The 72,089-nt window shown below is 30.2% G+C and overlaps 6 protein-coding genes and 1 non-coding gene across 7 annotated transcripts in view; 2 read left to right on the plus strand and 5 right to left on the minus strand.

Moving 5' to 3' along the window:
- The first annotated feature begins 9,022 nt into the window (after positions 1-9,022).
- LOC114403765 (3-ketoacyl-CoA synthase 6) lies at positions 9,023-11,082 on the plus strand. Its single transcript, XM_028366917.1, has one exon. It carries the CDS (start codon positions 9,108-9,110, stop codon positions 10,596-10,598), a length of 1,491 nt encoding a protein of 496 aa, XP_028222718.1. The 5' UTR covers positions 9,023-9,107; the 3' UTR covers positions 10,599-11,082.
- Positions 11,083-22,920: 11,838 nt separating this feature from the next.
- LOC114401336 (zinc finger protein CONSTANS-LIKE 16-like) lies at positions 22,921-25,084 on the plus strand. The gene is made up of 2 exons (XM_028363840.1): positions 22,921-24,148; positions 24,682-25,084. Exons 1-2 carry the CDS (start codon positions 23,147-23,149, stop codon positions 24,931-24,933), a joined length of 1,254 nt encoding a protein of 417 aa, XP_028219641.1. The 5' UTR covers positions 22,921-23,146; the 3' UTR covers positions 24,934-25,084.
- An 86-nt stretch (positions 25,085-25,170) lies between these two features.
- Positions 25,171-26,814, minus strand: LOC114401337 (LOB domain-containing protein 40-like). The gene is made up of 2 exons (XM_028363841.1): positions 26,625-26,814; positions 25,171-25,828 (listed from the first exon to the last, which is right to left on the minus strand). Exons 1-2 carry the CDS (start codon positions 26,812-26,814, stop codon positions 25,344-25,346), a joined length of 675 nt encoding a protein of 224 aa, XP_028219642.1. The 3' UTR covers positions 25,171-25,343.
- A 9,041-nt stretch (positions 26,815-35,855) lies between these two features.
- Positions 35,856-35,927, minus strand: TRNAC-GCA. Its single transcript has one exon. It is a non-coding gene; the product is annotated as a tRNA-Cys (tRNA).
- A 13,003-nt stretch (positions 35,928-48,930) lies between these two features.
- LOC114402559 lies at positions 48,931-49,769 on the minus strand. Its single transcript, XM_028365185.1, has one exon. The coding sequence runs from the start codon at positions 49,602-49,604 to the stop codon at positions 49,146-49,148; it is 459 nt and encodes a 152-aa protein (XP_028220986.1). The 5' UTR covers positions 49,605-49,769; the 3' UTR covers positions 48,931-49,145.
- A 15,240-nt stretch (positions 49,770-65,009) lies between these two features.
- LOC114403761 lies at positions 65,010-66,985 on the minus strand. Its single transcript, XM_028366913.1, has 4 exons — positions 66,773-66,985; positions 66,090-66,275; positions 65,942-66,008; positions 65,010-65,801 (listed from the first exon to the last, which is right to left on the minus strand). The coding sequence occupies exons 2-4, from the start codon at positions 66,227-66,229 to the stop codon at positions 65,484-65,486; spliced, it is 525 nt and encodes a 174-aa protein (XP_028222714.1). The 5' UTR covers positions 66,230-66,275; positions 66,773-66,985; the 3' UTR covers positions 65,010-65,483.
- Positions 66,986-69,266: 2,281 nt separating this feature from the next.
- The window catches only part of LOC114403390 (50S ribosomal protein L15, chloroplastic), a 3,481-nt gene continuing 658 nt past the window's right edge, over positions 69,267-72,089 (minus strand). The window contains exons 3-4 of the mRNA XM_028366328.1: positions 71,169-71,320; positions 69,267-69,747 (exon numbers count right to left, since the gene is read on the minus strand). Coding sequence (XP_028222129.1) covers positions 69,529-69,747; positions 71,169-71,320 — 371 coding nt within the window. The 3' untranslated portion in view covers positions 69,267-69,528. The remainder of the gene's footprint in view (positions 69,748-71,168; positions 71,321-72,089) is intronic.

The raw sequence follows: 72,089 nt of genomic DNA on the forward strand, positions 1-72,089 counted from the left end.
GATATTGAGCCAATAGGATTAGGCATGCCTAAAGGCCAAGTCCAAAATAGTTTTTGCTAAATTTATAATTATGGACCTCAATAATTAATATGTCTACACTGATTTTTTCATTGAATTTCTACCTTTTATTCATGCAATTGGTTTTAATGTAGTTGTAGGTTTAAGAAAATAAAACTTTTCTCTTAATATTTTCTTCAAACACTAGTGAAAATATGAAGAAAATAAGAATATTAATTGAAAAAAAATTGTAACCCTTACTTTTAAAGATAAACAAATTAAAACAGATGAATTAAAACAATGTGAAATTTGAGTTTTCAAGAAAACTAAAGTAGGGTGTACAAGTCAAGTTGAGTCCGATATGGTTAAATTTATTTTCTAATTCGATTAAAATATTTTTGTTTTGAATTGAATTGTTTTTTTCTTTTTTCTTTTGTCAAACTTGAATGGAACCAACCTGCTTAGTGAGTAGTCAAATTCCGTTAGATTGGGCTTATCAAATTAGAAAAAATTAAATATTATTTTAAATTTGTAAAAAAGCATAAATAATAAATAAATAACTGTAAAAATATATAATACTACCTTCATTTCAAAATACCTATGGTAATTAAAAAAATTATTCTAAAATAAGTGTCATATTTAACTTTTTAATGTAACATTAATTATTATTTTTTATCAATATTTCTAATGAATAACACTTTAGTTTTTGAATTTAATATTAATATTACTTTCTTTCATTTATTTAATGAGATTAATTTTATAAAATTATTATTCACTTGTATTTATTTATTAGTAATTTTTATTAATCCATGTAAAATAACGATATTTATATTGAGACGGATGGAGTAATAGTTTTGAAAAAATATCATGTGAATATGTTGGGTCATCTTATTCATAAAAGCTCCTTAGCTAATCCAAAAGTGATTAGGTTTGAACGGATAGAGTTAGTTTTGATCCGACCAATTCCAAAATCTAGACATAAACACGATTAGCTAACAATTTATTAATGTGAAAAATGTTTAGCTAAAAGATAAGGCAATTCTATTCAAGGATAATCATATTTATTGACTTAAAATCATCACCAATATGAAAAATAGTATCTAAGTTATATTGTATGACATTATAGATAAATAGTTTGTTAGAACTTCATTTGATCATTGGCTAATCTTGGATGGCTATGTATCATGTAAAATTTTGTTTACTTCACTTCTAAACGATCAATGCTCAAGTCAACTCGGTTTATATGTTTATAAGTTTGTCTAACATCTAAAATGGATGTGACAAGGAACTGAAGGGAGGTTTTGTTGCTATAATTAAATGGAAGAGTTTTCTCTCCATCTTTGGTCTTGCTGACCAATCCCAGGAATGGAAAGTGTTCCTATGTGCTTTCGAAAATTGACACTAAATTGACATGGTAGAAGACTTTGAGCATATTGTGTAAGATTATGCATTGCCGTTTTGGTGAAAAACTATAGTTGTGGTTAATGTGCCAAATGATCTAATCGAGTCACTTTTGGCATGAGAAAGATAGATTAGTCAATAATCTTGGGTCCTAATATTTTTATACTCTAGGAAAGCTCCTCATAAAATGTGTATTTTGACACTAAATAAAATAATATTACTTTAATTTATAGTGTCAAGATGAATTCAAAATTTCATAGAAACTTATTTATAATTAATAATAACTAGTAATGGTAATTTTCATGAAATATTTAATTATTTTTTCTAAAAAAATGGTACGAGTTTACAACGTCTATTTCACAACACAATCCAAGTTTTTTAGTTGAATTAACCACTAAAACTAACATATAAATTCATAGAAAATTCATTCAATTAACCTTAATGGTTTAGATTACTGTTTTAATTGTAATTATGATCAATTAAGTTAAGCAAAAATTACTGAAAGTCAAGATGTTACATAATGCTTGTTATTTAATCTAATAAATGTTTTGTGATATGTTATGTTGTTGTTTGACTCGATGACTAGGTTGACCTGAGGCATGTAAATTCAAAAGTAATAAAATGAGATATGTAAAAAAGAATTAAGCTACATTTGAATTACAGTTTCATTCCTTTTAAAAGTAAATTTTGAGTAAAATATACGAAAAAAATATCTTTCTTCAAAAGTATATTTAACATTCAAAAATACAGTGAAAACAATTATTACAAGATACACTTAGCCTTTTAAAATAGATCTTGATCCTTAGAGTTTCATGGCCAACATGAGCATAGATTATTCTAAAAAACCCCATAGGTTATAGTATTATAATATATATATATATATATATATATATATATATATATATATATATATATATATATATATTAATGACCACGATAAGGATTGAATATAAATTGATTAAAAAAAATGATTGAATCTAAGTCTTCATGTATCTATTTCTATCCCATTACTAGGTCGACCATAATAGGTTCCCATATAATAAATGATAATGCATTTTAATTGATTGTTATTTATTTATTATTTTCATTGGTCAATATTATTTGTTAGTTTTATAGAATGTTAGTAATTAGTGTTGTTATATATAATAATTATTTTGCATTTATATGTTGTAAGGCCAAAATTTTCATCTAGATATCATTATAAATAAACCAAATAAAATTAGGTCATTTGATCAATAAACTTTTTAAAAATAAGACCTTTTCATTATATTTTTAATATAATATTTTCGCTTTTTTTTTAAAAAATAATTAGTCTTCATATTCTATCAATGAATTCTCTGGCTTTTATAAAATTGACCCTCCCACATAATATATCCCCTGCGAAACACATTTTATGTCACGAGATGTGTCTATTTGTAAAACTAATATTTGCTTAGAGTGCTGGAGACTTCTATTTAAACACAAATTAATAATAACGGGCATCGCATCAAGCTAGCCACCAACTCATTATGACTCTGATTCCATAAAATTAATTTTAACTATTTAATATTCTGTGAAACAGTTCACGTTCAAGGCAGGGCTCCTAATACTTGTGGGTCCACTAATGGATCAGTGGTTTAGAATTCGTTATCTAAATTAATCATTTCTTAAACATGTATATATTCTTCATCACCAATAATTGAAAACAACTAAATTATATGACCAATAGTTATGTTATATAAAATATTAACTATATACAAATCGAAAGAAACAATTAAAATGGTTACTATCGCATAACCTCCAACTAACCCAACGTATAATTGCAAAGAAAAATGAAGCCGCTAGTGCTTATCACAACCAACACTGTATGTATATACAGGAAAACAAAACAACAACATTAATAATAATAATAATAATAATTTCTTATTTATTGGAATTCTATTGAGGTCTGGATTGAATAAAAGTAAATAATTGAAATTTAAGTAAATTTTCCCCATTTATTTCAAAGAATTAAATTTAAAATTTAATATGAACTATTTGTCTCTTTATAGAAGAAAGAAAAATTATGCACTATAGTATAAAATATATTTATACTAACATCTCATCATAAATTATCTGATAAATTTATTGATTTTTATTAATTATTTTAAAAGTCAAACCAACAATAATTTATGATTGAGTTATAATATAAAATTGTTTTGTGTTTTGTGTAATTAGTATATGACTATTAAACTCTTTATAAAATCATCTGAGTGAATATAATACATGCACTCCTAGTGTAAGTTACACTATTACACAATTTAAATTATAATATAAGAATAATTTGTCTATTAATATTTAAAGAAAAATTTTAAATATATATTTGATCCTCTAAATTTAAATTTATTATTTTTAATTTTTCAATTTAAAATATTATTTTTAGTCTCTCCTGCAACTATCACAAATTATACATGAAAATTATCGAAATCAATCATAAGAGACTAAAAAAAAGTATTTTTAAAATTAAAGATTAAAAAAAGTAAATATAAATTTGGGAGACTAAAAAGAAATTTGATTCAAATATGAGAGAACAAATATTTAGGAAGTACTTTTTTTTATTGAAATTCAATTAAAAATATCGCAAATATACAAATGAAGATAAAATAATATTAGTTTGAGATTACTGATAAAGAACTAATGGTGTGTGAAGTACACAAATAAAGGGGAAAAAGAAAGAAAACATTGAAAATATTTAATTGAGTGTGCAAAGTGAGATAAAACGTCTTACTCTTCATTCTTCGTGTTATATATTCAAATTTATGATATATGAACAGTTTTTTTTTTGGCCGATGAATATATGAATATATTTTTTAACAGTGAATTAAAAATAGATTTATTTAATTGGTAAGGTAAAATGGGTTTTGAAATGTGAACAATTTGGGGCTCACTCTCAAAATCAATTTCATTCAATGAAAATATTTTTTTTTTACAGATATTATATGAAAAGATGATTTTTTTACGAAAATCAAATATATCCTTTCAAAAACGAGAAGAACGTTACTAGAAAAATCAACTATGATAAAATTGATTTTATTGGCTAAAAATATATTTTTTTAAGCAAAACATAATAACTCATTTGCACCCATTGGTGCGTCAATTATTGTCTAGCCTTTTTTATATGAACCAAAGTCAGATGGTCCTAGTGGTGTGCCGAAACATTGGCTAACATTTTCTTTATAAATCAAAGTTAGATATCACTCTCAATATGTCTAACTCAGTTGAATTGAGTGCATAAAATCGTGAATTATTATAAAATTTTGAATATTTTTTATTTCTATCGATAAAAAAAATAGATGGTCTAACTCTTAATTTTTTACGTTAGAGAATGTTAATAGATATTTACACGTTTCTGTTTACACGTTTATGTGCGGTGATAAGCACATTATACTTTTAGTCCAAATAAAAAAATAGAACATCATTTTATTCGTAAACAATATTCAAAGAGTTAGTAATTTAATCTTACAACAATATTTACTAAAATAGATAGTTGAAAATAAAAACTATTTTTTCAGTGAAAAAAAAAACCTCATTTTGTAACGAAAACCACCATTTCCACATATTAGAACAAAATAAAGAAAATGATTGCCAACTCTCAGTAAAATGCATAGGGCATTTAATATTTTCCAGCAGCCTGCCACCTGTTTAACCAATTCGCCGTGTGTTTGCTGGGTCGAATACTGTTGGGATATTCCGTTACATTACTACGCTATTACTACCATACTCCACGGTTTAATTATGAACCCAAATAATGTATATTTTTTACAATAAAAATTTTAAATATTTTTATGAAATTATTAGAATTTAATTATTTTTAAAATAAATTGATTCACACGTACTAATTATAAATTGTTCGTTTGCTACAAATGTTTCGCCTCATACTTTTGTCGGTTTCTAGTTTATTAAAAGAAAACAATTTTCTACAATTAATACACTAATTAAGTTTGGGAAACCGATCGACTTCAAAAAATAAAAGTTTGAGAGACCAAACATTGATCATCCACCCGTCATATTCATTGTGTATTAATAAACTAAAAATATTATATATATATTTTCTAAAAGCCTGTATTATATAAATATATACAAATAGGCTTAAAAATACGTATGTACAAGTAATAGAAAATTAAAATATGGATCAATCTTATTTATTAATAATCATGTACTAACACGTAAGATGATGTATGATACCATAGGCATGTTTACGTAATAGCTTAATTGAGTATTTATTGAGAGAATACTTGCGAGATTCTTTTTAATATGTTATTTACTAATTATTATTATTTAAAATTTATTAGAAATATTTTTTAAATCTCATTTCTTCTATTAATTTTAATCAATAAAAAAGAAAAAATATATTAAAAAGTATGCTACATATCTCATTTGTTAAAATAAGAGTTTATTAACTTAGGAGAGTTTTCATAAGTTCACAATTTAATTTGATTCTGAATAAAAAAAAAGCTTATAGAATATTTGTATAACTAATTAAGTCTAAATAAATTTTACATAAATTGTTTCAAACCCTCTAATATATGCACTAGCTCCTAACTATCTTTTATTATATTTAATTGCAATTTTAATGAAATCCTCTTTTGTTTCAGAAGCTTATAGAATAATTATTTTCATTTAATAAATGGTTTTTATGATTCTGATGTAATATTTTAATTATTTTCTCTCTCTCTCTCTCTCTCCCTATATATATATATATATATATATATATATATATATATATATATATATATATATATATATATATATATATATATATATATATATATATATATATATATTCTCCTAACAAACCTTTAAGGATTTATCCACCGCTGCATATGCCAGGCTGAAAAACAATTATTTCATTTTCGTGGGTGTATATATAAAAAAAACTTGTGGAATAAGAGAGGTGTTGATCGATGAGCTGTAATAACCTTCAATCTTGAGCTTCAAACAAACTCAAGTTATGGTCTTCCCTATAGCTAGCTAATATTTTTTGGTGTTGATAGCTAGCTAATCTTTTGGACTGCACTGTTTACACTCAACAGTTCAATTTACACCAACTTAACCAACAAATCTTCCTTCCATTTTCTGCTGCCCATTGAAACTCTGCATGTCAAAATGCTACTTGTCACAAATAAAAAAGGTTGAGAAAAAGGATAATAAGGGAATAACAACAATATATACAACATGAGCATGCGTTTACTATACGCTGCTTAATGTCATGCACAGTACTTATCTAAGCAAATTTTTTTGACAAAAGATGTGAATGATGTAACAATAAACATTTCATCTCTTTCTATAATATATACTTAATTAGGTTATTATATTCGTACAATCAGCTTCTGTATCATTTTATTTCCACTCTCTTTTTTATCTTGTTTTTTTTCATTTCTCATCATATTTACCAATTTTTTGATAAAAAATAACCATATTTACCGATTTTTCTCTCTTTAATTTTTTTTTATTTTTTTTTATCCCTCTATGTTTATCTTTCTTGCACAGTTGCACTTGTACATAATACCCTTATAACTTTTTTCCTATATACTTTCGCAATTATAATACGCGGTTTGTCTGTCCGTTGACTGTTGCTATATGTAGTATATAGCAGTACTTATTTATTTATTTTATCAGTGCAGTACTTATTTATTTCAGTGTACGAAAGCGGTTGTTTTTATTTTCAGATTTAAATTTGAATTCAACCTCGTCATAATCCCCAATCCAAGAACAAAGACAAAATTTAGAAGGGTACGGAGAACTTAAAGTCTCACAAATCCTTTTTTAATTCCGGATATCCACAAATTAACCGAAAGTAGGACTAATTCCTGAAAATATTAAAATGTATTTAGTTTAGGGAATTAATTTTTTCTATAAATATTTTTAATTTAATACATATAGATGTCGAAATTATATTAAACCTCTAATTACAAACATATAATGATATTGAGATATACATGATTGATCAGGAGTTAAAAATATAAAAACAAAAAAAGTGAATGAAGAAAAAAAAAAGAAAATAAATTGTGAGTTTAAATCTTTCCAGTGATATTTTAAAAAAATAATAATAAATTAATATTTATCGTCGATAATATTAGGATCTCTTACTCCCCTTGCTCTATAGGCTCGAACTTATTATGATTGATGGTTGTCATTCATATGTTCCACTAATAAAAGGAGTAAGATTGACAAATGAATAACTAGTTAAGGTGAGTGCATTAAATCAGTAAGATACAATACTCGTTATAAATTATTAAATGAACGAATAGTCAATGCTTGACTGTTGACAACCTTTGAATAGTCAATGTTATCTATTTATCCTTACATGGACTTTGGCAACATTGATGTTAATCCAGAGTGGAATGTAAAGTTTTAACGCATAGCATGTCTAAAATGATATGTATGTAGTGTAGAATCTTTATATGTGTTATTTTTTTTATAAAGATGAATAATCAATAATAAAGTTTATGACTGTTTTCCATTGATGTTATGATAAAATTAATTAAATAAATCCAAGGCAATCACTTCAAAGACGTTATAATTAGACAATATCAGCTTCTTCTTCTTTTTTTCTAAAAATGATAAGGATAAATAAGTATGAATTAATCATAAGAGCACATCTTTTTGTACTAAAAGATGATTCATTTTAAAAAGGTAAGCATTACGTTACGAATAAATTTGTTTTCATGATATTTTGTTTGTATGCAACATATTTTTCAATACAAAAATATTTTTATATAATTCAAACTAAACACAATTTTAAAATTATTTTTTAGCTAACACAATAAAATTTATATAATTAATTTAAAAAATAATTGTGAACAAAATAAATCAGTAAATAATTTTTTCATTATAAGATAGCCTAAAATTATTTTTTATAAGATTTGTGTAAAAATAATATATAATAAAAGAAAATATGTTAAAAACTGAGCAATGCTATTGGGTACAAATAGCATAAACACAAAACCAAACGACTAGAAACGTGACTTAATATTATTTTTAAAAAAATATATATTAATTAACTTTTTTCATAAATATAAAATAGGTTTTGGTAGAAATCACAGTTGATGCAAAACCAATTCGTACAAGACAGCATTTTCCTTTAAAAAAATTGTGTATATTTGCCTCAGCCACACGAAAGCCTAATGAATAAGTTATCTCATTTTGGAAGTACGTTGTATCTACATGTGAACGTATTTAAATGTAACTAAATCCATGTTTAATGAAACTTTCGGCGTTGATCTGACACATGGTTTTATTTTAATTTTTTTTCGTTTGGATCCATGAGATTGAGGTGTGGGTGCACTTTTTTTGGTTTGTGTTTTATTATCATTGTTATAAGATCACACAGACGCACGTACGGAGAGGAGAGATATAGAAGTAGTTGCAATTGCAAAGAAGGCCGTGTCCCAATTTCCCTTTGAAAGCACAAATTTAATGATGAAAGGAAGAGAAGAAATAAAAGTATGTTTACGGGTGTTAGGGTTTAGTTAGATGTGGAAGGGGTGGAGTTATGAAAATTAATACCAAGTTAAGTGAGCGTTGAGTGACGTGAAGTCTTACATTAATACCTCTCATCTGCCCCGTTCAGACCTTAGGGTCCCTTGGCCTTTAAAACCTCACCACCCCTACACTGAGTTATTATCATTCAAGCACCATTCTTCTCGATCTTCTCTTTCTCAACCGAACCAAATTACAGATTTAACAAGATGCCTCCAATCTTGCAGGACTTGTCAAACTCGGTGAAGCTCAAGTACGTGAAACTAGGTTACCAATACCTAGTGAACCACATTCTGAGCCTGACTCTGATCCCCATCATGATCTCCATCTTTATCGAGGTTCTACGCTTAGGCCCAGACGAGATCCTGAAGCTCTGGCACTCCCTCCACTTTGACCTTGTCCAAATCCTCTGCTCCTCCTTCCTCATCATCTTCATCTCCACCGTCTATTTCATGTCCAAGCCCCGCACCATCTACCTCGTCGACTACGCCTGCTTCAAGCCTCCCGTCACTTGCCGTGTCCCCTTCGCAACCTTCATGGAACACTCCCGGCTTATCCTTAAAGACAACCCTAAGAGCGTCGAGTTCCAAATGCGTATTCTCGAACGTTCCGGTCTCGGTGAAGAAACATGTCTCCCTCCCGCAATCCACTACATCCCTCCCAAACCCACCATGGAGGCCGCCAGAGGAGAAGCTGAGCTTGTTATCTTCTCCGCCATGGATTCTTTGTTCACCAAAACTGGTCTCAAACCTAAGGACATAGACATTCTCATTGTGAACTGCAGCCTTTTTTCTCCCACTCCTTCTTTGTCTGCCATGGTCATCAACAAGTACAAGCTCAGGAGTAACATCAAGAGCTTCAACCTCTCCGGCATGGGCTGCAGTGCTGGTTTGATATCCGTTGACTTGGCACGTGACCTTCTCCAGGTTCACCCTAACTCAAACGCCGTCGTTGTGAGCACCGAGATCATAACCCCTAACTACTACCAAGGTAAAGAGAGAGCCATGCTTCTTCCGAATTGCCTTTTCCGAATGGGGGGTGCTGCTATTCTGTTGTCGAACCGAACCTCCGAACGCAGGAGAGCCAAGTACAGGTTGGTGCACGTTGTTCGCACTCACAAAGGTGCTGATGATAAAGCCTACCGTTGTGTTTTTGAGGAGGAAGACAAAGAAGGTAAAGTGGGGATTTCCCTTCAGAAGGATCTCATGGCTATTGCAGGTGAGGCTCTCAAGTCTAACATTACTACCATGGGTCCTCTCGTGCTTCCGGCTTCGGAGCAGTTGCTCTTCCTTCTCACTCTCATTGGGAGGAAAATCTTCAACCCCAAATGGAAGCCTTATATTCCTGACTTCAAACAAGCCTTTGAGCACTTCTGCATCCATGCTGGTGGGCGTGCTGTGATTGATGAGCTGCAGAAGAATCTTCAGCTTTCGGCTGAACATGTTGAGGCATCTAGAATGACCCTTCACAGGTTTGGGAACACTTCCTCTTCTTCGCTGTGGTATGAGCTCAACTACATTGAGTCCAAGGGAAGGATGAAGAAGGGTGATAGGGTGTGGCAGATAGCGTTCGGGAGTGGGTTTAAATGCAACAGTGCTGTGTGGAAGTGCAACAGAAGCATTAAGACACCGGTTGATGGGCCTTGGGCTGATTGCATTGATCGTTACCCGGTCCATATTCCTGAGATCGTTAAGCTCTAGGATGGAGAATTGTTCAAGAAGATAAAGAAAATTGGTTATTACTTTGGTTCCAGTTATGAAAAAAAATAAAATAGATGAGTTCTTTTCATAACCCTTCTCTTTCTGCTTACTGTAGCCGTACCACAAATCTCTCATTTGTCAGTCATATTGGTTATTTTATCATATCATATCATCATATCCCACTTTTCATATATATCTTTCTTTTACTTTTTTCTGTTTATTTTCCAAACAATTACATGGGCCTCTTGTGAATTAGCACAGAGATCGCCGACGGGGAGGGGGGGGTCTATGTGTTTATTCATGAATTTGTGCAACATGTAAGGGAAACACAGTTTCAATTTCAAGTTTGTATTTGCTTGCACTATTATTGGAAAGCTTGTAATTAGGACTTGAAATATTGTAAGAAGTGCTTATTTTCTTTGTTGTTGTTGTCTTGTCAGCGAGATCATATCATTAAATTAAAGTTTCATTAGCATGACCAAAATGTAGTATTTAGCAATAAGATTTGTCAGGTTGTGTGTGAGGAATGTTACATTTAAGAAATCGTAATAATTGCCTTTTTCTGACTGTGCGCTAAAATAATGGCGCCTAGCCTGCTACTCCTATTGATTAGAAACACCTACCATTAACAATCATAAAATACTATCATTCAAATATGCAGTTGGCAGGTTATCGTTTTCTTCCGATGTGGTTGTTTTCAATTGCTGGCGTTTGGTAGTGTGCATGCATTAAATTGATGGTTCCCTTGCTTTACTCTCTGGTTTTTGTCACTGTTGGCAATAGGATTTGTTGACGGTGTCCATGATTGGTTATTGGGGGGGATGGTGGTTATGAACATCTTTTTATTAGTATTTTGGGCTCAAGAAAGGTAACGTTGGGGAATATCAGATGAAACATTTATTTATGAGTTTACGTGAAAATGAGAATTAAATAGAAGAGGTGGGACTCCAATAGGGGCATATATATAGGATCATATATATAAATCCGCAGAAAATGGTAAATACTCATGAAAGCATTTGATTATTTCGCTGGACACGCTAACTGAAGCAGCTAGCTACACAGAATATCAGCTGCTACTGGCAGTACTTCAACCTCTTTCTCACACAAAGGGGGTCTTTTATATTAATTCTTAATTATCTGGAGATTTTGACAGAAATTTACTTGATAGATGTTGATTAATTTTGTTACTAGCTATATGGACAATTGTATATTTAATTAGAAGTTTTCAACATTGCATGCTTCTGAGTATTAATGGAAGGAGATAGTGAACAGTCAACTTTGAATGCATTTTGACATTCTATTATACACAGACAACTATCGCTATGATTCTTGTCAAAAAGAAATTAATTGCATGGATAAGTAAATTATGTACTATTACTATATTACGAAAGAAAGAAATAAGTAGCGAAGACGTAAGTGCTATATGATTGGACATTGAAATCAGTGACACGATTTGATTGGTTATTTGTCTTATAATTTTCTGTTTTCTGTAAGCAGGAAGCAATGATCACTAACTAATTAAAGTAAAATATTTTATATTTGGAATACTCACCAGCCCTATCGTTTATGATCTTTTTTCCTTTTATTAAGCAGGCATATCTCTTTGAATGTTATATCATGGCTATTCTTTTTTATCTTTGTGGGGGGCAAGAAGGTAACTATAATGGGGATAAGGAAATCAGGGTAAGTTACGTACTAGTACTTGCATACAAATTAGAGATGGTGAAAATTAAACTTGACGATCCATCTACCAAACCTTTCAAGACTAATAAAAGATGGCAAAGGGCCAGTAAGTTGGGTAACAGAAATACTCCCTCCTTACTCCCTCTTATCTTATATATTGGTTATATTTTAAAAAAAATACTTAATTTTATTTATAAGTTATCAATTAATTTATTAATAATAATTTTTTATTGTTCTCAACACTTTATTATTAAGAAAGTCTATTTTCATACATCATTTACCCACTCTTCTCACTCTATACATTTAATGAAAATATAAGTACTTCTTTAAGTACTTCATTCTCTTTTCTGTTTTTCGTATTACTCTATCATAACCTTTTGTGAGATGATTTAGTTATTAGTAAAATTAATTAAATGTGTAATTATGTTAGAGCATAATTAAAAATTTATTTTATTTTTAAACATATTTAATAATTTAACTTTCCTTCCTTAATTTTAATGATTCGGTTAAAAGTGATTAATACATGAGATCCGAGGGACTAGAAGAAAGCCAAAATAAACATGATTGAAATTAATACAACTTTGTTAGTTCAAGAATGTGACTGACGCCATTATGGGTATGAACTGGCAGGGTCTCAGTCTGAGGCCGCGGGGCATCACCAATACTTAAAACCAAAGGCCATCAAAATCATGTTATGTCGTTCCTCATGTCCATTAATGCCGTTTTGGTGGGTTAGACTCTCTTTTTTAACTTTTTACGGAATAATAAATGACTCTACAACGTTAAATTACCAATTTATTCCAGCATACTTATTGAACAGCTGTAAGAACAGCTGTTTAGATTCAGCTAGCTAGCAGGATAAACACTTGGCTATTGATGGATCATGCCATATTTATAGCTCGATTTGAATTTGATTGATCGGGAAATAAGTACAATCAGCACATGCAGAAATTATTATGAACCACTTCTTAATTTCTTTTGTCTGTTTTCTCTTGGGGCATTCATGGATTGTAATTAAATGACAATTCTTTCGTCAGAAATTGAGTACTTATTACTTATTAGAGTAAGTGAAAAGTGAAACAGAATTTAGAAGTTTAAGGAGTTATGATAATTGTATTCCTTTGGTTCCCTCGGTCATATATGGTGGCCGATCATTTCCTATAACTTAGACTCTTTTTATTCATCCACTTGAGACTATGGGACTCTACTCTTTTAGTCCCTTAGTCATATGGTAGCCAACCATATCTTGGAATTTAGTCTTTTTGCTCACCCATTCAGGATTGTGTATCCCTTTTGTCCCCTTGGTCAATTTTTTGTCTAGGAATTTGGTCGACCTACCCCGTTCTTTCGTCTCATACCTCAGGTATCAACCGAGTAGTTTATGATTGTCAGTTAGACAGCCCACTATACGCGAGGATTGAAGCAACGGGTCAAATCGCATACGATATGCTCCTGTGAGAATATCGAATTGACTAGCTACGATGCGTTCGTTTATAAGTGTTAGCACTTGACCTAGTTTGACAGATTACACTTTACACTTAAATGCTCTTGAACTAAGTCTCCTTCCTAATACATGAACAATAATAATTTTGTGGGGGGAACTGAATTCATCATGTGAGTATAAGGTACTACTAGCGAGTTAGTGTTTGAATGAAGAAAAATTGAGAAAATAGTTTTGAAAATGTATTCCATTTATCATCTTACATTATACGTCGATAGACATTCGTGATATTATTAGTAGATTATGAGGTGGAACATTAAGTGTCATGCAATGTCCTTGTTAGTATGTCATTTGAAACTTTTATTTTAGTAGCTGAAAATTTCATCTTTGCCTTGCTGATGCGGACATAAGAAAGAAAAAAATAAACATCAAAATAATCATGTGACTTAATTAAGATGAGAGTAGTTTTTAAAAAAGTTTTTATTTAAAAATAAGGACTTGGACTAATAATATAAGAGTGAATTATTTAAAAAAGGTTTAAATTTTAAAAGAATATAAGATACTAAAAGGATTTAAAATATAATCTAAACAAGTTCTTACAATAAATTGAACTAAAATTTTTAAACTCAAATTATTAAAATTAATTTTAAGCTGGGTTGAATTAGGGCTCATATATGTCCTTCGATTTGTCCTTATTCGTTTAACATATATTTGTGCGGATATGGACAAATGATTAGCTAGAGCTAATACTTACACTCTCCCCCTCCATCTCATTGTCATCACCAAGCAAGCTTAATGAGACAAGAAGGATGATTGATCCTTAATTGAAATCCACCATAAAAGAGATCGAAAGAAAGAATGAAAGTTATGATCGTGTTCTTATGTTTCATAATTAGATTGCTAAAAGAAACTAATCATATATAGTACGTTCTTTATTTTAGACTTAGCTATAAACCACTACATGATATAACCAATAGTCTGAGCAATAAACATAACTACGCACATCCAACTAAACATCGGTTCTTCAAATTACCTTAGCTTAATTGCACATTTTGTAATCCAACTATCATATTTTACAAATTTTAATTGTACAATTCCACAATTCTCTTTCTCTAAACATTTATACGTGGGATGGATGTCTAGATGGGCTCAATGCTTTTAAAAGCTCTATTCTTGGGCTTTTTATTATCTTTTCTTAATTAATCCATTTATCTTCAATTTCCCTTCTAAATTACCTAAAAATAAAAGCATCAAAATATAAGAAAATAAATAACACTTATAATTATATTTAACAAAGAATAAACAGATAATTTTTTTCGATCACTTTTCTAAATTTCATTTACCAAACACCATCAAACGTGTTGATTAATTGACACAAGATTTTTCAGCTAATTAAATAATTATCTTGAACTTAAATCTTAAATATATAATTATATTAAATATTCAAAATCAGCATTTACCGCTCATTCTCACGGATGTCATACAAAACTTGAGCTTTCAGTAAAGGATACCTAATCAAAATAAATGTTCTGAATTCATTTTCTTGAGAACAAACTGCGTAAATAAATAAATAAAAGTTATATCTACTCAATTTGAAGCCAAACCGATTAAAAAAAAACTAACCATCACAAACAATCAAATCATAACTACTCTATATACTAGTTTGTAGAAAAATCATGTAAACTTAAGTATTCAAGGACAATATAAACGAGCTAAGAATAATAGAAAGAAATGATAAAGCTTTATACACAACAAATTTACATGTGTAAGGGTCCTATCAACGTGGTTCACCCAAAAATGGGCTACGTCCACTACAGATTTACCATAAGAAGGTAAATATAGGTGAATTATACATTGTTCTCACAGTCACACGTCTTCACCGTATCTCGCACTCTCCAATTTTGTCTTTCTGTATTTTTGACTATTTTGTTATCTCTCATTGTGTGATTATTAGTCCCCTATTTATATACTCATAACAGACTATTTTAAGTTTCCATTCTAGTGAGAACCATTTTGAGTTGATAAGCATTCACAACCTTTAAGTGCAAAGGTTCAAGATATTCTTCCACAACAAGGTCATAAAGGATGGTTATAGTCGACACAGTTTGACTGAGGAATTGTGCAGGGTGCTGGCCCAATGTGTTGGTAGTTATTGCCTATAGGGCTTGCAATATGCATGAATTAAAGGAAATACAAAAGTAACTGACAATGATCGGTTCATATTGGGTTTCAGATGTATATATGGAAATGACATGCCTCTCTCGGATAGTTAAGAGTGTGTTGGATTTATATTTATATTTTCTGTTTTCATTTTTTTTTTAAATTGTTTTTATTTTTAAAATATTAAAATTCTGAAAATATATTTGATTTGACTTTTTATTTTCTGTTTTTAAAAAATAAAAACTCTGAAAATTTATGATATATTAACTTATTATCTTTTTTGTATTTTTAGTTGTCATTGTATTTTCATTTTACCCAAAATGAATTTTCTTTTTTCAACTGAAAACACATTGAAAACAAGATTTTATTATTTTTATTTTCTGATTGTTTCCGGTTTTCATTTTTATTGAAAATATTTTTAAAAATCCAACCAAACACATTTTTATTACTATTTTTTATTATCAGTAAAAATAAAAATAGAAAACAGTCAAACCAAACACCCCTAACCTAGCTCATATATAATATACTACTGCAGTATATATGTTTTTAATATGCCATGTGGGTCTAGCAGATCATAAATTTTTATTGTGATTTTCTTGGTGCATCGCCATTCGCCAGTTGGGTTTTCTTGGGCATGTTAGATTTGGTTGTTGAAATTGAAAATCAACACCACCTTTTACACTTTCTATTGGGGTTTATTTAAATGTACCCTTTTGTCGGGACTCTAAACCAACAGATATGGCATTTTCTAAAAGAATTATATCTGACAATATAAAACTTATCTAATTTAGTATGAAGATAAATTTATTAATTTTTATAATGGTTAATAAAAATTATATTAACGATAAATTATGATTACGATTGAATAATAGTAGAAAAGTGTTTTATACTAGGATAATGATTAAACTCTTTTGTTGAATCATAGATAACTTTCTCAGGACTTTCCGTGTGGCTAACTCTCTTCGCTCCGCATGCAGTTACTATAAAGTATGGCAGTCGCAGACTGTATGGATCCTCAAGTCTTTTTCAGCCAAGTAAATGTTATTCATAATTAAAGAGGCCAGCAAGGGGCTCCATTAATACCACACATTATTATTATTTATATACATACAGAGAGGACATGCATGTATTAAATAAAGTTATTTTTATACGAGAGATGAGTAACTTAATCATAAATGAAGTTATTTAAGATCGAATAATGACTTAAGATTTAGTGGTTAGTATTTTTTACATAAGAAAGACTTTCTCGTTCGATAGATTTACTGTGTGTGTGTGTCTTTAGAGAATGCAGTCAAGAAGCTACAAATTAAGTTACATAGACTTTCGTGTAAACTACCAGATATGAGATAGGTATTAATTTATGAATATATTAACTTTTAATAGACACTACTAATGGCTGGAAAGGACATAATCTGTGGCGCTTAATAGTTACATCAAAATGAAGTAAGGAGTTCTAGATTGCTTTAATGTTGTGAATTGTGATCAACTTTTCTGTCTTCAACTCATCATTATTACCGCTGTGGTCCAAATGACTTGTAAAAAAAAAGCTAAGTCCTGAAGAAAACAAACACCAGAGTTACTAGTTATAAGAAGAAAAGGAAAGGCTGCAGAGGAGAAAAACAAATCAGCACTAAAAAGTTTTTTTATTTTTTGGTATTATTTGCAACCATGTTGCGTTTTACTGTGATAAATTGTCTTGGTAGTTAGGGTACTTGATGATATTTATTTAGGTATGTTAAGATTGTCAAGGGAAAGTAAGAGCTGTGTTTCCCTAATGTCCATCCAGTGAGACTGTGAGAGTATGAATCCATAAATTTTGGGCACCCCACTGGAAAAGGATTTGATATCTTCATTGACTAGAATATAGAAGCCGCAAAGCGTTGAAGAATGATATTTTGTTCTATTGTTTCGTTTGTCTTTCAACATTTCAAGTAATTGAGGCCCAAAAAAGAAACAGAAACTCCCAAAACAGTAGCCCAACACTACACTTCGTTTGTCTCTTTTTGGGGGTTTTAACACTGCGTTGGCTGATACTAGGTGCACCCAGTATTATTACGCACCCAATCCTTAAGAGAAAAAGACTAAAATACTCCTAATCTGTAAGCTTTTTATGAATCAACTTGATCCGTATGCTTAATATCAACATACGGATTAACTTGACCCGTATCAATCTTATGGATTAATTTGATCCGTACGATTTTTGGATCACCCTTATGCACACCCAATATAAATGCGAAGAAAGTGCAGGGACAGTTTTGACATTTTAAAAATGGTGGGTGCATCAACAATAATACTGCTGCACCTAACATTTTTTAAAAATATCAAAACTGTTCCTGTGCTTTTTTTGCTAGGTGTGTAGGGTGGTTCATAAATAGTAGGGACACCCGGCATCAGCCCACTGCGTTTGGTCATTGGACCTTTCTGCCAACCGTGGATCCAATGGCTTAGTATGTTTATTTTCGGGCTTAGTAGACGTGGATGTTGTTATTTTGACGAAGTAATTGTCATTAAATCAGTTGTTTTCTGCACCCCAGTTTCATACATCTAATTCAGAATGTAAAATTATACTTACATTCTGGATTAACCTTTGTGCAAGCTAAAAATTTACATTTTGGAAAAGACCAATGCATAATGTAATTTTACATTACAGATTAGTCTTTTCAAAAGCTTAAAAAAGTATACAAAGTAATTGTCGTGGATGGTCTGATAGGTGAGTCCTAAAAATTAGTCTATATCAAACCCATCATAGATTGGTAGGTTAAATGGATTGGTCCACTTAAATTAAAAAAATATATCAATTTTTGAAAAATACTCAACAAAAAGTCAATTTTTTAAAACAAAATAAAATAAATTAATAGTTTCATTTTGCTCGTAACTTCTCATTGTTTCAGCAATTCCAATTCTAGAGAAATCAGTTTTTTTTAAAGCAGAAAAAAATCATTACAAGTTTAACAAACCAAATAATTCTATCACCCAATAATTTTATTCCAATTCTACATAAATCAGTTTTTCTAAAGCAGAAAAAAATCATTACAAGTTCAACAAATCAAATAATTCTATCACCCAATAATTTTATGACCACAGGTGCAAAACAAACATTCTGAGTTCAACAAATAATTCTATGAAACATTTTAATATTACAAAACAATAATTTACACAAAATAATAGTTATTTTTTTAGATGGATTGGATGGATCAGTTTAACCTACCACGAGTTTAACCCATGTGGGTTGAGTCCTAAGTGAACTGAGTTCAATTTTTTAGTTAATTTGATTTTGTTTTTTTATTGGATCGACCTGGTCCAAACTCATGTTAATTGGATTGACGTGTGAATTTTGACCGTTTTAAAAGCATGATTGGAAACTGTTCATTCTTTTTTTAATTTCGCATTTAGGCTCTATAAAAAACATGTTGGAGGGTGTTTATAAATTATTTTTTTCCTTTTCCATATATAATTTACTTTGGAAAAAATATCTTCCCCTCTCTCTCTCCTCAAATTTGAAATTAAGTGAAAACAGCCCCCATGAGTTACGTATTCGATCGGTAATAATTGATGAGGTCCACCGTTATCCATTACACATTTTCGTTGTTATTGTTATTAATGCTATCAAAATGCCCAAGTATTATCAATGAATTTCGTCTTTCGATAATTTCTGATAGAAGAGCGTGAAATGCGTAATGAAATTGCCACATTATTACATAATAAAACGTCAGAAAAACTAACTTATTGATAAGATTTAATGACGACTGTGTTGACTATCTGAAAAAATATGATTTTCATAAAAAAAAATGACTTTGTTGGCTAAAAAAATACTATAATAAGTACAGTATTTGCATAAAAATAGATAATTTTACAGTTATAAAATATTATATATATAAAGACAAAGTAATAAAAAGAATTTAAAATATATTTAGTTTTAGTTATTTTAACACATAGATTTCGGCTTCAAGTATCGAAAGAATAAGATTCCAAATTGACATGTGAAACGGAAGAGAGAGGAAGAGGATGGGAACGGGTATTGTCCTTATCACGTTGAGGAATATGTTTCCCCATGAGACAAGTCCTCCATTTATGGCAACCAAATTTTGCATCTGAGGCTAGATTTTAACTTTGTGAAAAGTCTCCACATCACTATAATATCCATTCGCTTGTTGGACATTTTCATCATAGCCAAATCCTTATCTATATTAGTTTCTATGTCACTATATATAATTACGTCCGTTCGTTTTCTTTTTCTGTTTTTTCATGAGTATTTTCACCATGACTTAAAGCAAGAACACGTCCTTATTCAATAAAACTTATCTGTTATACATCCAATAAAAGAAAAAAAGAAGAAGAAAGATTCAGATCTTTTCACGCTAATAGAAAATATGATAATATCGTGTTGGTGAGATTAAGATATTTTCGCCTATAAAAAATAATAATATCATGCTAGAAGATTAAAAAAATAAGCATAATAAAATTCATAATTATTTATGTATAGTTTATTAATTTATTTTTTATAATTTTTTCTCTTACGACATATCACTGTCTTATTCTTTATTAATACCGATAAATCCTTTTAAAAAAATATACTGTTAAGAAATATGTCCATAAGATTTCTCTAACCTAGTTTTTTTTGCTGAATATTCTCTAACCTAATTCTTATCAAGTCATCAAATTTGTAATGATGTGTCAGCATTCAACCGAATACATCCTTGCTTGACCTAGGTTTCCCGTTTATCCATAAATGACCAGACATTTCCTTTTTGTGTCATTATTTTCAAACGACCCCAAGTATATAATATTGATTATGTGAACCACATTTTGTTTATTTTTGGTGAATAAAAATGGTAGAACCGATCCTGTAAAAAAAAATTAATGTTAGCACAGGAGACATTCTCAAACTAACGGATATGTGTCAACAACATGTCAGGACTACTAAGTTTTGACCCTAAAACCTATTAAAGGGGTTGATTTTTTCTTTTGTAATTATTTAAATATCTACTTCAAATAAATAATACATTTTAAAAAATATTTACTATTTTTATCCATAAATTTGAAAATAATTTATATTTTAATTTTTTTTAAGAAACGGGGAGCAAAGGTCAAGTTAATTTATATTTTAAATTATAATAACCTCAATTGTTATTAATACATAATTAATTTTTCATAAGTTATCCATTTACCAGTGTAGTAACAACAAGCATAATTTTATACTAATTAACCTTAATCATTAGTAGTAAAATTTTATATTAACTTATAAATATATATGTGTATATATAAAAAGTGCCCAGGAAGGAAGGAACTAGGGCCCTGCCCTGGCTACTAACAAAGTTCACTTAAAAGAATTACTTCACAAGTTCAAATTGTAGAGTATTCGTCCAGTTATTACCACTAAACAAATTTATAGACGCATTCTCAAGGCGTGAATCACATTTTATTGCAACCTTTGAATTCCGTTCCTCTTCCCTAATTAACCAAATTTATAACATAACTATATAAATATAAATAATTATTTTATAGCAAAACATTGAATGTATAAAAAATAAATAATATTTACATTGATGATATATAAAGATCTTTTACATTATCAATGCATAAACATTAAATTCATTATTTAATTACAATATGTCATATAAATTTATTAAAATTTATAATAATTGTCCTAAAATTATAATAGTTTTTCTATTATTGACAATGCAAAAAATTGTGTGCTTATCTATCAAACTCGGAAAAAAAATGGTTCCAAACACACTTCTTTTTTGGAAAAGAAAATTATAACTACTGTTTTGGGCAGTATTATTGGTTAAAAAAACAAACAAATTGAACTGAACAGGTACCAAACTGAATTCTCCTAAAAAAAATAAATTCTTTTAAATTAAAAACTGAATTAATTTGGTCGTTAATTCAGTTTTTAAAAACTAAATTACACCCAAATCGAACTCAACTGTAACTAATTAATGGAATTGAAAAATGTGAAAACTACACATAAGATGCCTATTAAGAATAGTTCAAACAATTCAGATAATTTAAAAATAGTTCACTTCAGTTGGTCAAAACTCTTCCGTATTTCAGTTCGTTTCGGTTCAATTTAGTCGAATACAATATAGTTTAGTTCTACAATAACTTAGTTCACTTCATCTATCGTAAAAAGTTTGTTTACCTTTTTTTTTTAGTTAAGAAATTCGTTTTTTAAAAAAGAAAAATCAGGGGATCTAATTACACAAACAAGGTTATGATATGGTCCATTAATGATTTCTGAATCAAAAGCGTTAATGCGCGTGTCATCATAATTTGTCTGATATCCCTCAACTTGATTACTGTATGCTGGAGTACGTGTCTGAATTGGCGGATTACATACCCTAATAACCTGATCTACTAGGATGGTAATCCCTTGATCTTGTGGTTGCTTCGAGAGAAATGGGAATGGATGTGACCCTATTATCCAATATATCCAATGTCATACATAAGATGTAGACAAATTGAATTTAGCTGGCATGGTTACACACTGTCAAAGAAAGCCGAAGCAGAAATAATTGGTAAAAGGCCAGAAAATAAAGTGAATGGGAATCAAAGAGAAATGGATCGACGGGACCGCAGAACAAAAGTTATGCACTCCTAATCCACCAAAACCGTCTCAGTCGACATTTTCTAGCAAGGAAAAGACGCTCACAGATAATTTCCTTTTTTTTTCTTAAATGTTTTTTTTCATGCAGTTAATGTTTTATATTTATAATTTCTGTAAGTTTATTTTTTTATTTTAGAATTTTTTAAAATTTTAATTCTTGTAAGTTTATATTTTTTTAATTTTGATTTCTGTAATATTCTAATTTTTTATATATGTAGTCGTTTATATGAATTAGAGTTTATAAAGATTAAAAATAAATGAAAAATGAAAAAATCTTAAATAAAATATATTTAAATCTTTTTATTTTTTATTTATTCCGATATGGGATTAAAAAAAAAAAGGCCATGCTGATCCACTGGGCGAAATCCCTTGGATTAGAGAGGCAGCCAATGAGAAAGCAGGGATTGGGATGAACTTTCTAAGCTCCACCAATGAAAAAGCAGATAAGGCCTTGTTCTCTTATGGATCCCCCAAACTTGAATCCCTTTCACTGTCCTCCAAGGTCCCAAAAGTGCATCTCTTCCTGTTAAATGGGACTGCAAAAGCGCCTCTTGTGGGTCACGCTAGCTACACACTCCCTCTTTTTTCCATCAAAAATAATCATTCCCCTGTTACCAAAACCACACTGTAGCCTAACCCCTCCCTTTTGGTGTCATGAGTTCGGCTACTAAGAACGCAGCAAACGCGGTTGGGGGAAAAACTGCAAGAGCATGTGACGGCTGCATAACGAAACGTGCACGTTGGTACTGTGCTGCCGATGATGCTTTTCTCTGCCAGGCTTGTGACTCTTCGGTTCACTTGGCGAATCCTTTGGCTCGAAGACACGAACGAGTCCGCTTGAAAACCGCGTCGTACAAGTCCACCGATGAACGACGACAACCTCCCACGTGGCACACCAAGAAACCTCGAACGCCCAGACATGGGAAACATTCTCGTAACAACAACCCTTTCCACTTGGTCCCTGAAGAGGGTTCCGAAGAGGCGAATTCCCATGATGAGAATGAGGAGCAGCTCGTTTATAGGGTCCCCATAGTCGACCCTTTTGTTGCTGAGCTATGTGGGACTAATAGTTCTCCTTCTTCTGTTACTTCAACTGATCAAGGGGTAGTAGCTGCTGCTGCTGCTTCTGCTGAGGTTGAATACAAAGGGATTCAAAGCAATGATTTTTGTAGCAATAGCAATGAGATCGAAAACTTGCATGGGATGCTTCCTTCGGATGCAGAACTTGCTGAGTTTGCTGCTGATGTTGAGAGCTTTTTGGGTAGGGGGCTTGAAAACAAGTGCGTGGGGATGGAAGAATTGGGACTCGTTGATACCAAAGAAGAGGAGTGTTCGGTGGGTAGTGGGAAGGTGAAGGTGGAAGAGGAAGAGAGCCCTCTGATGGAGATGGATATGGGAAGAGATGATCAATCATTTGAGTTGAGCTTTGATTATGAGACGTGTGAAGAGGTAAAGGAGATGAAGGTTAGTGATTTGGAATTGGGGAATGAGTTAGGAGAGATGAAAGAGAATGATGATGATGAGGTGAAAAGGAAGAAGGTATCGTTGCAGCTTGATTATGAGGCGATAATCATCGCCTGGGCTAGCCAAAAGTCTCCGTGGACCACTGCTGACAAACAAAACTTGGACCCTGATGAGTGCTGGCACCAATGCATGGTATATTTTTGCTATTTATTCTCCATTTTTTATGTCTCAATTTTCTTATAAATTCCCATTCCCATTGCCATTGCCACCAATCTTTTAGATTCGTCATTACTAGTTTAATTTCCTTAATATTGTTGTTTGGTCCAACTAAAGTTGTTTAATTAAATATAACGTACAAAGTTAGGTGGATTTTTATAAGTATTTTTTTAACTTGCATTTTTTTTTAAAGCATAGATGCTTAAATAAAAAAGTGATTATCATCAGAGAATCCTAAAAGCACCTAGTCTAAGTTTTATCCTTAAATTAACCAAATTGGTTCCCTGAAATGACAAAGGCACAAACTAAGAAAAGATTTATAAATGCAAATACTAAATTGATTAGTATTTGTCTGATTTGAAACATAGGAATAAGCTAAGTTTTGGTTAGGTGGGATTGTGGGAAGGCTGATGATGAATGGTGGTTTTTTATTATGTTAAATTGAACATTGAATGTTTAGGTGATTTTTGTTTGACTAATGAAGTTTTGTGCTGTTTTTAATCAAGCAGGGAAGTTGCGGAACGGCATTTCATCACCCTTACGGTGAACTGGGTGGATTTGGGATTCATTCAGTGATAGTAGACGGGGGCAGAGAGGCAAGGGTGTCAAGATACAGAGAGAAGCGCCGAACTAGGTTGTTCTCGAAGAAAATAAGGTACGAGGTTAGGAAATTGAATGCAGAGAAGAGACCCAGAATGAAGGGGAGGTTTGTTAAGAGGGCTTCCTTTGCACCACCAACATTTCCTTTGCTAAATAAATAAGACCTAGCATTTGCTGTTCTACCACTAATGTTTTGTTAGTATTTAGTATTTGCGACGTCATATGGCTTTTCATTTCATTTTCTTATTTCTTTGTATATAACAATTTTTTAAGCTAATAAATCGTCCAAATTTATAATCATGTGGTCTTTAACACGAACACGACTTATAAATTATAGTACATCTCAACATGTGCTTAATATTTTGATTATTATTGTTGACAATGGGAAAAATTGAACTTTATCGTCAAGCTTAGTACATGGCTAAAAATGATGCATTGGAATATGGTTACAAATAATATATTAAAAATAACTAATTTCACGTTAATTGATTGAAAAAAATCTATTTGACTAATGATTTCCCTCCAAAGTTAAGCATATATTAAATTAAAAAAAAATGAACAACAATAAAAATCAATAATGTGTTTTCTTGCCATTGGTCGATTGGCAACGAAAGCCAAGAGTGAGTTCCAAGTCCAACTTGATTTTACGAACTCGGTTCAACTCATCTTGGCTCACCAATGAAGCCTCGATAGTTTCCATGCTCTGACTCTGGCAGTTGGGTTTCCATAACATAGTTGAGTCGATCGAACCCATTCGAGGTTTTGGTTTGATAACCTGTTTGACGTTCTTGAACTGAATTCTACCTCTCATGTCATCCACATTTGTCCCATTCTTCATATGGCGTATATCACATGTTGAGAGAATATGATCACTAGCAAGTGTCCCTGAGGTATGGCCATCAGAAGGTGCCACACCATTGATTTTGGACCCAGTCAACACGGCATCAACTGCAGCTTCGCATTGGGCCCATTCCCCAGTCCAAAACAAACCTAATGACCCATAAGTGGGATTCACCAATCTCCCACATGCCTCATACAACAGTGACCTGAACACAACTGGAAATGGAAAAAGAGAATAACAAAATGACACTTGTTACATTTTTTAATTAATGCTATTTTGAAACGGTATTAGTTTCTTATTATTTGATGTATCAAAACATCAAGCACGCTGATAATTTTTTGGATATCATGTTATACGTACGAAATATTCATCATAATTAATCTCCATTAAAAAAAATTAGTTGACCATTTTAGTGAATTTATTCACTAGACTTAAACATTAAAGAATCTGAGTAAAATTTCACTTAAATAATTATAATATAATATAATATTAGTGTACGCATTGTAATTTATAAATTAAATTTTGCAATATAAGCTAGAAAAACTTCGGTTTTCACTTGTTTCTAAATTTTACTATCTTTGGGGCTCAATACCGAAAAGCATAATGCTAAGCATCATAATTTAAATTTTTATCAAATATAATTAATCAAGAATGTATTAAAATTTAAGGATGGTCGGTGAATAGATAAAAAGAAGGTTAAATTAATTTTTTAGTCTTCTAATTTATTTTTAACATTTAATTTATTCTTTAATTTTTTTATTCAATTTACTATTTCAGATTCAATTTAAATAATAAGTAATCACTGTGACGGTTCAAAATCATCACATGATATGCATTTTTTAAAAAAATAAATTGATTTTAAAAATTAAAATATCAAACTGAATAAAAAAATAAAAAATCAAATTGAATTAATTTTAAAAATAAATGATGAAATTAAACCTAAATAATAAATTAAGAGACGATAAAACTAATTTATCCTAAAAAGAATGATAATTTGTTATAGTATAAGACCTGGGCCAAGGTGCTGTGGAGCAGCAGTGATGAGGTTGAGCAAGCCAGTACGACCATAGAATTTTGCAAGAAAGAGGGTGGCGTTGGCTTGGGACTCAGGAGAGTTCATCCACTCAAGACAAGGCCTGATTATGCAATTAGCATTGCAGCCTTTGCGGAGAATGCGACACCCATTGCAACTCGATTTCATGGTGGTTTTGTTATGGATTCCGTATGATTACGGAAAAGAGTTAGGTACCCGGGGGTATTTATTAGCATATTGGTCAATGAAAAGAAGATCTTGCAATCTATAATATGATCTTAAGCTTATTTTAATTAATGTACATTATTAATGTACATGATTTGTTCAGTTTGGTGTATATATGATTAGTTAAAAAGGGATTTCATCATAGCCTTGCATGCAAAAAGTAAATTAAAAATGGAACCATTGTAATGGGAGATGGATTTTGAGGTTAGGAATACATGGATAAATGTTGGGCTGTGTTGGTGAAAATTACATAAAAATGGGGACGAAAAAGTGGTAACAATAAACAATATCAAAACTCCCTAAAATGGGGAGATGTTTTTCCTTATCCTCTCTCCTATTTTCTCCGAGATCTAATCTTTGTCTTGATTGCTGTCCTTGGAAAATGATTTTTTAGAAATTATGAACGTGGTTTGCATTGAGTAAAATATTTGCCCATGATTTTCTTTTTGGTATAATTATTTATCTATATAGATCAACAATGATATTTTTATATTATTATTTTTTAGTTTAAATATGTTTTAAATCATTCATAAATGATCGGTTTTATTTTTTGTTTCTAATAACTTTTTTTTATTAAATCTCCCGTATATTAAAATTTTTGTTTTAAGTATGTGGTCAATAGAGTGATGACACCATTTAATGGATGATATATATTGTGACCTATATATTATTTTAATTATTTTTCTAAGTAGTGATTTGGGAACTAATGATGCTGTTTAAATTCATTGGTTCCTACCCACCGTTTTGGGTCAACAGTGTTACTGATCAACTCATGCTGGTCCAACCACATTAGTCTGCACCGTTTGTAGTCTTCCCCTTACCGTTGAAGGCAGATGGATGCACATCCCTATCAGAGATTTTTTTAATTGAAATTAATTATAAACAAACTAATCAAATTGTAAATATTTTTTTAATTGAATTAATATTACTCAAGTTACTCTGTTTTAATTATGATACAGTATCATAATTAATTTGATTGCTATTAAAAAAGTAATTTCGATAACAATTAATTCAATCACTATTGTAAATGATAACTTCTATAAGAATTTGCTTAATAATTAAAAAAACGTTATTTGTATCATACTTAATTTTCCTACTATTAAAAATAATAAATTTTATTATAATTAATATCATTTCAATTAAAAAATAATTATTTAAGTCACCATTAATTTGATTAGTTTAAAAGATAATTCACAAAATACAAAAATATGTTTCTATTTTGTACTGGGAACGCACACTCTAATATAAAAGTTTTTGTTTTGTTTCGAAATCAATGAAAACATGTTTTCTGAGAGGGATATTTTTATTTAAAAAATTAAACTAAAGCGGGGGGATATACTTAGCAAAAACTGGTGTCCGTTTGACAACTCCCTTTTTGTGACTCCAAAACCTTGGGCTTGTATGGGTGATCTCAATCATGCCCTTGCAAGTTGCAACAATTCTTAGTGGTACAAAAAGGAAGCCTACCCCCATTACATTTTAAGGGCCCTCCATCTTTCCAATTCAAAGAAAGTGACAACCAACAAGATATTAACCTCCACCCACCTCCCACAATTAAAATGATATAAACACCAATAGTAGAGTTTAATTATAATACATTCATAGTGTAAAGTTGTTTTACATCATTATTTAATCACAAATTATTGTTTATATGACTTTTAAAATAATCATTATAAAAATCAATAAACTTATCATAATAGTGTAAAGCTGTTTTACATGATTATTTAATGACAAATTATTGTTTATATGACTTTTAAAATAATCATTATAAAAATCAATAAACTTATCATAATAATTGATTAATTTACATAACTTTTTTTTTCCGTAAAAGGAAGTATATTTTAGTAATTCTCTTCTCCTTTATTTAGAGACTTGACAATGCCAAAAAGAAAAAAGGCCGCAAATTTGGCTTCCGTATATAAATGTCTCTGTTATTTAGCTTGCGCATATTAATTGCTGGCAGATTTTAGCGAAGTGGTCACAACACAAGATAAGAATGGCATAACGATTGATGCATTAGCCCATCACATATCAGAGTTATTGTATCTTGGCAATATACATGATTCAGCGTTAACGAGGTTAGGGTACATGGATAGTTGAAATATCAAAGACAAATTAATGGAGAGGTAGGTGTATTTGGCAAGGAATATTGGTCTAACAATAACGACTGAACCAGCGACGAGGAAAGCCAATAGAACTCCCTAATGAAAATGGAAAACCCAGCATTGGTCATTAAAATGCATCGATGGGCTAAATTTAAAATTGTCTTTATAAGCAGAATGGTAAGTCAAGTTGATTCCAAATCCAAAATGCTACGTGACAAAATATCAGACTGCGAATCACTGACAACTTTTATTAAAACCTCTCCTTCGCCGCATAATACGTGGCGCTTTCCTACATCGATTTCTCTGCCATTCTCAGTTTCTTCCTCTAGTCCCTCTCATAAGCACCCAATTTACCAGAATACGAGAACCCTTTGTTCTCTTCTTTGGGTTTTGCAACATACCACCAACACATAAATCAAAAGCTAACCCTATAAATGGAACAAAAATTAATCAATTCCCTTGAATTCATCCAAATCACACTTTTTTTTATTTTCTATGTTGCCCTTTTCAATAATGCGTGGGTGTCTTGAGGCACTTTTGCTAGAATGAGACACAAACCTGATTATAATTATAAAGAAAAAGGAAGCAAGTCTTCTAAAGATACATTAGTTTCCAAATACTAAAGTCCAACTAATTACATTTAACTATTTTGAAACAAACACTTACGTGGCATCTTTGAAGGGGTATATAATACTACTTCTGCCTTTTTTTTATAGGAAAGTTTGATAAATTTGTCTTAATCTTTTATATAAATTTCTTTTCAAAAGTGTTTGTGATATTGTTACTTTCTTATATAAAAGAGAAGTGATATATGCACATTTCAATATTTTAGACACTCCATTGAAATCCTTCAAATTGTCTCTATCTTTCTTTTTTGTTACATTAAATATTTATAACTTTTTTCTATATGTGTATATTGAGTGTCCAAGAAATATTTTCCTATATAAAAATACTGGTCTTAATTAGAGATACATTAACTAATTACACATTGTACGTTAACAAATTTAATACTATTAATTAAATTAATCTAATTTGTTACTTTTATGTAGTGATTAAATATCATTCTCTCCCTCTCACTCACAACTTATATAAAAAATGTTAATTAACTTACATAATGTTAATAAAACTTTTTTTGATACACTCTTTTAAATTTAAGTCATATAATCATATATATTATATATGGATAGTTAACATTAAAAGCTAATAATCGTGTGATCACTAAAAAAAATTATATATATTTATCTTTTAATCTTAATCATTCAAGTGTGATTTAATATTTATATTTATAATTCTCATTTATGATAATAGCAAGAGGTCTTGATATGATCATAAATCGTAGGATCACTAACACGATGTGGGATTTTGATATTTTTCAACATATCCATGCACTTCTTGAGTTTGGTGCACATCCTCTCACACAAAACACTTCTTAATCTTGGTACCTGAACAACAAATGATGGATAATCGCAGCGGAAGCGAGAATGAGGTCTAAGGTCAAATCCCGATCTGATATCATGTTAAATTTCAACTTAACTTAAAATCAATTGACATTAGGTGAAATTACTCAATAGATATATAAGCTGCACTCCAAGAAGTGAAGTAAAACTTAGATATCTTCCAACAAAATCAAAACATTTAAATCATGCATCTATATGTAACTGAATGACCTAGCTAAATTTACTTTTATTTCGTACTCTTATTAAGATATAACCCCCGATGCCAATATTAACCTTTGTTGTCTACACTGTTTTCCTCTTCCTCGCGCTAATGAAATTCAGTTGTCTAATCATGCTAATGTTTTTATTTTTTATTTTTCATGCGGTCATTTTCCTCGTTCGACCAGATGACCGCATTTATTAAATTGTTTAATCATGTTAACAAATTAGAGAGTAGTCTATTAATATAATTTTGTCCTCACAATGTGTACTGCCATCAATAATTCAAGAAAAAAAGATGCTTGCCAACAATAATGTACTTAGTTATATCGCTCATATTGCTGGAGGACTTCTCACAATCCAAAACTATTCATATGTTTGTCTGTACATAGAAGTGATATCCTCTAGAACCTCTACAACAATGAATATTTCGTTATTTTCCATTTGCTTTAAGGTCAATTATTTCAGTTGTAATCCTCCATCATATTTATAAACTTTGAAACTAAAAGGAAAATAGCAATTCTGTGTAAATTAAACTTAGTAGCGGCAGTGAACGAAGAAAAACTCAAAAAACAAAACAAAAAGGAATCTATTACTACTATATTAAGTGACTCTTGTTCTTAACAATAAAATAAAATAAAGTGGTGTTTGCCTTGACGACGCAGGTGAAATTATTCCAACTTGATCGATTCGAATTAGGTCACAAGCTATTCGCATTTTAAAATTGAACTAATCCAATTCTAATTTAAATATTTTATTTTTCTTTCTTTTCTTAAGATTTCCCTACATTTGAGTTTTCTAAAAAAAATTATTTAATTCTTTTTTTAAAATTTTATCCAATCACTTGCTTGAAACCCTCAAATTTAATCGACTTTAGTTTGATTCGGGCTAAGTCGTGAAAATTGTAAAAACTTGCGACTCTATAGCGTTTGTTTCATGATCTAACTTGGCTCATGTCTACCCTTACTTACTTGATTTACTTCTGATATATGCATGCAATTCAAATATTTGAAACTTAATTACCCAGAGATAGCTATAAAATTCACTACATCTAAGTAACCAAAATTACATAAACAAATACACTTTCTATCGATTTGTCATTTTCATTAGTATTTTTTTTAATAAAATAAATAAATTGTTGACATAATTATTGTATGTTTACACTAAAAATAAACTAATTATATTATTAATATGATATATCAATAATATATATATATATATATATATATATATCAAATTCTTATACTAAGACATAATTATATCAATATAATGCACGATTAGCATGACTGATACTATTATTGACTCACAGTTTATACAATGAAGTTATAGCAACAGAAACAGGTCAAACAAAAAAGTGTTAGTAAATAACTTTTTTTCAGTGAAATTGATAGAAACTTTATCAAACTGATCAAAATCTGAAACTGATCTTCCAAACATGTCTCCTTAACAAAAGTTAGGATACTTTCTCACTTGAAGAGGGATGTTTTTAGCATATGTTTTGCCAAGTCAAACTTTTCCACGCCAAATAGGAAAATAGTAAAATAAAAAAAGACCCAACATTTTCCGACCATGAAGTCAATACCCGCAGACAAATCAATTGGCATCAACGCAAATGAATAAGCCAAGTTGAGTCGATCTGTGAAAACCAACGGGTGAGATTTTCTGATGAAAGTTAGTCCAGATCAGATTCCAAATAATATCTTTTGACAAAACTTTTTAGAAACCAGAGAAGAGTAGAGAAATGAACAATCCCCAATTCGCTAAGAAGGCATGTGAGAGAAACATATTAATTAATAAAGAAAGATGAAAAACTTACCAAATGCAGCATTGCAGTATCACCCAGAATATATGCAGACTGCCACTGAACTTCAATAAAGTTAGATCAACTTTTCCTACTTCTATATTTTGCGAGGGAAAAAAAGAGAATTTAGTAGTATTTGTAATCGTAAAAATTAATAATATTTCAATCCTTAAATTATTAGACTATGACTATTCTAAACAACCTTGAAATGGATTATCGTGTTTTAAGTTTTAAAATTACCAAATTAAAAACTAAAATGACCTATGATTAACTATTTTAATTAAGATTTAAGTTTTAAAATTACCAAATTAAAAACTAAAATGACCTATGATTAACTATTTTAATTAAGATTTAAATTGATTAGTGGTACTTGTCTTTAGAGATTAAATTGATAATGAGAGAAGCTGTATTATGGTTTCTGCACTGGGAGAAGAGGGAGAAAATATTTGCTTTGACATTTTTATAGCCAAAGCTTATAAGTATAAGTACAGCTTGAAGGCATGAATTAATCCCTGCGTTTATAAAAAAAGAGGTAAATGAAAAAGAAAAACTGGCACATATCTGCCAGTTTTTTCCAGCTTCCCCTTCTTTAAACCATCAGAAGAAAAGTAGGTAAATAGAAAAGAAAAGGATTCAAGTAGCACACTTACAGAGACTTCTACACAGCATTACAAAAAGTATCCAACGAAAATAGACTCTATAATTAATTAACAATATTCCTTAACATCCTCTATATACAACCATAACATTGGTGATTATGATAATTCATTTTTGGGATCCTCCATGGATGAGAGAAAGAAGGAAAAAAGAAAAAAAAATCTTCTGAATATAACACCAAAATACCACCGGTTTTCCCTCATTCTACAATATAAGAAGACACATTACCAGATAGAAGATGATGAGAAAAACGTGGGTATTTTGGATGAACATATATATCAACCAAAATAAATTTAATACTTAAGAAACAAAAAAAAAGGTAATAAAAAAATTAAAGATGAAAAATTGGATGGCAATTCTACTTGTTAATTGTGGAGAGGATCTGGGCAACTTGGTACTCTTCTTTTGCTATCATCAAAACCCTTTTGGGTTGTGTTGCTTGGACCAAGATGAGTCCTTCCACTGAAGTACTTCTTGAACAGATCTTCCTCCTTGCTCTTATTATTATCCATATTGCCATGGCTGAATTCCACGTTCGCCACTGCATTTCCTGGGAACAGACGAATCGCCCCAACTTGACACGTGTGGCACATATGCAACACCACAAGCATCACCACCACAGAAACATAGAGGAGTCTCTTGCCGCCGGCAACCAACATGGCCAGAGAATAAAACACATAAATTTTGGGGCTTTCTTGAACCCAATTCCCAAACACCCTTTTTCTTGGTACTAAATACTATTCTTTTGTTCAAACCCGAAGGAAATTGCTCTATGATGTTGAGAAGAAGAAAAATAAAATAAAGAAAAGAAGATTAAAAAGGGAACTTGGAGTTTGGTTATGAGTGTGAGTGTGTGTAAATTGGGATATCATATCATGTAAGAGTGTGACTTGAGAGAAAAAAACCAAATGAGTGAATTGACGGCTAGTTATTTTAAGTGAGAGAGATGCATGGTGCCTCATGTCATGGCCATCCCACACTCACACTGGCCCACGTGAAACAAAAACCCGCAGTGCCCGCTAATACAAGTTACTATATTATTTATTAATTTGGCAACATACTTGCACCACATACCCACATGCTCTTCACGTATCATTTCAGTGGATATTCAATATTTATTATGAATAACAATTTAACTAGTACTCATATATGAGGTGTGATGACGATGTTTTCATAACTCATTCAAGATCATACACATATATTATGAAGAGATATTGGATTCCCTTCTTAGAAGAGCTACTACTGATTTGATTTATTGCCTTAGAAGTTCGATGACTTAATTTAACTAAAAAAAACTCATGTATTACTACCAATTTTAAGGCCCAAAAAATATTGTATTTTAAACTAACAGTGACAAGGTAGCATTAATTAGCTCGATCTGGTATCGCGTTTGAAATTTATATGTCGGTGAGAGACAGTTAGGGAGGACGACGCGATTTTGCAGACTGTGCATTGAATTTGAGCAATGAGCAGTCCATGACTTGGATGTTTAAATTATAAATTCTCATTGATAAGTGTTTTGTAATTCATTCATCAAACCTAAAGTGGTAGTTCGTATGATCCATAATCACACGTCTATTCCAATTGGCAATAATATCTCATCTTAGATTATGTTTGCTAAAAAGAAATGAAAAATTAATTATTAATCGAAAGTTATAAAACCAGAACGTTTATTAAATTGAAAATACTAATAAAATTAATTAGTGTTGAATTAGTTAGTTAATTAATGTATAAATAAAGGTGTGAGATAAATCATGATTAGAATATTAGTAAAAATATTAAATGAGTAAATAACCAAGTACATCTATTAAAAAATGGCTTAATAATTACGTAGTTTAATAAATATTATTTTTAAATTGTTAAGGATATAAAAAATTCAGAGGAAGTATAAACAAATTAAAAAATAAATAAATTGACAAATATTAGTATCAATAACGGTGACTTAATGGAAAGAGAGAAATAGAGAAACATAATATGTAGTAATAAAATGTTTAATATATAGGAGTTTTCATACATTGTTATATTCCTTATAAATATAGAATCAATTTGTTTAACTCTATTTATTAAAAAGGTATTTTTTTAATAAAATAAGCATTTTTTTTTACTTTCTTAATGTCTTCGTTAAAACTAATTTTACTAAAAAGGTATTTTTTTATTCTTTTTACGAAGCAAATAGGATCCTATTTACTTATTAAAAAAATCAATTTTAAAAAAAAATAGAAGCAGTTTTTCTTTAATTTTAAACAAATCCATAGTGATAGAACCATAAAGTTGTGATACTAATTCTTATAGCTTGTAATATAATTAATCACCAACTAACTCTTGATTTTTTTTTATATACAAACCAAAAATACACAAAAAGAATTACTTACATTATATTATCTCTTCCTTCGTGTATTTTCTAATATCTTTTAATCCAAATAAAATTATTTAATTAATTTTTTTATATTGCCAAAGTTTACGTCCAATGTTTTTTTTATAATTAAAAAATAATTGTTTATGTTTAATTTTGCAATATGGGTATTAAATATAATGTGTATTCGTTGTGTTATGAAAAAATTGTCATTCAAATCACATAAGCATAAGCATACTTATAGATATTTAAAAAATTTCATGAATAAAAGTAAAATATTTTTATTTCCTTTTTATCATATCTTTTCAATGTAACAAGTGATTTACTTAAAAGATATGATAAAAAACAATATTTTTTTTAACAATTAAAAAAAATATATGTACACTGCCTACTGCATACGTTTAACAATTAAAAGGGCCCAACCGGGTTCGAACCGGTGACCTCTTGATCTGCAGTCAAATGCTCTACCACTGAGCTATGGACCCTCTTAATATTTAATAAAACATGATTTTATATATAACTTATAAAGACCAATCTTGCAAGGACAAAATTATTACAACAGTCTAAATTTATATACGCTTAATTTGTATTTTTTTTTGTAGCAGTATATAGTTTGCTTTTAAACCGTTATAGATACCATTTTCTTTTTTACTATCCATCCTTGAATTAGTTATTAATTTTTTATTCCAAATTTGTGTTTTATATTATTTTAATGTACACTTGATTAATATAAAATATTTTCAAAAGGATTAACAATGATTTAATTTGTAACAATTTTTATAATTAAAATTGTTACGCTTCTTAACTTAAATTAAATGTGTAAAATAATAATATTTAAATGTTGCTTTTATAATATCATGCCAACCTTAATGTATCGAGAAATCGGCATGATACTCTTGCAGAGTTTTTTACTCTAATATCAATACAAGAGAAATTGTAGATTGCATTTTATAAAAAGAAATCAAACACTAGTTTTAATTTTGATATTATAAATAGGACCAAAAAGAATAATTAATTTTTAGATATTTTTTAGGTTACATTTTTCGTACGTCTATATATTATTATAAAATTTTTAATTAGATTCCTAATTTTTTTAAATTGAGTCCCAAAATTAATTTTAAATTTATAATCAAGTCATATATTAATTTGTCGTTAGAAATATGATAGACTTTACAAACTATTTCTTTAAATATACACATGCAGATGTTAAGTATTATTTCATATCAATCTAAATAGTATTGTTGTTACACATGAATTTTATTTCTTTTTATTTAACACGGCTCAAGATCCCTATTTTTTCATTCTCAACCCATTCATTATCTTTCAAACTATAACACAACCCTAAAATGCGGATTTGGTATCTCCAGACTATAACTTCAACCCTAATGCATAATTAATCCTTAATTTATTTATAATGTTATTTACACCTCTTTAATCACTTTTATAACAATTCGTAGTTTAGGGTTTGTACCTCTGTAATTAGCTTAAGTGCATTGATTTAGGATTTGCATTTACGTGTATATATATATGATAAAATATTCTATCAAGTCTAACACATTCTTCGTGACAAATAAACAAAGAACCTAATTACAAATTTAAAATTAATATAAGAACCTAATTAAAAATGTTATAATAGTATGGGGACTTAATTACTAATTTAACATATTTTTTTATGTTATGTTGTTAAATTTAATCATTACACTTTTACAATATTTATTTCATTATTTTAGTATTATTATAAGTCAAGTAATCTTGTCTCTTGTAACAAAGTCTATGATTTGTACCATTTTTATAATTTTTCTTTTTAAATTTAAAAATTATTATTACCTCTTTAATTTATCATTGTATGATAAAATATAATATATTCATTGTCAACAACAAATATGTATCCTATGATTCCATTTTCTTTATTATTGAGATAAGTCATCTCATCTAATTCAATTGGTTCAATAAGATATATTGATTATTGTATATTTCCTTGGTATTATTTTTTATTCCTACAGTAAAAAAAAATCATTTAAAATTAAGGATGAAAAAGGAAAAAATTAGTTTAAATCACGATTTAATTTTGATAATATCTTAATTCTAAGATTTAATTATGACCTATTTGTTTAATGTAAGTATTTTATTTTAAAGCTTGATCTCTTTTTCTTTTTTTAAAAAAAAAAGATTAGTCATCTCTCTGATCAAAACAAACTTATTAGACTAACTTATAAGCAACTCTGATCCAAACAAACTTGCTAGATACACAACTTATGAGCTTATTTTAATGGCTTATTTTGCATAAGTTACATCTTAGTTGCTTATTTTCATAAGCTTCTTCAAGTGACTTATGAAAAATAAGCTAGCTTATAAGTTATTAGCTTTAAATCATATCAACTTAAAATTATTTGCTAAATTATTATTTTTTTAAAATTATATGACCTAATTTGATTCCTTATTTGATTTTTATTTTATCAATTCAATTAATAAAAGCAAAAACATATCCTACTTCTAAGTTGACAAGTTATTGTAAATAAAACTCAAATATCATAAATATTAAATATATTATTTTACGTCATTTGATCTTTATTAGTTAACTTATCGGTTAATCTTATTAAACATTTTCAATTAAGTCAGTTACCTTGTAAGGTTTCAGTACCTTCCCATTTTTCAGCCCCTAACTTATACCTTTTAAGATTACAGTTAACTTATTTATCAAACATAATCATAACTTAAAAACTTATTTAGAAGCTTACTTTATATACAGGAGTACGTGTTAAATAGATCAACAAACACAATTAAGTAAACCAACAAAGACTTAAAGTTTTATAATAAACAATATAAAAGAAGGAATTAAGTTACTCTAAAAATAACTTGAAATGAATTATTTTTCATTTTAATAATTAATTTTCTTGAAATTTAATAGTTAATATTAATTACTCATGGTGAGAATAAAAAATACTATAAAAGAATTACTTTTAGAGTAAGTTGATCCCACCTCTATATGCATATGATTACAAAACATTACAACAAAAAATCAATACAATAAAAATATATTATTATTCATATTTATTTAAACAAGACACTTAAAAGATTCATCAAATAATATTTAATTCCTTGCAAAAAAAAAATGTCTCTTTTAATTAAATAGCTTTTTAAACATTTTTTTAAAAATGACACAACGTATTTAGAAAATAAGACAAAATTAACTTAAGCATAGTGTGAGTAAATTCACAACCTTTGATGAACAATCTGACTTGTTCCATCTCTATTAACAATAATAATATTTTTATCTTTTACATATTTTTGTGCTTATTCTTATTTTTAAATTTGGTTTAAATATAAAAAATAGTCCTGCTAGTCGGATAAGACCCTATAAGTGACAAAACTTAAGTATCTAAATTATCTATTTATCTCTCCTATGAAGACTAGAGAAGATAGATAAATTTTTAAAAAAGTTAAAAATAAATTTTAAAAATATTATAATTATAGACATATTTAATGCTCATAACTAAACTAACTAACTTCTTAACAAATATAAATTAATCAAACATATTTTATAATTAAGGACTACCATACATAGCATAATTAACATACATATATTTGTTAGTTCAAATAGTATTTGCTATTTTCTTATTTTACAATCTAATATATCAAAATGGAATTGGTAAGATGTGACTGTCCCTTTCAAATGAGATTGTTTCGCAAATTAGAAAAATCAAGATATAGTCGTAGAATATGAAATAAATAGATATATGGAAGAGACTTGGGAGTTGAGATTGAGAGCACTTGCATAAGACCAAAAAAAAAGGTACCCCATAACACAAAGGAGACAGGGGCAGAAGGAAAACGGGGGTAGAGAGGCGAGGAAGCTGGACCGCGAATCGCGCCAGAGTGTTTTGTTTGTGTCGAGTTTTAACGTACGTAACAAGTTATCGCGTTTTGCCGTTGCTATTCCATTACCGACCGTACCATCTTAGGTATCAATTTTGATGCAATCTTGTGAACGGAACACCATTCTATTCCCTGTAATGCGAACTTCCCAATTGCTTCTCTGCCACCAATTTAAAATCATCTGAAATTATAAAATCATGATATGTTTAATGACTTGACTTCTAAAAATGGGAAAATACTGTGTTTGAATTCCTTTCTGAAGTAATGCACATTAACTATAGACATTAAACCAAACATATTGTAACACTGCCAATTAATAAAAAAATAACATCTGTGATAATTCTATTGAATTCTATATTAATTATATTAAAGTCCTTTTTAATATGGTTTTTTATTGATTGAAAATGTAAAAATCATTTATATTACTGTCGGTATGGAAATTAACGTCTACAAAAATAAATAAGTTTTATTTGTCGAATCATTAAATTTATAATTTTTATAAAGTAAATTAAATTTACCAAACTTTATACAATTTTGAAATAATGAATATTTCATTGTATAATTCTATTTTAATATACGATATATTATTTAAAATATATGTAGTTATCTATTATTATATTATATATTTTATGAATGTTTATATTATATAAAATATTATATATATATATATATATATATATACATATATATATAACACTAATATCATTTTTTAAATAAGCAACCAAAAATTTCACTTAGTAGTTAGTAGTGTCAAGAGAATCATGAGCTATCCCTTTAAAATATATACATTTAAAACAAGTTATTTACTGAAAGATAAAAGAATGTTAGCCATTGCAATTGTATGATAGAATTACTAAACTGTTAACATCATAATTATGTATCTATATCAATAAAATGTTGTACAAATATTATTATGTATTAGTAGCATATATTCATTTTTTATACCGAAAGAATTATTTACTAATATGATCAATGTATCTTAGTATATAGACCACTGAATGTATGATTGATGTGAAATTATTTTAATCTAATAAGTAATATTGGGTCTTAATTATAAATTTTTTAATATTATATTTAATTTCTTACTAATAGAAAAAATAAAATACTTAAGTAGGAATGGTAAAATAGGAATGATGCATTGGACTGACGTATTTAACATAATTTTTACTACTAGAAAATAAACTTTTAACATCGGTAATTAAGGACTTTTAATATCGGTTATTAATCAACGTTAATTTATCAACATTAACATCGGTTGTTTAAATACCGATATTATTTTAGCAAAAAACAACATTTGTTTTTTGAATAACTGATGTTGTTGTATTCTTACCAACATCGTTTTAAAAAAAAAAACCTGTTATTAGTAAACAACAATATCGTTTTCCTAAAAATTGATTTTGTTTTATGATTTATTTTTAAATATCGTATTTATTTTTTTAATTAGCAACACTTAGTAATTAATTAATTTAGATCACAACTTATCATTTAAAGTTGTATAAAAATGCATAAAATCAGTCATGCACCAAAAATTATAAACAAATTAAGTATATCAATATATCATGCACCAAGGGTAATTATAAACATTTCTAAACAAAAATTTACAAATTGATAATATATTAGACTAGTAATATACTTTAATTACAAACAAAGCCAGAATAAAACAAAGTTAGAGGTTGCATCTGGATAATTTGAGTTCCAAGAAGCAAGTTTTGTATTTGTACAAAAGTCCTCCATCTATTTCCAATTTTTGCAGTCTTCCTATGATGATTATAAACTATTCTACACTTTGTCCCTTTCAAGTTCAGACGAGTGAATCTTGAACCTTTCATAAATGAGTACATGGTACTCGGCACATCCTGAAATGCAAAAAAAATTCATATTAGATAACTATATGATATCAAAATTTGACATACAGAGAGGAGTGCTTAATTACTCACCAAACAACTACAAGTTACTTTGTACTCAGTGAGTAGGATTTTAAAAGTGGTTGAGTTAGAAACTTGTTGGTACAAGGAGTGTCATTTAGGGAAAACCTTTGATTCTGCTTTTGAAGATGATGAGGAGGAAAACACTATGTCCATAGTGGGTCAAGGTGACCTGATGATTTTCAGTAAACCCATCGAACTCTCTAAGTTATGTCCATCTAGTAAGTATAGCTAGGTTCACCAAATTTTGGTTATATGTGACAAAGTGCATGTTGCCACTAGAGTATAACAAAAGCCACGTAGACTCTAGTTCATCCTTCCATCTTATAACAAATGACCTACTCACTCCACCGTAAGGCTACATTTAACAAATAAATTAATATAAGCAAAAGTACTATTATATATCAGGTCATGTTTATTTTAGAATAGTCTTGAAATAATTTCTAACATGATCAATAACATGAACAATGTTGAACATTTCATTTGATTCTTTGTTAATCTTCATCATTATTTTAGCCATTTCCTTCCAGTTTTGTTGATGTTCATCCATGGTTTATAAACTGTATTTACAATATAAACATGACTTTAATATGCATGATACATTAATTTGACATATCAATATGATACCAGTATGATATTCCTATTTTGGGGGCCTAAGGCTATGACAAAATTCTCACACCAACACAAAGTTCCATTAACAAGCACATACACATAGAACCATGCAAATCAGAAACAAAACTGTGCAACCAAATCCTATTTTTTAGCAGTGTGTACATGAAGCTACTACCATATACATGACCCAGAAGGTCACAACTATATACAACAAGATGCACTACCATAGCTTAAAAATACATGTATAATTTAACTTCCATGGTAATAACCACAAACCAAGAAAAAATAAAAAAACAAACAAACAACAACATTACCATAGCTTGCAAACACAAGCTTCATTAGAGAATCACAATAACAACAACACTAACATTACACCATTATTAATTCCAAAGAGCACATTTTCATACATAAAGCAAACGCGTTGCGATGCCGTCACCACCTCACCCGTGTTTCGTCTTCTTGAAACCAAATAAGGCTTATTTGTCACGAGGTATGGAGAAGACAAAACGCGGCTAAGGTGGTGACGGCAGAACGTTCGAATGCGAGGAAGAGGAGGTGCAAGGAGTTACCTGCTAAGGGAGCAAACACGACAAAGAGGCGAAGAGGTGCGATGAGGTGAACAGGCAAGAGGAGGCAAAGAGACAAGAATGTGAGGAAGAAGAGTGCGCGTGAGAGAAAATATGGCTTGTAGAAGCAATTCATATATTTTTAAATATAGGTTTTAACATCGATTTTTACTAAAATCGATGTTAATGTATCATTTATTAACATCGGTTTTTAGTATAAAAAAAACTTATGATAATGTTAACATCACATAGTTAACATCGATTTTTAGTAAAAACCGATTTTAACAAAGTCATGTTATTTACAATTGTATCACCGCGTTTTTGTTAATATCGATTTTATCGAAAACCGATGTTAAGGTAACGATGTTAAATCTATATTTTGTAGTAATGTTTTTAGGCATGTCAACCCACTAGCTCATCTTGGTTTGTCAAAAGATGAATTCATCACCAGGTGAATCGAGTCCGTTCATCGGGGTAATATTTATTTTAAAAATTAAATTTTGATTACTCATTAGCAAATTTTTTTACCATAGTTTATTTAACTTCTACAAATTATAAATATTTATCATAAAACATTTAAAAGATTATATGAATTCAAATAAACGATTACTTGATTAGTTGATTTCTTATATGTCGTTGTTTAAACCTAGATTCTGGAAAAGGATCGATTTCTGTATTAAGATTTGGCAGACGACGATAGTGGTGCACCACACAAACATAAGATCACCGCTATTTATACTATTTATTTTTTATATAAAAAAGACATTTGATAAGCAAATATTCAGCGCCAATATTACACTGCCAAGAGACCCACAAGTTATTACCGCAACAGCGTCCTTAGGCATCAGTAATAAAATCCGTTTTTTTACCAATAGTCGATTTACTACATTGGTAGTATTACCCTTCTACATTGCTTGTTCTAATTCAAAACAAGCTCAATGAAGACTTAAAGGATTCTAATTATTTAAAAATAAAATATTATGAAGAAACATGGAAAGTTAAACTACAGTTATAGGTTACGTGTAGCCAAATTTTGTCACTAGATTGAAGTGATAGAGAAGCGCAAGGTGCAGACGAAATAGGATGTGTCACTTCTGATTGAGAATGTGATTAGACAAAGCACAATGTCTTGACTTTCAGTGTCTGCAGTCTGCACAGCAACCACACTATTTAACTGACACATCTGTACAAACCCTAACCAACCCTAGATCCCTTGTCCCCGTCAATTTCTTTTACACAGATTAGTTTCTAATTATGGTTAATTAAGAAAAATTCACGATGAAGACTTGTGTGGGGTATATTATTCTACTTAAAAAAGATTATAATCTTAGAGTATATTTCCACATGATTAAAAATTGAATATACTTGATCTTCAAAATAACCATGGAAAGATCAAATAAAGATGAGAAAAAGGGATATATATATGAAATCTGAACGGTAATAATATAAAGCTGATGGTTTTTTAGCTTCTACTACGTCTGCCTTTTCTCCTTGGACATATCCTTAATTTGCCACTTTCTATTGCCCACCATTTTGTGGAAATTATGAACTGGATAAAACATCTGCTGCTGGCGGTTGGTCTTGAAAAGGGATATCTTTGAACTCTGATAAGACTAGATTTGATTCGAAACTTTACCTAATGTTGTTAATTATTAATAATATATACTATAGTTATATTTACTGGTAGAACGGGCCAAATTTACTTTGAATGTTGACAAGATTGTAAGGAACTTTTCCGAAGATCACAATTATTGTTGGCCGCATGGCTACAAATATATGCAGCCAAAAGCTGGAAAGAGAGATGGGGGGGGGGGGGAGGGGGGAGGTAACGGATGGTGAGTGTGTGTGTGTAAATTTATTGGGCTAAATTGAGGAATATTTATGCAAATGAGTATAAAAATACAATATGTTAGGATAAATTTTAAAATCCCATGTTAGTACTCTCTATGATATTGTCAAGCAAAAATCTTGTCATTGAAACTTGTTCATGCAGCTTGCCCTCACCGAACCAGATTTCTCCTTTGCCAAATTCCAGGATGATGTGGCCTCTGTCACATTTTTGCACAGTGGTAGAACAATATAAAAGTGCAATTTAGACACGAATTTCAAACTTTATTTCCATCCATTCAAAAAATACACATTTTTATCTTATTTCTCTTTATTTGTGTCTCCTCTTTCATTTCTTCCTTCCCCATTTGATTTCGAATCCAATTTTACAAGTATTTTCAAGTTTCAACTAAAAGAGATGACAAAGAATGTGTGACTTTCAGAAAGTTGCACCCATCTATCTTATTTGCAAGTGTTTCAGAAGGGAGCGCAAGAGTATGCACCTCTGTTTGCGTATAACAATTTTAGGGTTATGATATCTCTTAAAATCGTTTTTCAGTAATTTTATCCAAAAAAAAACTGTTTTTAATTATAAATGATTTGATTATACATATAATAATAGATTTTTGCAATTGTTCCAAACACACCCAAGTGTACAGAAAGTGTCAATCTTTTTTCTTTCTAAATAAAAGAGTGTAAAAACCGAGTACTTGGAATTTCAATCTGTGGGCCTTACCTATGGATGTTTAGAGCTTGTACTTTATTTTAAAGTGGTTGAGCTGTTAAAGACTTTCTAGCGGGCCGGGGCATGTAGCTGGACTCCGAAATTTGGAGAATTTCTCTCAATAGCAACAGGCAATTGCTTCCTGCACTCCCCTAGTTGCTTCCTGCACTTCCGGAAGTGCAGAAAAAAACACCCATAGTAGCAATGCCACATTGTAATTGGGAAGCTTCTCCTTATATCTCTTGTTAAGCAATTAATATTTTAAATCTTTTTTCTTTTACTTTCAAAAACAGTTTTTAAGAATTAAAAAAAAAACTTGTTCTTAGTGAATCTACTTTGTATGTGTAGAAATTAAAAACTGATCTTCTTGTTGTGTCACTATACATGGATGATCTTTTCAAAAACAGGTAGCATCCATGAACTTACTATTCAGTTCAAAATGAAGTAGATGATGAAATGTTTTGAAATGATTGATCTTGGGAGATGGAATTAAGCAAATATGCTCAAGTAATTCTTAAAAGGTTTCAGGTTACAGGCCAATATCCACTCCCATGAATGGAAAAGAATAACAAATCAAGGATGGTGATTCAAAGAAGGTTGTGTCACTCTAGAAGTTTGAATGAATGCCTCATGTACCTTATTACAACCAGACTAGACATTCTTCATGGTGCTTCTGTGCTTACCAAATATCTACATTGTGCTAATGATGAGCATTTTAAAGCTACCAAAAGAATGTTTCAGATTACATCAAAGAGATTGTCAATTATGGAGTCAAGTATGAAAGAAATTAACTTTCATGGGTTTTCTGATAGTGGTTGTCCAGGTCCAATTGAAGATATGAAAAGTACATATAGACACTATTTCTCACTAGGATCTGAAATTTTCTTAGACTTCAAAGAAGCAAGAAGTTGTAGCATAATAAACAACAGAAGTAAAATTTATTGCTATTGCAGGGCTATCAACCAAGCAATATGGATTCGAAAATTATTGGTTGAGTTGCACAAGCAGCAAAAGAGGGAGTAAGACAAAGACCTCCATGGACAATCAAGCTACCATTACAATTTCGAAAATCTAGTTTTCTAAGGTAGACAAAAGCATTTTCATATGAAGTTATAGTGTAATTCCTGGAAAGTCCAAAATGAAGGAGAAATTCAACTTAAATATTGTAGAACTGAAGAACAAATACTTGAAATCTTTATCAACCTTGTATCTCAGGGGAAGTATGAAAACTTATAATTATGCCTTGGAATCTACAGTAATGATTTTAGGAACTAGGTGCTAAATTGGTACTGTTTTTAGCATTAGATAAGCAATAAATTAGGGAGTCGTTATCGACTACGAGTATGGAGTGATTGGTAATTAATGACCTCATTTTGTTACATAATCATATAGCAGGTTTTCTTTAATAACAGCAACCTCGTTTTCATTAAAGAAAAAAGAAAGAAAGAAATAGTAAGGAATGTGTCTTGGCTAAAATTCTAGTATGATATGTTGATTAAGTCCACTAGTGATCACAGCATGATGGACGATTCATGATAATGTTAGATTATCGATGAAGTTATGCTATTTTCAATTTTACACCTACAAAATGCGCACCTTTTGGAACGTGTGTTAACGAAGTCCATATATTATTTAAGTTTCGTCCACCTTACGCACCCAACTACTTGCGTTAGTTATTAAAACGGCGTGAGTCAATTGTGCCTAAAGAAATAGCTCAATTTGCATGGCTATCTCTGCCGACAAATAATTGTGGCCTTGAGTTTAGCTTGAGTGGTAAGTATTCACTTGGCTTTTGCCAGATATGATATAAAGATTTCGAGGCAAACAAATTGTAGGGTGATTAAATATATATCTTGTTCCTATCATTTTCTCATGACGTGCTACAACCGAAGGGTGGTTGATCCAATCATTGTCTCGTGAGTCACCACTCATCATAATTGAGTTTCTCTCCCTACGAGGCTTCCAACCAATAGGTCGCACCTGTGAGAGTGAAGGGTCAAGTTGAGAGAACGTACACAAGAATAAACCAACAATTATAGTCACATTCATGTTCCCATCCCACACATTAGATAAGACAATGACCCCTCCCTCATGGTACTTAGGGTAGTGCTTGATGATAAGGCTACAAACCCCTTCATTCAGTACCCTCCAACTCCAACCAATACAACCCTGAAATGTCCTCAATTTTGGTATGTGAAAATAGAAACCATTTGATAAAAAAAAAAAGGTATCGGATGAGCAGCAGCTTACAATGGTATGACTATAGAAATGTCCTTGAATTTTGATGCTTTGGAACTGAGAGGAGAACGCACGATGTTGGATTTGAGAAAATTGTTAAATAATTGATTTGGCACCTTTTGTTGAAGACAAAGCATAATTAAGTCAATTACATGGAAATAATGTATGACTACGGTCCGTTAGAATATGAAATCAATTGTTGGATGTTTGATATTCATTCCTAGACTAGCCAAAGAAAGTGCATTAAAACATTCTTGAAAAATCTTGTATACCCCAAATGAATTCTTGAATCCATTAACTAAATATCCAGGAATTTGGAATGCTAGATTTTAACATTCAATTTCTGAAACATGATTCTTTTGCCTCCTCTGTCATGTGTGCCCTGCACTTGGCAACTACAATTTTGAGTCTTTTGCTTACCTCCTACCTCTGTCCCCCCCTCCCCTGTACCATCCATCAGCCAATGAAACTGAGTAATGAGTAGCTTGCTTAGAATGTGAATTAGAGATACATATTAGTTGTGACTAGTTTTGAAATCGCAGGAAATTAGAGTGAATACCCCAATGCTAGTTTCATTCGGATCACTGGATTCAACAACTGACACCAAGTGCTGAGCATCAGTTTCATTGCCTGAATGCCTGTATAAGCACTGGTTTCTGAACAGGAAAGCTTATTAGGCCTTTTAATCTTTGTATCGCTGTCATTGTTTTCAAATGTTTCTTAAGTTGTACAACCATGCTATGTGTTCCTTTAGCTCTTCTTAATGTCTGTTTCATTCGTTGGATTCCACCAATACAAAAATTCACTTCTTAAAAGTGAGATTCATGATCCTGGCATGCTGATTATGTTATTGATGGATCAATGAATGACGAATTTGGGAGTCAAAATTAATTGATTTGGGCAGTGGGCAAAGGAAATGACATTTTCCCTCCGGTGAAATAGAGTATAGAAATGAGATGACATAATTTGACTTATTCAACAAAATTATTGAAACTCAGTAAATAAAGCCATTAATTTGGATTGTTCCAACTTAGAACAAATTTCATGACTATTCTTTCGTCAAGTCGTCAACAATATCAAAAAAAAAAAATAATCAGAAGTATACTTTAACCTGTACTATACTTTAGTTTTGCGTAATAAAATCATTACATCGTGTGTTGATAAGATTCTTCAAGATAAGGAATAATGTCCCCAAGCTAAGTTTCTCCCCTACACGTTTAAAACAAGGGTCATGTTGTCTGACTCCAGAAGCACTTCCTGGATTTGACAGGCCTATAGATTCGTTTACTGCTAGAGCTAGATATTCTTCGCTAAAGTATTATGCTCTTTCAAGAGCCAACGTAGGATTTGGACGTATGCACTCCTTGTTGCTGCTTTTACCATATTGACCAGACAATAGTAAACATAGAGGCAGAACAATAGCACACTAGTCTTGTAACTTGTTGGTCATGGATGAATCAAGTTATGTTTCCCCAAGTAAAAATGGCAATGTTTTCCACATCCACATTCCTAATAAGAAGATGAACCATTTTCCAAAATATAATGCTCTTTCGTAACAATTTTTAATCCCCATACTCGCCAATTTTAACAAATGGAATACCAAATATCCGTCTGAAATATTGTAACAGAGATATTCAGGTAACATTTTGCCGATTCGCACCTGATTTTGGGAAGAAGTTTTCATTTCCCATTAGCCAACATGTTTCTGATTTTCTTGAAATTATTACCAAGTTACAAGATTTGGCGTATATATACAAGCTCAAATAAAGAAGCTTACATTAGATGGTACGGAATCTTGACGAGCCAAATTAGCATTAAAAAAAAAAAATAGTGAATTCAACATACTATATAAATTGAAGAGAAAACACTGGAATTCCATTCCTAAGCTAAAGGAAACATAAAGACATGAATGGAGGCTTGAGAACAACCTCTACTCTAGCCGAAATGAAACCTCTTAGTATCTAAGGGAATTGGAATTTGGTTGTTGAGGTTCCAGATATCATCATCCCAAAGAACATCATTGTACAAGGCAGTGAAAGCATCACCCCCCAACAAGTCCATGTCCCAACCAGGGAACCAAGTGGAGCCCCATGACATTTGTTCATCCACCACACCTCCCACCAATGGCATATTCTCCTCCCAATTCCAACCCATCATGCCACCACCTTGTTGCTGTTGCTGCAAATACCCACCCACACCCACACCCACACCCACCATGTCTCTAGTACTTTCCTTTCTCTCCTCTTCCTCCACCACACGCTTCCCCACCTTCTGCTCACCCTCTTTCTTCACTTTCTTCTTCCCCATTGCTGCTGCTGCCACATCTTCAACACTGGGAGGATTATTCATGATGGGCCTAACAGCATTCACATTCACACCCCTCTGCCTCTTCATCTTGGACTTAAGTTAATGAAAAAGTGAAAAGGAATTCAAGGTGTTTATAGAGGTGCCAGAAGGTACGGAAATCTAGAGTAGAGTGTGGACAATTTTGGAATCAAGTTGTGTTGTGGTGATGTGACGTGAGCAGTCCTTATGAGAGTCATAATATGCATATTCATGTGGTTTACCGGCACCACCCTTTTGCTCTAATTTGGAACATAACGACAAAAAATCCCACCTTTGAGACAGCGTAGGGGTCAAGTACCAATTGCGGTAAGATAGAGTTAGAACCAAGTCAAACTCTTCATCTGGCCCATATAATTTTCATAGGTAGGCCTAGTGCAATGAATTTTTCGGTGAAAATGAGGTGCCTATTAGTTTTTCTTTTAAATTAATTAACCAAAGCTTCTCCCACTTTTTTCTTCTTACAGTGAACCTTATTTGCCTAATGAATCGTGTTAGAATCATGCATCCACATGACGCTGCCTCAAAGCTTGCGGTTCGCTGTTGCAAGTTGTTGCAACTTGCTTCTTTCTTTCATCAATTTGATCTCTTTTCCTTTTTCTAAAGATACTTTGTAAAAACTTGCAAGAAATCAAAGGAGTGCTGTCAATTTTATTTTTCTCGGGAAGGTAAATCTTGTTAGGATGGGAGTTTCAAGCTTCCAGAAACAATACTAAGAAATTTTTTACTTTATACTGTTATTTTAATTATTTACTATATTAAAAATTACACAATATTTTTTTATGTTTTTTAACCAAAATTTCTTATTGAAATATTTAAAATTAATGTTAACAAAATTATTTATACAATTATTTGGACCGATTTAGAAGCTTTACCAATATTTAAGATCGATGTGAAAAATATTAAAAACTTCCTTTTAATTCCTTTATCAATATATTAAAAATATTCAAACATTATTTTTTTATGCTGGACCGAATATAATTGGATTTGAATTTTTTAAGTGATATTGTGAGTAAAAAAATTAAATAAAAATATGATAAAAAGGAGACATCTTTACAAGTGGTTAGTCATGTTATCCAGCGGAATTTAGTTTCTCTATAATTAATTTGCATCTATAACATAAAAAGATTTTACTAATTAAAGTCCTAAAATATACACTTTCATGTCTTAACATTTTTATACATTACATGATATCTTAATTATTTAAATAAACATTATTATATCATGTTATAATGACATAATGTATTATAAATGTTAAAAATAAAGAGAAAATCTGTAAGTTTTGCCTAACATTTAGGGTTCGTTTGACAGATGGAAAATTAAGATAAAAAATTAAATTAAAATAAATTATAAAAATATAAGTCTCCTATTATTTCGTTATTTATTTGTTTCATTTGTCAATCTCTTTCTGCAAACAATTTGCTTCTTGTTATATTGGTACTTTCCTGGAGGCCAATGAAGTAAAAGAACCGTTGGATATTGCATAGTGTGGATGAACTTTTTTTGTCTGATGTATGCAGTTGTACGGGGTGGTGGTGGGACTTTTATCAAAAGTATTTTTTTTTTTATTTGGAATGGATTTGGAAAATAAAATAAATTATAATAAGTATTATATCTTTTGAGTTAAAAATCGTAATATTTATAACAATTTATTATTTTTTACTAAAGTTATAAATTTTTTTACAACTTTATCTAATTTTTCTACGACTTTAGTTTAATTTTTTTTTATATTTTTTTAATATTACGACTCTGAAGTTATAAGTTTTTTTTTTACCTATAAAGTTTTTTCTTTTAGATTTTATTTTCTTTTTGTTTTGCTTTCAATTTTTTTAAAAAATTATAAATATTTTTATTTAATTATTTGAATATTATTTTATTTAATATATTTTTTATATTTAAAATTTAGATAATTTTTTAATAATGTTATTGAATTTCATTTTTTTAAAATAAAATAAAAAAACTAACATAATATTATTTAATATATTTTTTTGAATATTTTTTTTATTTTAAATACTAAATTTTAAAAAACTAAAATTTTAAAATAAATATTAAAATATTTTGCTACTAATATTATCTTATATTTTATGAAATAATATTATTTATTTTGTATAAAAGAATTTACTATTAAAAACATATAATAATTTAATAATAAAAACTATGTTATATTTATTTAATAATTAAATAAATAAAATTATTAACAACTTTCAAAAGAATTAAAATCAAAACAAAAAAAAATTCTAAAAGAAAAACTTTAAAAGAAAAAAAAAGAAACTTACCACTTTAAAATCATAAGATTAAAAAAATAAACTCCTAAAAATTTTAGGACTTTAGTTAAAAAAAATAAAAAGTCATAATAAATATGATGACTTCTAACTTAAAATTCGTAACTTATATTATTTTTTATAATAATTTAAAATCAATTTTAAATTGAAAAAAAAAAATTACACCACCCTTTATTAAAAGTGCCTTGTGGTGGTAGCAGTATTGTATATCTGTGATTAATGTCTTGACAAACAAAAGCAAATTAACTGAGGTTGGGGATGTATTGAATTTGAGAGAGAAATGAATGTGTGCCTTAGAACAAGTACTACTAGCCAGCATGCCTACTCCTTCCTACTTCCTAGGCCTTCAACTGTCGGCATAAAGGCCAAATTATTTTGTGGGCCACTTTCCAAACAATTTTGACAACTATGTTATGTCATGTACTCCAAAGGAAACTGGGTGCCATCAAATCCCTCTCCCTCCTATTTTAATGGTTAATATCCTACAACTCTTCATTTTCATTTCGATAGCTACCAAAGTACTCCATTAAGTATATTTAGGTTCTCATCTTAGTGGGTCAAGTTCAACCATGCACAATTGGAGATCGCCCTACTTCAGCGGACTTCAAACCTTATATAAATTAATTCACCCAAGCGATTTATTGTCATCCTCACATTGTCATATTTTTTATAAGACAACATATAAAATACTTCAATTAGATATTATAATTGCCTTTGCATAACTTTTAACACGTAATTAGGCAGACTCTAACCTAATTATTTTATGGGGAAAATCTTATATTGTTAATAATTTTTATAATCATTAAATTGGATCCAATTATATTTATTTCTATTAATAGGAATTAAGCGGAAGAATAGTGAGCTCCAATTAAATACTGCAGTTATAACTGAACAATACCCAACTTCTCTCCGAATATATATATATATTGTGAATCGAATGAGTTAACTCTTCGTAAAATATATTTTATCAACTTTAGTTATTTTCTCAATTATTTAAAGTTGGTAAAGTAAATGTTATGAACAATTAACTCATGTGAGTTCAAAATTAATTTTAAAAAACAAAAATAATTACTCAAAAACATTTGCATTGATAAAATTAAGTTAAAATTCATATAAATATATCATATAAACATGTATGTCGATTTAAGTTTATTAACTATTTCAACATATAATTTTATTAAACAGTTATAATTTAATAAATTAATTTAGTAAGTTTGAGTTAATAACTTTAAGCTATCAATAGCCTAGGATTGTTTTTAATTGGAAGCTTTAAAAATTTTAAAACCTAAAATTAGATTTTAAATTTTAAAATTAGTTTTAGTTTTGTTTATATAATAATGATGATTGTGACAATGGTAATAGTGATGACAATTATTATAGTTATGATGACAATAATAATAATGGATGGATGTAGAGGTGTTAAATGATAATACTTATAACAATGGTGGGATTAGTGGTAATAGAATTACTAAGGGTGATAGTGATGACAACAAGGATAGTCATTGTTAAACGTACTAAAAATATGTGTGTTTTTAAAAACTAAACCAAATACTTATTTTTTTATTTTGCTTTAAAAAATAAATGTAAAAATGTTTTAAAATTGAATTAAGAATAATTTCATCTTCATTGTAATAAACATATATTTTGTTTTAAAAATTATAATTGAAAATTGAAAATGAAAAACTCAGGTCACAACCACTCCCAAACTTCACTTTGATTTTTAAGGTTTCAACTTATTATTTTTGAGATTCTTTTATTTTATGAAACATGATGATATATATTACGGGAGAAATTATATAAAAATGAAATGATTAAATCTGAAACATATAATCATATATAAAAGCTTAATTAAAATTTAATATAAAAAAATCATATGACTTTTTAAGGATTACATAAAATTTTAATTATTCATAATTAATTATACTATCAAAATTTAATTTTGTTACTTTGATATAATATATTTTTCTCACATTTGATATATCCTTGTATAAACTATAAACATTATTGAACGAGGATCGCGCGGGACACGCATTCACAATATTATTATACAGCTGGATGGTTGAAGCAAGTAGCTCTATGTAGTCCATGGATTGTGGAGATTGTTTGCTGCACTCAATGCTTTGTCTTGATTCTTGCCGGGATGTGCTCTTCTTTCAGATTGATTGCAAAGAAGTTCACATGCTGTGTGGCTCCTCTGCTCTCTCACTCTCTTCTTCTTTGGTCCTTAATGCAACAACAACCCACATCTTTTCTTTGTCACTTTCACCTATTCAACTTGTTTCTACAACCATATAATTTTATATACTTCAGTTTCAGGAGCTGTTTATTCTCCAGAGTAGACACATTATTTGAGATTTTTATTATTATCAAATGAAGAAGCATAATATTTTTAATAAAACGAAACTCTCTTCAACAAAGGAAAATGTTATTTAAAAGAATATGCTTCTTATTCATTTATAAAACTCATACAAAATTTACTTAACAACAAAAAGATTACTAACAATGGTATTTTTTAGAGATATCTTAGCAACATTTTTCTTATAATTTTTTTTTTATCAAAGTAGATATTTTTATATTTTATTAGTTTTTTTTTTCTTTAATAAGTACCTAACATTCTTTATGATTGTCCTTTTCGGACTGCAAATTATGACAGTTAAATGGACCAGACTCGACCGCTAATGATGATATTTGGCAAATAGTAGCATTTTTATTTTATCACTAGCAATTAGCATAATACCATACCGCGACTCATATATATATAACATATTTTATAAAAGAATATATATCTGTGATGAAATATTTTATAAGAAAAAATATCTCATATAATAATAAAAAATTAAATTTTAATCATATAAAGGAAATTAAGATTTTTAAAATTAAATCTTAACTGTTTATATTTAGTTATATTATATAAATTTAATCATTTTATTCTTATATAAATTATTTTCCTCTAATATGATATATATATATATATATATTAATTATGAAACAGCATAAATAAATAATTATATAAGCACAAATGAGGATAGAAGTTGGACACGGACACGTGCACTTCCGAAATTCAACGAGCTTACATAATCCAGTGGAAATGCCTATGGTATTTAACTCCTAGAATATAGTATCAAACTTATAATGATAGTAAGATGACAATTTTGATGCTCTGCCAGATCACAGCGTTTTACATCACCAAGATTTAAATTTCAATCCATCTAAAATAAAAACAAAAAATAATTTAAAAAATTTGAAAACTAAATCAAATTGATTTTTTTTAATTTCTTTGGATGATTTTTTTTCTCAAATTGGTTGATTTGATTCAGTTTGCCGCCGTTTGTATTTTTAAAAATGATCAAAATTGAATCAAGACAATATTTATAATAATGCTTATATTTCGTTAATATTATGCATGTGTGTACCACTTAAATTTTATAATATTTTATAGTTTTATATATACAAAACTTATATATTACATACTTTTTTTTTCAAATAATTTTTTAAGATATATTTGATTTAAAATAAATAAAATTTTTAAGATTTTTATTATAGAAAAATTAACATTAACAAGTGTGGTAGATTATTATTAACAATTTTTTAATATAATTTTATTTAAAATATGAAAAATATATATAAATTTTAATGAAATAATATTTTAGTAAAAATCACAAAAATCGATCCAAACAAAATTATAAAATATTGATTTGATTTGGTTTAGATTTTATTTTAAATAAAAATCAAATCAAATTACATATCTTTTTAAGTTTGGTTGGAATCACTTTTAATAAATAAGTAAAACTAAATTAAATGGAACGACAAACTCTCCTACTCTACATCAGAAGCATGTAGTATTTACTTATTCAGGAACCAGTAAGTGAGCCAGAGCCTATTACAGACAACAAACAGGGTTCAGTGAGGGACAGAAGGTAAAGCTTATAATGAATATGTGTTGGACCGAATATGCAGTCACATCATGGGCTTCTCTTCTCTTGGTCATGGGCTCATTTTGTTTCGGCCCAATGTAGAAACTTCTACTCTTCTTGTGACACAACTTCATAGCGGGGGACCAATACGATACCAATGTCATGAACTAATAATTACTGATATACTGGCGAAACTGGCAATTAACTTTTAGGGTAAATGATTAATTTTATTCCTATAATTTTCATTTGGTGATAATTTCGTTCTATAACGTGGAAATGAACAATTTAGCCCATAAGTGTATCGATAATTTATTCTAACTATTAACTTATCTTTGTTTCTGATAACATTGAATCCATACGTGATACACAAAGATCAATATGGTAGATTTACGTATAAAAGAAACATTTCACATTAGCCAATAGTATTCTTTACTAAAATATCGGTAGAACATTTTTTTAAAATGTTGTTTTTCTATTTTTAAACCAAACGACTATTTTGAGAAAAAAAAAATTCTTCTTCCTTATTTTTTATTAATATGTTAGTACGCAATGACACTTTGACTCTAATAGATATAATTTAATGATAAAATACTCCATGACACTTTTGTGAATTAAAAAATGAATATTCATAGTTAAACTTCAAATTCTTAACATAGTGAAATAGTAGCAAAATTCCTAGGATGACAATACTAAAAAAACATCAAATTATGGATTAACGCCCATTATTCTACCCACAAGCCTAACATAATATTGTCACAATTTAAAACTCCAAAAGAACAAGTTAAGAAAGTAATTAGTTCTTAAAAGAACACAACAAAAGAAATGACAATTTATTCATCACGACCTAATAATCTAAAATATCAAGTTGTTTCCATGAATCCCTTAGAAGGAGATTGAAGACGCTGAAAAAGTGGTATATGAATGTAATTCATGAAATTTGGTTGATTCATTCTTAGAGATGATCCACTTAGAAAAAGAACTATAATCATAGGATTTGCAGGATGGATTCGAGGTGGTTTAAATGCAAGTGTTGCTAGTACAAATATTAAGACATTTACAACTTCAACGTGAGGGGCAGCTTATGGTGAAACTTTATTTGTAGTTGGTTCAATGACGGGCACACTTTGAGAGCAAATAATTCCCTCCCGTAATAAATGAATGAAATTAATATATATTAACAAATAACAGCCTTCTAAATAAAGTATTAGATATATTGAGTAATAGTATATTGTTGTCTCAATTATTGTTTGCACATTTTAATTCATGAAAAAATATCGTGGATTATTTTGTCATTAAGCTATATCTATTGGGTGACCAAAGTGTTCTTACATAACAATGTATTAGCACCAAATCAAAAACAAAAAAATTTATCCTCAAAATAGTCGTTAGTTTTGAAAATAGATAAATCAACATTTTTAAAAAAGTTTCACTAATATTTTAGTCCATCATATTGTTTGATGATGTGGAACGTCTACCTTCACACATTGTTTTGCCATATCGACTTTCATGTGTCATGCATACACTCAACGCTAATGGAAACATAGATAAGTTAATGATTGGACTAAATTTTCGACACATTTATATAAGGACAAAATTGACCATTTATCAATAGTTCAAAACCTATTTGAAATCGAAATAATACTTTTATCATTAAATTGATAAAAAAAAATTATTTCTCATTTTTTAATTTAATTATGACTGAATTAAAGTTATACTTGCAATAATTAAATATATGTTTTGAATATTATGTAATGGTATTAAGAAATAAACTAATTTAAAATTATACAAAAAATTATTTTAAGTAAAATTTATAAGGGTTAATTAAGTTTTTAGTCCCTTAAGTTTTTTAGTTTCTAATTTTTAGTTCCTCAAAATTTTTTTAACAACGTTTAATTTTTCATTATTTTTTGTCATCAATTTTAGTCTTTCTAAATTTTATCTTTATTGCTGAGGGACTAAAAATACAAATGAAAAATTAATGACCAACTAAAAGTTGTCAAAAAAATTGAAAGAATAAAAATTAAAATCTGAAAAATTTGAGGGATTAAAATAAATGAGACTAAAAAAGGATAAAATAAAAATTAATTTTGAGTAATAAAAATAAAAAAGTATTAAAAATGGGCAAAATTTTTTACAAGGACTAAAAATACTAATAAAAAATTAATGAAAGACTAAAAATTGAAATCTAAAATATTTGAGAGACTAAAAGTTTAATTAATCCTTTAATTATTATAATTAAAATATTCTATCACATGTTTAATAATAAAAAACTTAATAATTAATTAAATAATATAAATTCCATATGAAAACTTCTATTTGTCTTAGAAGAAAACATTTTTTTTAAAAAAAATTAAACAAAAGGCAATAATATCTTTAAAAAACCAGTTCAAATCGGCTTTCTAACATTGATTCTTACTCGCTTCTTGGCCTATTTTTTTATTTATTAGTTTCTTAGGTAGTCAGAATTCATGACGTAATGATTCACAATCCAATTAGTCAAACGTATTGATCTAATTTACTTTTAAAAATTGTGATTAAAAACACCTTGCATTCAAAAGCCGAAACAAGAATTAATTTTTCATTAAAATAATATTAAACATTTCATAATCTTTCAAAAAAATATTAAACCACATGTCCAACTTGAATAACAAATATAATTTATTTGAAATGGAAAATGCAAAATAGAAAGAAATTATTTCCTCATATGAGAAAGTTTCTTGTGTTTTGTTACATAACCATTAAACCATTGGGTATAAATTAATAGATTGATCTTAGGTATAAAATAAATTGTATTGAAAAAAAAATATTTATCTTGTATGTATTAACAGTCTTCAATGAAGATTAATATCACTTCTCATAAGAATTATTTCGTATTGATACATGATTAGGAAAAAAAAACCTACTAGACACTCCTTAGTAAGATATTCAAGATCCATCTTATTTCATTGATCTAGTGCACTTGACGTTAATTTTGATGGATTCAATATTTATAAATTAGATTCAATGTGTTTTAAGAATAGGTACATATATTATACATGGAAGTGTTTCCGACTAGTTTATGAGAGAAATGCTAGTAATATTCTTCCTAACACTTTTCCTTTAAGACTCTTTTTATGACCGGTTAGAACTTATTAGACACAATCATTTTTGGTAGGTTTTGCTTTTCATTTAGTGATTCTCTCTTGATTTATATTAAATAAGAAATGAAACTTACCAAAATTGATGATTTTGTTGGGTAATCAACACTCTTACAAACAAAATTACCCACACTCACAAAGGATTGTGAGAAGACAACAAAGATTAAACCGTAAGAAAAATAATAACAAACACAATAATTTAACGTGATTTGATACCGCTTGCTTACATCCAAAGAACCGTTTAAAAAATATTTCCTTTCATAAAAATGATTACAATATTGTAACTTACCTCAAATAGTGTATCACTCTACAAACCCAAGTACTCCACTCAATGATTACAAGAAATAATAATACTCTCACACAAAGATATTTTTTTCTCAACAAAGTGATTTTGTTTCACAATCTCTCTTCTCACACACTCTCTCTTCATGTGTTGTTTCTCCACTAACGCTCTTCTCTATTTATAATGAAGATTGTTATAAACAATAATAAATAAGTTATCTTGAAAGTTGAAACAAAAATAACTTCCAATGCATCTATTCAAATAAACTTTATCAAGTAAAATACAATACTCCCCCTCCAACGGAAGTATCTCCCAACACTTCTACAACATTAAAAAACTTTACTTTCTTCTTCAATTTGCTATCATGGTTCCTCTTCAAGGCTTATCCATCCAAATTACAAAGGTTACCTTTATTTTTCTGTCCTCTCAACACCAAGTGTCTCTCCTTGTACACCTTGCATCCCCACTTTGAACCAACATACTTGTACCCTTGTGATGTCATTTCCCCCATAGAAATCATATTGACAACAACAGAAGATACAAAACTCACATTTGAGAAAGTTCGAATAGCACCATCATGAAGCTTCATCCTCACGCTCCCTATGCCTTCAACCTTCATTTTTCCACCATTCCCTAGCTTGAAATGGTTGAACTCTCTATCAATTTTTAAAGTATCAAACATCTCTCGATCTCTACAAATGTGCTTTGAGGCAGCAAAATCCATCACCCATTTTGTTTTAGCAACCTCATCATTTGTTGCCAAAAACACATCATCTTCATCTTCAACACTTTTTACTATATTAGTTTAAGAGTTGGCGTCATATTTGTTCATATCTCTTAATTTCTTCAAGTCTTCCTTTATTTTTTTGCACCTCACTTGCATATGACCATTCTCACCGCAATAGTAACATTGTATGCTACTCATATCTCATTGCGGACGCGATTGCGATTTTGATATTCCTCTTGGCCCATTGTTAGTCGTTATTTATGACTAACTTTTATATTTAATAGCCGCACGAAATTAGCATTTTCCCCCTAATTTATGGTTCTTTATGTAGGAATTGCACATATTTTCATGTTTAGTTTGATTTTACTTAGTAGATACTCCCAATTTTGTGAATTAATGTGAATCAGCTTCAGTTTCAGGCTAAAAGAAGAAGGAAGTTCAAGCAACTGGTGTCTTACTAAGCGAGCCATATACGCTTACGGAGTGACATCCACTAAGCGAGGCACTCAGCTCGCTTAGCATGATGAGAAACCCAAGAAGAGGATCAACCAGAGATGTGCTCGCACAATGTGCCGCAAGCTCACCCAGCGAGTCATTTGTCTTTTCTCACGCTCAGCGTGTCCAGCTCGCTAAGCCAAAATTCACTAACTCGCGCTTAGCAAGTCAATTTCGCTAAGAGAACCTTCAGAATCTGAAACGTCAATGAGCCTTTAAAACATTGAAGTTGGCGTAAAAATAAAAAGAGGAGTCGAAAAATAGAGCAAGAGAATAAGTTAGAGCGACAAACCACCAACCTCCAAGAGAGTCTAGGTTAGAGGGGTGAGATTAGGGTTCTAGAGGTTGAATGAGACATCCTCAACCATTTTCTTCCCTAAAAATTTATACTTTGTGCTGAAAAGCTCATTGCTTGTAATGGAAGGCTAAATCTCTTGTTGGGGAGTTCTGCTGAACCTTTGATGTAATACTTTTTTGCTATCTATTTAATGATGTTCTTATATGTTCATTGCTTCTATCTATATGCTTATTTTTACATGCTTGTGACTTGATCACCCATTTGTATGAATAGTTAGGATTTTTAGCATTGGGAAGTGCTTTAAAGCCTTAGAACTTGATAGAGCAAGCTAGAAAACTATATGTCTAGGAATGGAGTGTAGTGATTTAGTCTCTATTATGTTGTAATCTTAATGTAACTCATTTAAACTAAGTTTGTTGAGGGATCAAGGACGAGGTTTAAATAGAGTTAGGCCCATTCACTCGAGGGATCTTGGTTTGGGTAATTTTTCAGCATAAGAACTCTAAAACAACGTTAAATAGAGAAAAACCTTTAGCAACATCAAAGTAAGTTCACTAGAATGACCCAACGCTTTTTACTTGACTGTTTTTACTTCTCAACTTCTAGACATTTTAGTTTGTAGTTAATTAGATTTTCATATAAAACCCCATTTGATATTTACTTGCTTTAAACAAATGTTTGCTCATTGAACATATATTTTCTGAATGAAACAAGTTCTCTGTGATTTGATACTCGGTTCTTACCATTTTATATTACTTGTGCGACTCAGTACACTTGCTGATTAGCATTGCGGAAGAGCGAACACCCATCATATCTCCTTGAATGATTCCTCCCTCGCTTAGACTCCATGATAGCTATTTCATGGTGTCTCATCATCAATATTTTCAGTTCTCATCATTCTCTCATTTTCTTTAAGAGCGGCAATCATCTCATCCAAATTCAAAGTTGATCTTTCCACAAGCAACGTTTGAATCAAAGCTTTGAAGGACCTTGGTTGTGAGACCAATAACAACAGCGTCTGCTCCTCATTCAAAAGTTTATCATCTGCATTCAACAATTGACTTACTAGCTGAATGAACTTGTTAATGTGGTCATAGAGATTTCCTCCTGTCTCCATTTTGAGTTGATACAACTCCATCTTCAAACAAAGACAATTGGTTAGTGACTTTGACGCATATATATTCTCGAGCTTCTCCCACGAGACCTTCGGTGTTGTCTCCTTCAACACGTTGTGTTTTATCTCAAGAGCAAGGGCTAACCGAATCATGCTCATAACCCTCCTTTGGATCTTAGTCCACTCGGTTTTATTTATAGAAGTCGGTCTTTCATCTTCTAAAGCTTGATCAAGACCTTGTTGCACCAAAAGGTCTTGAATAGTACTTTACCAAATCATAAAATTTATTTTTTCATCAAACAACGGTATCTCGAACCTTTGTGTGCTCCCAGCCATAGCTCTGATACCACTGTTGGGTAATCAATGCTCTCACAAACAAAATTACCCACACCCACAAAGGATCATGAGAACACAACAAAGATTACTCTGTAGGAAAAATAATAACAAACACAAAAATTTAACGTGATTGGGCACCTTTTGCTTACGTCCACGGAACTGTCTCAAAAATATTTCTCTATCACAAAAATGATTACAAAATTGTAACTCACCCCAATTAGGGTATCACTTTACAAACCTGAGTACACCACTCAATGGTTACAAAAAATGATAATAATCTCACACAAAGACACTTTTCTCTCAACAAAGTGACTTTGTTTCACAATCTCTCTTCTCACACACTTTCTCTCCATGTGTTGTTTCTCCACTAATTCTCTTCTCTATTTATAGTGAAGATTACCACCAATTATAATAAATAAGTTCTTTTGGAAGTTGAAACAAAAATAACGTCTGATGCATCTATTCAAATAAGCTTTATCTAAGTAAAATATAATCTTTTTCTTTACATTTAAACCACATAAACCTTAGTGATAAAATTTCAATTCTCACTATGCATGCATCTTATCTTTTGGCTTGAAACTGTATAATTGATTTTCAATAAATTCTAACAAATAATAAATAAAGTCTTTGAGGAAAAGTGTTAGAGAAAGTGACACGATCATTGCTTAACTTTTGTTTATATGATTTTTGATTTTGTTTTTTTGATAAATATTTGTTAGTAATAATTCTTTTTTAACTTAATAAATAATATATAGAGATTAAAAATAAACAGTACTAGCATTCCTGGCCTCTACGGTTGTAATTAAAAATCATGTTCTTGTGGGTCCAGGAATACCAGTGAGAGAAAGTGAGAGACAGATCCAACAAAAAAAAATACGTAAAAAGTCTCCTCCATTGCATTAACAGATTAAACCTTTATTATTTAATTAAAATTGTTTTCCTAAATTTTATTCTCCTCCCACAAATAGATACAATATGATTTTCCTACTTATATGGAAGACCTTTGTGTAGTCAGTTACAAGTCAAATAGCATTTTCCGAAGATAGCGGTGAGCATAATTTGCCCATTTGGACGAAAGCTACGTCCATCCTCTAGTGTTAGTCCGGTTAGATAACCACCTGCGTCCATCAAGAAAATTCGTTTCAAGTCTTTTTAATGCATTTCCGCGAAACAAAAAAGCATATTTTGTTTTTTAGAAAATTATTTTTTTTTACAAATCTTGTCTGTATTGTTCCAAAGCTATTTTTTATATTATAAAAACTAAATTACGAATTATAACATGTGATGTGATGGAAAATATAGAGAGATATAAGAGGAAAATGAGGCAAATTTGAGTTGTAAGAGAGTGAGTGGGATGGATATTATTACCCATAAATAGGATTTGAGTATAGACTAATGTTCATTTTCATAAGTACATTGCCTATGGATACTAGTTCGTGGAGGGGGAAGCTACAGGATTTACTGTATACAATCTATTGGGCCAACATACTAGGTATGCAGAAGTAACTATTTGAGTTAGATTATAAAATGGTGGTTGATAATGACATCTGAAGAATGACATCTTCAAGTTTGGGCCGGAAGCTATCATTCAAGAGTGTAGGAACTGGAAGTCCTTTATATCAATCCAAATTTTACTTTTTGAGTTTGAGAAGTCAAGATATATACAATGTAGTTGTTCATATTCTTTTCTAGGGTTGCTACATCTATTGACAAGTTTCGCTGTTTTTTAATTATGCTCTACCATGTAGCAGTATCTATCAAGACCTCCCTTAAATATCTATTATTTTATAGCCTAATTATAAAAAGTAAATGTATTTTTTGGGATCCACAAAAATTGATGTGCACACGTCAATTCTCCTAATCAGTTTTGATACCCGAGTGTAGACGCAGTTCAACAGTGAAACTATTGGACTGAAAGATTATTATTAATAGATATTTATATATTTGAATTTTAATAATAATAATAATATTATTATTTTATCAAGTTACAAATACTTATTTATCTACTAACAATTAATTATCTATAAATAATGAATTATCTATAATTTATCAAATTATCTATAAGTGATGAATTATCTACTGATTATTATTATTATTTATAAACTAGGATTTATTTACAAGTATTGTCTTTGATTCTGACGAAAAAAACATAAAATCATACTTATCATTTTTTTTACAAAACTATCTATAAAAACAATTTTACATATTCTTAAAAATATTCCTAATATTTAATAAAGCATATATTAAATATTAAATAAAATAAATTTAACATCTTATAAATATAGCATATACTGAATTTTTATTTACTTTAACACAATAATTTTATAAATCATTTATATAAAAATATGATTCTATAGTATTTTTTTTTCTCAGCAAAATTATGCTAGAGTAACTGATGAATAACTTTTTTTTCTTCAAAAATACTGTACTTAGTAGTAGTACTAAATGAGTTCACCTAACAAACAGCTCCTCTCTGCTTTCAACCAAACAAACCGTTACGTTAAGAGCGAGGTCAACAGATTTCAACAGATCTGTGACCACAAACAGAGCGCGTGGACAGAACACCCCAACGATATGAGACTGCCATGAAACCTTTTTTATTTTATTTTTATTTTTGCTGATTGCCATAAAATCATTTTGCTTTGTCGTCTGGGCAAGAAACAAGAAACAAGAAACAATCACCCGCGCTGCCCCATTTCAAATTTCATCACTGTTTAATCTTTTTAATTCTTCGCCTAAAGCATAAGCAAAGCCAGCGATCAGAAGACCGACGCAGGATTGTTAATCAAACTGTTATCCCGTCAGGCAAGAAACAAACCAGCCTTTTCTTTTTACGCAGTAAACTTGTTCACATTTCAAAAGAAGACCCATGAACTGAGAATTCCCAAACAAACCATTCCTTTGTGTACAGATTAAATGCTTCTTAAGCCGCTACTAGTTACAATTCAAGGACCAATCATAAAAGAAAATCAAAATGAAATATTCTCCATCCTCTAAAGACTTCTACTTACAAAAAAGAGAATGGTATTTCCTTAGACACTACTAAACATAGGGCCCGGGCGAAGTCCAACACCCAAATCAACCCTCTATATCATTATTTGGAGAGACTAGACAATATTTCTCTACACAAGACACACTATTGACATTTACATACACTGGCGATTAACTGAACATATTTACAAACAGACACAAGATAAAATTTTATCTCTTCCTCTAGACTCAAGCATCCAAAATTACTCTATTTGCTGTAGGGTATTATTGTATGAAGGCTCATCTTCTGTGGTTATGTTTATGTTGAACTGAATCCTAATATCAAAGAGACGTGTGGTGTGTGAGGAGGGGTTCTAAGCCAGAGCAGGGATGCTGCAATTTCGCCTGTCCCTGTCAAGGCAATCAAAGCCCTCAATTCTCACAACAGGATTGTTACCAAAATTGGCTCGGACACATCCTCCCTTCCTTGCAGAGGAAGAGGGAGACGGTGGCAGACCCGACACAGCCGGTACCACCACCCACGACGGTGGGGAGAGCGGGGAAAAATTCTCATCCCCAAATCGAGCATCCTGAATCAAAGGGTTAGCTGCTCTGCTCGGCGGCGACCCGCTGAAAAATAGGGGCGACGGGGCTACCACTGGCCACGATTGCTCTACATCAAAATCACCATCCTGCAAACCCACGAAAACACCAAAACAATTCAATCTAGGCACAGCCTTCATCACAAATCAACAAATTAATCCAAATCATAAAATCTATGACAAAATAGAAAACCAAATAATAATAAAAAAAAACATCAAAACAGAATTACCTTGGTGAGTAAGTTGTCCAGAGGATTTGAACCAGATGAGTTTGAATCACATGGCTCAACATGGTAACTACAAAGAAACAAAGTATGCAAAGCTTAACAATAATAACAATTTTTGAATTAGAAGAAGAAGAACGAATTAATTATATACCTGAGATGCCAGCGGAAGGGTCTAACAGGGGGATCGTTGACGGGGAAGTTGAAGAGGCCGAGGCGGCGGGGCTTGGGGCAAACAACGCTAATCTCATCGTGGGATGGAACGACGACGTTTTGGACGGCAAACTGCTTCATCTTCTTCCTTGGATTTCTATCTATATATTAAATTAACAGCTAAAACCTGTTATATACATAACAGAAGCCAAAAATTAGAACCAGGCAGCCATTAAATGAAAATTCAAAAACCAAAAGGAATAAACAAATCAAGCGTGTCAGAGCAAATTTATTATTATATTCCACGAGATCGGTAAACGTACATGAATATGACTATAGCTATTTGAACAGCTCAAGGCTGAGATCTAGTCAAATTAAAAAAACCTAACAACGAAAATTAATTATAATCACGCCTAGAGTTTATCAAATCTCAACCACCTAGCTCCTATCACAGCTACACACCTCACCTACAGATCTAACTAAAACCGTAGAATTAATCACATAATAAAATGAAAAATCGTGATATCAATTGAGGCATGAAAAAATCGAGTCAGATCTGGAGAAGGAAAGTGTTGGTTTATGTTTTCTAAAATGGAATATTGAAAAAAGGATATAAAGAAATCGGTTCCGAGCAGAGATCTGAAAAGAAGAAGAAGAAGAAGGAAGTGGTAGTAGGAGTAGTACCGGTGAGGTGAGGTAGGGTTTGATTAACTGTACAGAGTTTCTGAACCAAAAAGAAGAATTGAATTGAAAGAGGAAAGTGTAGGTGAAGAGAGAAACACAGAAGTGAGGGGAGAGGGACGAAGAAGATTGAACTATGGGTTGCAACCACACTTGCTTTATATTTATCGTATTATTATATTTTTTTAAAATTGTTTTGGGGGAGTTTTTTTTAATATTGTATGGTTAATTTATCCGGGCGGTGCCTCCCGCGATATATCACATCTCTTTCGCACCCTCAAACCCATTCTCTTTTCTTTCTCTTTCTCTCAACAGCAAAATGATAATTTTATGGGCACGAATGAATTATGAATTATTTAATTATTTATTAGAATGTTAATTAAAATGTTAGTAGTATGATGGGAAAAAAAATCTTAAATATCAAGGGATCCGTTGGGAATGAGAATGGGTCTTTTGTATGGTGGAGCGTTTCGCAACGCACAACGTTTAACCTCGTCCCTACACGTGGCAGCCTCTCGGTGATTTGGGATGGAAGGTTTGCAAACTGAAACTTTGAAGAGGGCCGGCCTTACGATTCTTGTGAAAAAAGAAAAAGAAAAAAAACCACCATTGAATAATTAGGGGTGTTCATAACTTGCAAATACGAAAGTATATTAGCTTCATTTTTTTAGGGTACTTAAATATTTATTCTACCTAAATGCATCTTCTTTTTCTTTCAATTTCTCGGTATTTCAGATTGAGATGAGTTCAAAATTTAATTAATTTTAATAGTGTTCTTTTGGTTTTGGGTACTTGCACAGTGATTGAGTCACCATAATCTTTTTAATATATTTCATTCGGTCTTAAATATAAATATAAGAAGAAATAGAATATTATACTAATTAAGAAAGTTAATTAATCATATTTAATTACATTAATTTTAATTTAAAATTATTTTTTTCTTAACTTATTCTTCATTGAAAGTTATTATTGGAAATAAAAAAATCATACAAGCTAAAATTTTAATTAAATAAAGAGTATTTTAGATATAAGGTAAAATTAGTTGATTTTTTTCTTATATGTAAGATCAAGAAAAATATTTTTTTTCTTGTATTTTAGAGCGAATGAAGTATGTTTCATCATTTATAATTGTTATTAAAAATCAAAAGTGTAATTTGTTAAATAAGAAACAAAATCAAAAGATCCTTATAATTTTTAATAAATTTTAAACATGTGATAAAAAATACATTTAAAAGAGTGTGTTACTAGTATAACAAAAGTTTTTTTTTTTAGCATAACATGGACCTAGTTTAATAATTAATTTAGGATGAACTAGGTATTAAATTTCTTGATCAGAAATAATTATTGACCCAAACTTACTTACCTCCCAATCCAACTCCAGATTCGATAGTTATTTTTTTCCTTGATGAACCAACAAATTAAAACAACAAAAATTGTTGACCAAGAGCCAAGACTATCTCTCAAGGCACTGATATATTCATTTGAGGAACTCACCTCTCTCTGGACCTAGTATAATAATAATTTCATAAGTTTATATTTTAAATGATTTTTTTATAAGCAAATGTTAGTTGTTAGTTTAGTTTTTGTTGGTAGTAGATTTGAACCAGCAACCTCTCCCTCTTCCCTTCTCCTTCTATCACTAGACCAACCTTATATTTTCTAAATGATTTTTAACAAGTTGATATAATAGAAATCTTTACAAAGTACAGGAAGGCATGCTCCATCTACCTCTTGTCATTTGTCCAAATAGATTCTCTCCTCCCCTCATGCTTCTACCGAAGAAAAACCAAAAGTCAAAGAGCAGAAAGAACGAAATGAGGATGGACAGATGATGAAAAAAATAGAGAGAAATTGAAAAAAGAAAGAGGATATGGAAACAAGTTGAAGACGGCAGTGCTGGATTCGAATAAAGATGATCAGATACTGTGACGCGGTGTCTTTTGAGCCATTCGAATTTTGACCTCAAACTGGCCCAAAACATATGGCATATACATAAAATACAAATCGTGGGTTAATGGCTTGACGTATTTGTTGCGATTTGTTAAGGATTTGTCAGCAAATCCATTCCCTTATGTCGTTAGTTTTTGGGCAGATGATGTTACTAAAAATAAAATAAAAAATCTTGCAAAAATTAAATTAAAAAAAAGAAGATAAAAGAAGACATATCGATGAAGAAATGAAATAATTATTGACAAACCGAGAGACATATCGATGAAGAAATGAAATAATTATTGACAAACCGAGAGACATATCTTTTCTTTGCATGTGCTTCCAAAGCAGTGGGACACTCAATATCTCCATCCGTGTAAAGAAGTGCAATCATATTCTCTAGTCCAGATTTTGCAAATTATTGTCCTTTCAAATCTTAATTATCGGTAAAGTTTATAGCATATGATTCTTTAATTAAAAATATTATAAAATATTCCTTGACGTGGTTTACCTTCTGTCATCAACATATTCTAAATTAAATATATTAAAGCAGCTGAGGATGTCCAAGTTAGACTTACGATTTGGTGAAAAGGACAATTTTGGTTTGAAAGGATTGGCACGCATTGGTCCCAAAATAAAGTTGGTGTTCACACAACCACCATGTGTTTGCCTTTGCTTTTGGCAGTGGCTTTTAAGAGGAATAGATTCAAAATCAACACAAATGGGGAAGCATTACAAACAATACCCATAGCTTAGAATTACAGAATCATCTTGTTGACGTAAGCAACTTTGTCAAAAAAAATCTAGTGCGTGCTGAGGCTGGCTCAAGTTCAAGCTGAGGCTGGCTCGGAAGCAGCCATGGCGCGCTTCTTGGCAAAGTATTCATCGGCACGGGCAAGGTTTTTAGCAACTGATGGCTTAACCCATTTCTTGCGGCCAGGAAGCACGGTGAGGGAACAACCAGCATTCTCAAGTTTCTCCTTTGCTGATGTGGAAAAGGCGCGGGCTTTTAATGTCAACTTCTTGCTCAGTTCTCCTTCCCCTAAGATCTGAAACCAAAAAGCACAATAAATTTCGTTTAGATTCATCAAGACCAAAATTGTGGGCCTTGGCATGTTCAATACACTGGATGGCTGAATAGAATTAAAAGGCTAGCTTAAACATACTATACAAACGAGTTGTCTATAACTAAAAAAATTTCAAAGATTTTCCTGCATTTCAGGAAAGCCAGAAAAACATTTATAAAGAATGAAAACAGTAAAATTTATCCAACACATTGGACAGTGCTAGCTAAATTTCAACTACTTAATATTATAAATATCCTTTCAGAAATTAATTACAAGTGTTATATTTTAACCAGCATCCTTCATTTTGAAAAACTTATTGAAATCAATGTCAATGTAGAGTGCAGTTTATTTACCAAAATATTGATTTTTTTTTGTAGGAAATGATCATTTAAAGACTCTACTGAATTGAGACGGGAATGCTATTTCATCTCATTTCTTCTCCCACAGATGATTTTCAACAGAAAAACAAGTCTATCATTTTGCCTCTAGAATAAAGATACGGAAAAGGCCATCAGCTTTTATCATATGAAAAACAAAGGAACAACAACAACAACGCCTTATCCCACTAGGTGGGGTCGGCTACATGGATCAACTTCCGCCATAATGTTTTATCAAGTACCATACTTCTATCCAAATCATTAAGTTCGAGATCCTTTTTGATAACCTCTCTTATAGTCTTTTTGGGTCTTCCTCTGCCTCGAATTGTTTGCCTTCTCTCCATCTGGTTTACTCTCCTCACTACAGAGTCTACCGTAAAGATATTGAAAAAGGAAATAACTCAATGTCTTTGAATATTTGCTTCCTGAACTATAGACTTCAAAGTAGTCATTGCTTGAAAGATCATCACAGGGCAGTATGTTTTAAAGTGGACGACTGACACTCTAAAAAATAAGACCTCTGACCAAAAACCAATTTATCCCTGATGGATAAAAGAAATAGATGATTGACAATTCACACACAGTCTTTAAATTGAGAAAATTAAATGCTAAAATATGTAAGTATACATATTTTTTGGTGTTCATAAATCAAATGAGAAAGATATTCCAAATTTACAGCTTCAAACCACCGATACATCCACCTAAATATTATATGTTTGATCTTACATGCTTATCACACATGCCAAAAAGTGCAGATAAACTTGAACACCAAAATAGGATAAAAGAACATCAAAGAATTTACAGAAAGTAACTTCATTCACAGCAGACCAGGGGCCTCTGAGTCTGAGGAATAGTCCTTTTTGGTAGATTGTGCTACTGCTAGGAAAGTAGCATCCTCATTTATTGTTGAAAGTTAAACACCACAATACCTCTACAGATCCAGAAAATGATCTTGGAGAAGCAAGATTTAAGGACAACAGCTAAGGAACAAACTTAGAAGTCATTAAATCAACAAGTAATCTGTACCTTCAAAGGAAGTCTCCTTTCTCTTCCTGATGGATTAATCACACCTTTCGCCTTCAGTGACTCTAAAGACACTTCTTCCCCTTCCTTAAATTTAGCATCTTCTATGTCTCTCAGATTTACATGGACATATTTGGGCAATCCCGCATGCATACCTAATTAAAGGGCAAAGGAAAAGAAAAACAAGTTAAGAGAGATCATATCGAGAAGAATAAAAGACAAGCATTTCATAAAATACTAGCTTTTGAAACAAAAATATGGAAAGAAATAGGAGAATAAAGAAGAAACATACAATAAGATAAGATATGAAAGGGGGGGCATAATCAGTAAAGATGTCTGACATAATAACATATAAGGAAAATATCCTAAAATATTACTAAAAGGAAAAAAAAAAAAAAAGAGTTGTTAGAGCTCTCCTGATATCGGTGAAGGTGGGGAAAAGAGCTCTCCCAGAACAGTGTATGAGTTGAGATCCACAGGAGCGAGAGAAAAATACTGTATCAGTCTATCCAAGACAAGCTGCAAGGGGATCTCTAGTAGCTTTACATTCTAACTAGAAGGAGGTAAAGTGAGACTTCTGTCTAGAGTTCAATTGTTATGCCAGTATCAGATCCCAACATATAATACTCACAACAACACAAGGAAAGGCAAATTAAGTTAAAATACTCGGATAAACTTCTCAATATGCAATTATAGAAGAAGAAAATAACAAGCTAAAATGAATTAAGGTTCTTCCAATAAGTTAAAATCAGCATTAGGAGAAGCTTAATTGATTTTACATTCTTAATTTCTTGTCATATGGGTTAAGTCGTGGGCGCCTCAATGACCGGTTAGTTATATGTTTACCTCGGTACCTTGGTTATAAGTGTTTACTGAGAAGTATATCCAAACAGGCCTTATATAATTCAGTTTTCTACATCCAAG

This window comes from Glycine soja, chromosome 20 (genome assembly GCF_004193775.1).
Source record: "Glycine soja cultivar W05 chromosome 20, ASM419377v2, whole genome shotgun sequence".
NCBI classification, from domain to species: Eukaryota; Viridiplantae; Streptophyta; class Magnoliopsida; order Fabales; family Fabaceae; genus Glycine; species Glycine soja.

Excerpts from the sequence above, each read along its gene's own strand:
- LOC114402559 (XM_028365185.1), bottom strand. The coding sequence starts at position 49,604 with ATGAAGAGGCAGAGGGGTGTGAATGTGAATGCTGTTAGGCCCATCATG.
- LOC114403761 (XM_028366913.1), bottom strand. The coding sequence starts at position 66,229 with ATGAAGCAGTTTGCCGTCCAAAACGTCGTCGTTCCATCCCACGATGAG. Across the intron at positions 66,009-66,089 it reads CCCTTCCGCTGGCATCTCAG|TTACCATGTTGAGCCATGTG; the intron begins GTATATAATTAA and ends GTTTCTTTGTAG. Across the intron at positions 65,802-65,941 it reads TGGACAACTTACTCACCAAG|GATGGTGATTTTGATGTAGA; the intron begins GTAATTCTGTTT and ends GTGGGTTTGCAG.
- LOC114401336 (XM_028363840.1), top strand. The coding sequence starts at position 23,147 with ATGAGTTCGGCTACTAAGAACGCAGCAAACGCGGTTGGGGGAAAAACT. Across the intron at positions 24,149-24,681 it reads AGTGCTGGCACCAATGCATG|GGAAGTTGCGGAACGGCATT; the intron begins GTATATTTTTGC and ends TTAATCAAGCAG.
- LOC114401337 (XM_028363841.1), bottom strand. The coding sequence starts at position 26,814 with ATGAAATCGAGTTGCAATGGGTGTCGCATTCTCCGCAAAGGCTGCAAT. Across the intron at positions 25,829-26,624 it reads TCCACAGCACCTTGGCCCAG|TTGTGTTCAGGTCACTGTTG; the intron begins GTCTTATACTAT and ends TTCCATTTCCAG.
- LOC114403765 (XM_028366917.1), top strand. The coding sequence starts at position 9,108 with ATGCCTCCAATCTTGCAGGACTTGTCAAACTCGGTGAAGCTCAAGTAC.